Source organism: Pseudophryne corroboree, chromosome 10 (genome assembly GCF_028390025.1).
Source record: "Pseudophryne corroboree isolate aPseCor3 chromosome 10, aPseCor3.hap2, whole genome shotgun sequence".
Taxonomy (NCBI): domain Eukaryota; kingdom Metazoa; phylum Chordata; class Amphibia; order Anura; family Myobatrachidae; genus Pseudophryne; species Pseudophryne corroboree.
Window position 1 is genome coordinate 354,192,793 of NC_086453.1, and position 59,357 is coordinate 354,252,149.

Below are 59,357 nucleotides of genomic sequence, written 5' to 3' on the forward strand. Positions count from 1 at the left end.
AGTGTAACCCAGGCACGTTTACTACTTTTCTCTAACGGTGTAACCCAGGCACATATACTACTGTTACATAGAAACATAGAATTTGTCAGCAGATAAGAACCACTTGGCCCATCTAGTCTGCCCCTTTTTTTTTATATATTATTTTTATCTCTAACCTTATTTGATCCTTATTTCTTTGTAAGGATATCCTTATGTCTATCCCATGCATGTTTAAATTGCTCTACTGTCTTAGCCTCTACCACCTCTGATGGGAGGTTATTCCACTTGTCCACTACCCTTTCTGTGAAATAATTTTTCCGCAAATTTCCCCTGAACCTCACCCCCTCCAGTCTGAGTGCATGTCCTCGTGTCCGATTGCTTCTCTTCATTTGGAGAATGTTTCCCTCCTGGACTTTGTTAAAACCCTTGATATATTTGAAAGTTTCTATCATGTCCCCCCTTTCCCTTCTCTGCTCCAAACTATACATATTGAGATTTCTTAGTCTTTCTGGGTATGTTTTGTGATGTAGGCCATGCACCATTTTAGTTGCCCTCCTTTGTACAGTTTCTAATGTATTAATATCCTTTTGAAGATATGGCCTCCAGAACTGAATACAGTATTCTAGATGAGGCCGTACCAATGACCTATACAGTGGCATTATTGCTTCTTTCTTTCTGCTGCTGATTCCTCTCCCAATGCAGCCAAGCATCTGACTAACCTTCCTCATTGCCTTGTTACATTGCTTACCTGCCTTTAAGTCATCTGAAATAGTGACTCCTAGATCCCTTTCCTCCTCAGTAGTTTACAGTATAGTGCCATTAATACTGTATTTAGCTTTAGGATTTTTGAGACCCAAGTGCATGATTTTGCATTTTTTGGCATTAAACTGTAATTGCCAGACTCTTGACCATTCCTCTAGTCTACCTAGATCCTCAATCATTTGTTTTACCCCACCTGGTGTGTCTACCCTGTTGCATACCTTTGTGTCATCTGCAAAAAGGCATACTTTCCCTTTAATGCCATTTGCAATGTCACCAATAAATATATTAAAAAGCACTGGTCCAAGTACAGATCCCTGGGGTACTCCACTGGTAACATTTCCCTCCTGTGAATGCACTCCATTTACCACAACTCTCTGTTTTCTATCCTTCAACCAAGATCTTATCCATTCAATAATCCTAATATCCAATCCCAAACTTTCAAGTTTATTTAGCAGTCTGCAATGTGGAACTGTGTCAAAAGCCTTACTAAAGTCTAGATAAGCTATATCCATGGCTCCACCTTTATCCATCACTTTAGTCACACAATCAAAAAAGTCAATAAGATTTGTTTGACATGATCTCCCCCCAGTAAATCCATGCTGTTTGGGATCCAGTAAATTGCCGGATTTGAGATAATCTACAACTCTTTCTTTTAAGAGTGTTTCCATCAATTTCCCTACTACTGATGTAAGACTCACTGGTCTGTAGTTTGCCTCTTCCTTGCTTCCACTTTTGTGCAGTGGGACTACGTTTGCTCTTTTCCAGTCCCCTGGAATTACTCCTGTAGCTAATGACTGGTTGAATAATTCTGTCAATGGTGCTACCAGCACCTCTTTAAGTTCTTTTAGTATCCTTGGATGTATCCCATCTGGCCCCATAGATTTGTCCACTTTCAGCTTTGAGAGTTCTGTTAGGACCTTCTCCTCTGTAAATGTACTTGTTTCATTTTCCTGAATATCCCTGCAACTTAACTGTGGCCCCTTCCCCTCTCTTTCAGTAGTAAATACTGAGCAAAAATAATCATTAAGATGATCTGCTATTAAATTGTCTCCTTCAATAAGACTCCTAGTGTCCGTCTTTAGTTTTATAATTCCGCCTTTTGTTTTTCTCCTTTCGCTTATATACCTAAAAAAAGTTTTGCCTCCTTTACCCACTGACTGGGCCATTTTCTCCTCAGCTTGTGCCTTTGCACATCTGATTACCTTCTTTGTCTCCTTCTGTCTAACAAGATATATCTTTTTGTCTTCATTATTTTGTGTCTGCTTATATTTCCTAAAAGCCATCTTTTTTGCTCTCACAATATTTGCTACTTCTTTTGCAAACCACACTGGCTTCCTTTTCCTTGTGTTTTTCCTACCAGTTTTGATACAAAGGTCTGTTGCCTTCAATATTGCACATTTTAATGTTTCCCACCTCTCCTGCACTGTTTCCAAGTTCCTCCACTCTGCCAAAGAATCGCTTACACATTTTCCCATCCCTACAAAATCAGCCTTCCTAAAATCCAACACCTTTGTTTTTGTATGGGACAAGTCAGTCTCAGTCTCTTATGGTGTAACACAGGCACGTATATACTACTGTTCTCTCCCAGTGTAACCCAGGCACATATACTACTGTTCTTTCACAGTGTAACCCAGGCACATATACTACTGTTCTCTCGCGGTGTAACACAGGCTCATATATACTACTGGTCTCTCCCTGTGTGACCCAGGCACGTTTACTGCTGTTCTCTAACGGTGTAACACAGACGCGTATATACTACTGTTCTCTCCCAGTGTAACCCAGGCACATATACAACAGCTCGAAGTAGGCAGCGAGGAAGAGCTCTTTTTCTTTATATACTATGCTAGGTGGCGCCTATAATGACTGGTCTCTCCTCTCTGGTCAAGTGGCCACACACCTTCCAGCATATGTCAACACCCCTTAGTGGACCCCTGTGATTGCATTTCCCTGGTGGGCCCCTTATGCCCAGTCCGACACTGCCTGTGGCTGATGCTGAAGCAGGCATATCTTGCCCATTTTGGCTACTCACAAGCATGGGAATAGTCTCTATTCAGCAACAATGTCCACGCTGCTCTGAATATTTTCTTCCTTTTTCTGTCCCCACCTTCTTTCACTCTCTCACAATTATATGCTGGTTGGCATAAATCTATTATTACTATTCTACTTTTACTGTTCAATCTTCATTTAAAAAAAACAAAAACAAATGAATATGGCTTTGAACTTTGTAGCCACACTGACTCACAGTGGCCGCGATATGCCAGCGTTTTTCCACCACCCCCTCGTTATCTCCCACCAGGGTTGTTTCTAGACAACTTGGCTACCAGTGCGAGATTTAAAAATGTGCCCCCATTGACACTCAAAATGCGCCACACCCACATAAATATATGCGGGAGTGGGGTGACCTAGCTGAAATTGGCGTGGTCTTGCTGAATGGGCGTGGCCTCACAGAAAAAGACTACCTTACACCCTAGTTTTGACCCTGCACCAACAGACCTTGGACACCACATGAAAAAAACATATTAAGCACAACACAGTAATACCCCTTGCACCATATTATGCCCCCTGCATCATATTATGCCACACACTGCAATGCCTGTGATACTTAATGCCCCACAGTAAAGCTAATTACTTTTAAATTACCTGATCGTTGCCAAGGGTTTCACATGCTGGATGTCATACTCGTTGCCAAGGGTTTCACACACTGTGTGTCATGTTCATTGCCAGGAGTTTCATGCACTGGGTGTCATGCTCATTGCCACGTGTTTCGTGGACTGGGTGTCTTGCTCATTGCCAGGGGTTTCAAGCTCTGGTATGGGTGTCATGCTCATTACCAGGGGTGTGTAATGCTCATTTCTTGGGGTAATGTTCATAGCTAGGGGTGTGTAATGCTAGTGCCAGGGGTAATGCTCATTGCCAGGGGTTTGTATTTCTCATTGTCAGAGGTAATGTTCGTTGTCAGGTTTAATGTTGTTGCCAGGGGTGTGTAATGCACATTGCCAGGGGTAATGCTCATTTTCAGGGGTAATGTCATTGCCATGGGTGTGTAATGCTCATTGTCATGGGTGTGTACAGTCGGTGCCAGTAAGAGCATGCCAGCTCTTCCTCCTCCCAGCCATAGTACTTTACTTGGGTGTTGGAGTTTCGTGAAATGATGCGTTGAGTCATGACATCATGACGCAAATGCATCATTCTGTGAAACTCCACCCCCGATCAGAGTACTATGACAGGGAGGAGGGGGAGCAATCTAGGGACAGGGAAAAGTGCTGCGGTGGGAGCCCTGTGCAGTCGCATGGCTCATCTGCTGCTGGAATAGCACTGCCTCCCGCAAAACACCCTCCTGCTGTCAGTCATTTAAGGTTGAGTCCTCACTGTGAGCGTCCATGCAAAAGAACTTTGGTGCACTAATAATCACTCCACTGTGTTAATATTGACATTTCGTCTGCATCTGAATCAGGCCCAATATTTGTATATGTGTTTGCGCCAGAAATATTTACACATTTTTTACATTTTTAATTATCATAATTAATTCATTTTAATTAAATCACTCAAATATTGTGCAACATTTAAATATGTAATTGAAAAATGAATATTATGATAATGTATTCTGCTTCAGGAGATGATCACACTGTCACCTGCATTCCCATGACAGTTCCTGAGGCTGATACCCCATCATGTGATAACACTGATATCCTGGTTACTGATGTATATAAATAGTTGGGTCCTGGTGAGTATACTGTATACAGATATCCTGGGCCAGTCACATATACAGTAGGAGGGAAGACGTGAGAGTCAGCCAGTCTGTGATACAGGAATACAAGATGGATTCCAGCTCATATAAATTCTATCCTGAACACGGCTTTGATTCTAGAGAACATCTGGAAACATATTTTGCTAACAAACAAGAAATGGGCTTTGGAGACGATTCGTTGAAATTTCCAATGGAATGTTTACACCGTGTTTTCAGTGAGGGTATGTACAGCAACAAAGCTATCCTAAGGGTAGGTGCATGCATGTGTGCAGTTGTGTTAGACTATATTCTCCAATGGGATAGGGACTGATATACTGTACATGACAAATATATTCTCGGCACAGTGATGCATAAAATACTCAGACTATATACATAAATAATAATAATAATAATAATAATGATACTTTATGAAGGAACTAAGATTATATATTTGCATTTTTAGATGCATTAGTAAACCTCTTCAAGTATACTGGCAAAAGCATCACTTACCTCTAAAAATACCGGTGCGGCCGGTTGCAAAATGGGTGTGGCTTCATGGGATGATCGTGGCTTTGTGAGATGGGGCGTGGCTTCCCTGAACAGGTGTGTGGCTAACCATCCCTACCCCTGTTTTTGTCACCTCAGATGTCCGGGAGATGCAGCCTGGCCCTGGAGACTGGCATTTCTTCAGTGACTGCTTCTGCATGATGACTGGTGCCAGGTTGCTGCACGTAATAATAAAGTGTAGCACCCGGCTCCTGTCACTGAGCAGGAGTCGGCACCTTGGTGTCACCCCTCGGTAGGGGACACCCGGGTGCAGGCTACAGACGCGCTCAGAGAAGGGGGGGGGTTCTGAGTACCTAGAAACCCCCCTGGATGCCATTATATATTGATGCTGCTTGTTGAATTATTCAATTTTTCTTAGCAGATCACGGGAGCTCAGGCAATTGGACAGTGTGGGAGGTTGGCCGCTGGCTGCCTAAGGCAGTTCTCGGTTGGGGCTTTGAGGAAGCTGAACACATTTCAGGGTGGCGGCAAAGTGGTTAAGCCTGAAGTCAGTGACAGCCTGTCTCCGGTCCGGTACTCTCATTGACTCTGCGGTAGACAGGTCTGTGCCACATAAATTGTGGAGACCCTGTCATTGTGGGCGATGGTAGTCTATAATATGCTGGCTGGGTGAGGCACATACTGCGCCTGGTACAGCAGCAGTTGTTTGTATGAGATTATGTAGATGTGGATATGTGTGTGTGAAGTGGTGGGGGTGGCTATGCTTTCTGTTAATGTAGCTGGAGGTGGTGTATGGATGTGTTTGTCTGTCGTGTGTGTATATATACGTAGACAGACACAGACATACATGGGGACATACATGTTTGGAAACCCACCCATGGAAATCCTGTGTTTGCCACTGGGCTGCACTCCCCTTGTGATGCAATTGGATATTGTCACATATGTGTATATAAAACTTCAGGGTAATTATTAATTGCAAAACAATTTGAAGTTTGAAATTGTATTAATAACTGAATTGTTCAATACAGTCAGGGCTGGAAGCATCATTGCTTGGAGAGTGATAACATGGAGAGGGAAAAAGTACCAGACAATAAGACCACAGACTAATTGTGTCTGTGCAGTATAGTGACTGTATATAGGGGCACACTGCACTATATACTGCTGTGTCCATCCAGATACTCCAGACTAATTGTGGCTGCTCAGTATAGTGACTGTATATAGGGGCACACTGCACTATACTCTGCTGTGTCCATCCAGAGACTCCAGACTAATTGCGGCTGTGCAGTATAGTGACTGTATACAGGGGCACAGTGCACTATACTCTGCTGTGTCCATCCAGAGACTCCAGACTAATTGTGGCTGAGCAGTATACTGACTGTATATAGGGGCACACTGCACTATACTCTGCTGTGTCCATCCAGAGACTCCAGACTAATTGTGTCTGTGCAGTATAGTGACTGTATATAGGGGCACCCTGCACTATACTCTGCTGTATCCATCCAGAGACTCCAGACTAATTGTGTCTGTGCAGTATAGTGACTGTATATAGGAGCATGCTGCACTATACTCTGCTGTGTCCATCCAGAGACTCCAGACTAATTGTGGCTGTGCAGTATAGTGACTGTATATAGGGACATGCTGCACTATACTCTGCTGTGTCCATCCAGAGACTCCAGACTAATTGTGTCTCTGCAGTATAGTGACTGTATATAGGGACATGCTGCACTATACTCTGCTGTGTCCATCCAGAGACTCCAGACTAATTGTGTCTCTGCAGTATAGTGACTGTATATAGGGGCACCCTGCACTATACTCTGCTGTGTCCATCCAGAGACTCCAGACTAATTGTGGCTGTACAGTATAGTGACTGTATATAGAGGCACACTGCATTATACTCTGCTGTGTACATCCAGAAACTCCAGACTAATTGTGGCTGTGCAGTATAGTGACTGTCAGGGCCGGTTCTAGACCTTGTGGACTCCAGGGTGAAAATTTCTTGCGGTGCCCCCCTTGGGTAAAATAGGGGCGTGGCTTCTTCATGGGGAAGGGGCATGGCCACAGTTATCTCCTTGTACTTGTTACCCCCCTGTAGCTGTATCCGCAGTAGATTTGCCCCCCTGTAGTTGTGCCCCCAGCAGCTGTACCCCCTGTAGCAGTGTCCCCAATAGTTGTGAGCACAGTAGCTGTGCCCCCAGTAGTTGTGCCCCCAGTAGCTGTGCCTCCTAGCTGTGCCCATTGTAGCTGTGTTCCCAGTAGTTGTGCCCCCTGTAGTTGTGCCCCCAGTAGTTGTGTCCCCAGTAGCTGTGCAAGTGCCCCCAGTAGTTGTGCCCCCTGTAGCTATGCCAGTGCCCACAGTAGCTGTGCCCCTTGTAGCTGTGCCAGTGCCCCCAGTAGTTTTGTCCCCAGTAGCTGTGCATGTGCCCCCAGTAGTTGTGCCCCCTGTAGCTTTGCCAGTGCCCACAGTAGCTGTGCCCCTTGTAGCTGTGCAAGTGCCCCCAGTAGTTGTGCCCCCTGTAGAGGTGCCAGTGCCCCCAGTAGTTGTGCTCCCTATAGCTGTGCCAGTGCCCCCAATACTTGTGCCCCCTGTAGCTGTGCCAGTACCCCAAGAAGTTGTGCCCCCTGTAGCCGTGCCGATGCCCACAGTAGCGCTGCACAGTGCACACACACACATAAAAAAACCAATACTTACCGCTCCTGCTGCGCTGCCCACCGTCTCCGGCTGCCGGCTTCTCTCTACTATGGGAGATACGTCATGACGTCTCTCCCATAGTAGCACCACACAGACACAAGGGGTCAATTGTGACTGCTAATGTCAGTCAACGACGCCGGCCGGGGATGTGGGGGATTAGTTTGCGGCTCTTGCTACGATGACGACGGCGCCCTTGGGGCAGCAGCGCCCCGGTCAAAAAGCCTGCACACTGTACTATACTCTGCTGTGTCCATCCAGAGACTCCAGACTAATTGTGGATGCGCAGTATAGTGACTGTATATAGGGGCACACTGCACTATATTCTGCTGTGTCCATCCAGAGACTCCAGACTAATTGTGAATGTGCAGTATAGTGACTGTATATAGGGGCACACTGTACTATACTCTGCTGTGTCCATCCAGAGACTCCAGACTAATTGTGGATGCGCAGTATAGTGACTGTATATAGGGGCACACTGCACTATATACTGCTGTGTCCATCCAGAGACTCCAGACTAATTGTGAATGTGCAGTATAGTGACTGTATATAGGGGCACACTGCACTATACTCTGCCGTGTCCATCCAGAGACTCCAGACTAATTGTGGATGCGCAGTATAGTGACTGTATATAGGGGCACCCTGCACTATACTCTGCTGTGTCCATCCAGAGACTCCAGACTAATTGTGTCTGTGCAGTATAGTGACTGTATATAGGGGCACACTGCACTATAGTCTGCTGTGTACATCCAGAAACTCCAGACTAATTGTGCTGTGCAGTATAGTGACTGTATATAGAGACACACTGCACTATACTCTGCTGTGTCCATCCAGAGACTCCAGACTAATTGTGCTGTGCAGTATAGTGACTATATATAGGGACACACTGCACTATAGTCTGCTGTGTACATCCAGAAACTCCAGACTAATTGTTTCTGTGCAGTATAATGACTGTATTAAGGGGCATGCTGCGCTATACTCTTCTGTGTCCATCCAGAAACTCCAGACTAATTGTGGCTGTGCAGTATAGTGACTGAAGAGAGGTGCACACTACACTATACTCTGCTGTGTCCATCCAGAAACTCCAGACTAATTGTAGCTGTGCAGTATAGTGACTGTATATGGGAATGCCGTGCTATACTCTGCTGTGTCCATCTAGAGTCTCCAGACTAATTGTGGCTGTGCAGTATAGTGACTGTATATGGGAATGCTGTGCTATACTCTGCTGTGTCCATCTAGAGTCTCCAGACTAATTGTGGCTGTGCAGTATAGTGACTGTATATGGGAATGCCGTGCTATACTCTGCTGTGTCCATCTAGAGTCTCCAGACTAATTGTGGCTGTGCAGTATAGTGACTGTATATGGGAATGCTGTGCTATACTCTGCTGTGTCCATCCAGAGACTCCAGACTAATTGTGGCTTTGCAGTATAGTGACAATTTATTTGGGCACACTACGCTATACTCTGCTGTGTCCATCCAGAGACTCCAGACTAATTGTGGCTGTGCAGTATAGTGACTGTATATAGAGGCATGCTGCACTATGCTCTGCTGTGTTCATCCAGAGACTCCAGACTAATTGTGGCTGTGCAGTATAAAGACACACTACGTTATACTCTGCTGTGTCCATCTAGAGACTCCAGACTAATTGTGGCTGTGCAGTATAGTGACTGTATATGGGAATGCTGTGCTATTATCTGCTGTGTCCATCTAGAGTCTCCAGACTAATTGTGGCTGTGCAGTATAATGACTGTATATAGGTGCACGCTGCACTATACTCTGCTGTGTCCATTCAGAGACTCCAGACTAATTGTGGCTGTGCAGTATAGTGACTGTATATGGGAATGCTGTGCTATACTCTGCTGTGTCTATCTAGAGTCTCCAGACTAATTGTGGCTGTGCAGTATAATGACTGTATATAGGGGCACACTGCACTATACTCTGCTGTGTCCATCCAGAGACTCCAGACTAATTGTGGCTTTGCAGTATAGTGACAATTTATTTGGGCACACTACGCTATGCTCTGCTGTGTCCATCCAGAGACTCCAGACTAATTGTGGCTGTGCAGTATAGTGACTGTGTATAAAGGCACGCTGCAATATACTCTGCTGTGTCCATCCAGAGACTCCAGACTAATTGTGGCTGTGCAGTATATTGACTGTATATAAAGACACACTACACTATACTCTGCTGTGTCCATCTAGAGTCTCCAGACTAATTGTGGCTTTGCAGTATAGTGACTGTATATGGGAATGCTGTACTATACTCTGCTGTGTCCATCTAGAGTCTCCAGACTAATTGTGACTGTGCAGTATAATGACTGCATATAGGGGCACCCTGCACTATACTCTGCTGTGTCCATCCAGAGACTGCAGACTAATTGTGGCTGTGCTGTATAGTGACTGTATATGGGCATGCTGCGCTATTCTCTGCTGTGTCCATCCAGAAACTCCAGACTAATTGTGGCTTTGCAGTATAGTGACAATTTATTTGGGCACACTACGCTATGCTCTGCTGTGTCCATCCAGAGACTCCAGACTAATTGTGGCTGTGCAGTATAGTGACTGTATATAGGGGCACACTGCACTATACTCTGCTGTGTCCATCCAGAGACTCCAGACTAATTGTGGCTTTGCAGTATAGTGACAATTTATTTGGGCACACTACGCTATGCTCTGCTGTGTCCATCCAGAGACTCCAGACTAATTGTGGCTGTGCAGTATAGTGACTGTATATAAGGGCACGCTGCACTATACTCTGCTGTGTCCAGGGCTTAAAGTGGTCCTGGAGAGGTGGGGGAACTCATCTCCCGCATGACCCCTCCCGCTTAGCGCGCGCCAAAGGCGCGCGCCCCAAAAGGGGGTGTGGTCTCATAAGGAAGGGGCATGGCCACACAAAAGTACCCCCAATTCAAAATACTGTCTTACAGTAGCACAATCTTCTGGGGGCTGGGCACTATGGTCAGCTAGCAGCCTGGGGATGGAGAAGGCAGTAGCGGTTACCTTCACAGTGTGGTGCTCTACATGGCTGTGTACCTGGTGTAATGGTCGGAACGGCCCTGAGTACATTGCTTGTAATTAATATTACACCACACAGTAGGATTATACGAGCAAGCAAGCCTAACTCTACTACTATGACCCTGCACAGTGGCTGCAACAGATGTCCCACAGGCAGCTAACTAGCTCCAGTATACTGCCCACCCTATGAATATTGCTTTTGGAGCTACTAGCATTTACTTGAATTAATTCAAAATCTGCAAACCTGCTTCACTATCCAGTTCATGTGACGCAGTAAAGAAGAGAAAAGTGGAGGTGTGCTGTGAAAAAGGAGGGAGAGAAGAACACATACAATATACACACAGACACACATTGGAATTGTGGAGGAAAAAGAAGAGGCTAGAATATAGGAAACAGAATGGCAGGCAGAGAGAGAAGGGAGTGTGCCAGTCAGAGTGAAGAGGTGTGCTGTGTGGGCACTGCCACTCTTACCTTAGCAGTTGCCAGGATGATCCTTTTCTTGAGACCAGGCTCATGCAGCTGGCGCTCTGCTCCTCGGTCCTCAGGTTCAACATGCTGGCACATGGGGGTGGTGACTTTGCTGGGCTGTGTGCGGGGAGCTGTCGCTGGGTGGGCTGCGTGTGGCGTTTTCCTGGCTGTGGGCTGGTAAAGGGGTGTCCCAGCCGCTTGTAACTGCTGCCGTGTAAAGAGGCTGCTGCTGCCCCCAGCCAGGAGAGCAGGGACGCGACGGACTTAACGCCACTGCTCCTCCTGTAAAGGATCCGGACATCCATGCCTAACAAATGGCAGCGGAGGCGCTCTGCACAGTGCAGTCCTCTACGCCGCTGCGTACGCCGCATAATGGTCGGGCCGGCCCTGGGTGAGCTGCTCTGATCTCCCTAGCATGCCTCACCCAGGGAAGAGCTGATACAGTGACCAGAAGCCGCCGCACTTTGAATCTGGCGCCGATTGTGCGCCATTCACGGCACCCGGACCGCCAGCTAATGAGAAGCTGCCACTTGGCAGCTTCTCATTGGCTGGCGGTCCGCGAGCCGTGATTGGCTCACACCAGACTTTGAAAAAGCTGCCTCTTCTTTAGATTGGTGCTGCAGCCCGTCCGCGAGCCGGGATTGGCTGGCGGCTGCACCCAACTTCACAAAGCAGCAGGGACCTGATGCTGTGGCCGGGCGGAGGCGGAACTGGTTCCGCCTGCAATTAGAGGTGACGGAACGCAGTTCCGCCCCGTTCCGGCCCACTTTAACCACTGGCTGTGTCCATTCAGAGACTCCAGACTAATTGTGGCTTTGCAGTATAGTGACAATTTATTTGGGCACACTACGCTATGCTCTGCTGTGTCCATCCAGAGACTCCAGACTAATTGTGGCTGTGCAGTATAGTGACTGTATATAGGGGCACGCTGCACTATACTCTGCTGTGTCCATCCAGAGACTCCAGACTAATTGTGGCTGTGCAGTATATTGACTGTAAATAAAGACACACTACGCTATACTCTGCTGTTTCCATTCATAGGCTCCAGACTAATTGTGGCTGTGCAGTATAGTGACTGTATAGGGGCACACTGCACTTTACGCTGCTGTTTTAGCTGTCTGTGTCCAACCAGAGCCTCCAGACTAATTGTGGCTATGCAGTATTATGACTGTGTATATATAGAGGCATGCTTCCTGGTGGTGTGTGTTGCGCTTTACTCTGCTGTATTTGCTGTTCTTTACTTTAGCCTTGTGATCTGCACAGTTTTAACTGAAATTAAGTTTAAAAATATAAAATTGTAAAATATGTTTACTGTTTGGTGCGCATTACCCTGGTGCGCTTAGTTCACATGCATATATTAGCCCTGTGATCCATACAGTTTGAACAGATCTGTAAGTTAAAAAATAGAAAAAGCAAACAATATATTTATTGTTTGTACTGTTTGCTGCGCTTTCCCTAGTGCACTTTATTCATGTGCATCTATAAGCCCTTTGATTCACACTTTTCGAACCGGACTGCAAGTTAAAAAATAAAAAATGAGACCAGATTCGTATATTCCTGGCACTGATCAAATGTTCAATAAAACTCAGTACCTGCAGCTCACAGTTGAGGGAGTTACTCGTCTCCCTTAAATTAGACAAAAAGAAAAAGAAATTTGAAAGCGCTAGTATTCAGTTAAAAAAAAATATTTTTATATTTAAAATATGTCTATCCTTCCAATGTGTAAATAGATACTGTATATATATATCTCTCAATATACCAATAAAGACCAACCATACAAGCTAAACTATACATACAGTTTATCACAAATTCTTCTCTTGTGGCACATATACAGGGCTATTTGCATAGGTATCTTCGCAGATCATATTTCTTCTATATGTCGAGATTATTGGAAATGATCAATCTTAGATTTTAATTTCTAGTCCATAGTTATACACATGCAAATATGCTCCAATAACACTTTCATTTTTAAAGTCACATGTACAGTATACTGTATATATTTTTCTATGCAATTTATTTTTTTAAATCTGTGGATGTTTTTCCCACAACTAATCAGTTATGGGAAAAAGGTGCGACACCCAAAAGCAGTTTTTCTATATAGATCCAAAACAACATTTAACTTTTCAAATGTATAAACTTTCGGTTTCGGCATGGTGTAGTAAGCAGCAGCTCCTGTGTGCTCCTCCATTGCGTTCAGCATTACCGCTCACAGAAGCGACACCCAGACTTTGTGGCTCAGTCCTCTGCTCAGACCGCCGCCCGCTGCCTGCTCCACTCTTATCACGCTCCACACAGCATCCCCGCCGCTGCACGCCAGCAGCATGCGCCTAAGCTCCGGCAAGCATAACCGCCTACGGTTGGAACCTCCTGACTCTACGGCTCTGTCTACCGCTTAGAGCACCACCCGCTACCCGCTCCAAGCTCCAGTCCTCCTCCGGTCAGTACAACGTACCAACGGCAGCACGCCAACAGTGCGCCATGGACAAATTCCTAGGCCCGCTGGCCCCGTCCAAGATCCCGTCACCAGCGCTGCCTCTCTTTTTCAGTCTATCTTTGTGTGTATTCCCTGTCCTGGTCTTCTTTCCTCATGTTTTTCCACTCCCCCCACTACTTGCTCTCATAGGGATGCGATATAACAAAATACTTTTATTTTGCTAGATGTTGTATTTTTCCTTTCCTAGGTATGGCTACTATTAGAATATGTACTTTAAATGTAGATGGTATTAATACACCAGATAAGAGACGCAAAATTCTATCTTATGTGAACAAAAATCGCATTGATATTGCATGTTTACTAGTGATGAGCGGGTTCGGTTTCCGAGAAACCGAACCCCCCCGAACTTCACCCTTTTTAGACGGGTCCGAGCCATACTCGGAATCTCCCGTATGGCTCGGTTAACCCGAGCGCGCCCGAACGTCATCATCCCGCTGTCGGATTCTCGCGAGATTCGGATTCTATATAAGCAGCCGCGCGTCGCCGCCATTTTCACACGTGCATTGAGATTGATAGGGAGAGGACGTGGCTGGCGTCCTCTCCGTTTATATAGTTATATACTACACAGTTGATCTGATTGCTTAGCTTATTGTGGGGAGGATTGGGGAGCAGCTGTTAGGAGGAGTACAGTGCAGAGTTTTGCTAATAGTGACCACCAGTTTTTTATCCGTTCTCTGCCTGCAAAAAAACGCTCCATACCATATCTGTGCTCAGTGTGCTGCATGATATATCTTTGCTGAGTGCTCACACTGCTTAATTGTGGGGACTGGGGAGCAGCTATAGCAGGAGTACAGTGCACAGTTTTGCTGACAGTGACCACCAGTATACGTTTGTCTGCCTGAAAAACACTCCTGTGGTGTCTTTTTTTTTTATACTATAAACGCAGTCTGCTGACAGTGTCCACCAGGTCCATTATACTGTATATAGCAGTACGGTACGCCACTGCTGTACCTACCTCTGTGTCGTCACTCGTCGTCCATAAGTATACTATCCATCGATCTACATTGTATACCTGTGGTGTCTTTTTTTCTTTATACTATAAACGCAGTCTGCTGACAGTGTCCACCAGGTCCATTATACTGTATATAGCAGTACGGTAGGCCACTGCTGTACCTACCTCTGTGTCGTCACTCGTCGTCCATAAGTATACTATCCATCCATCTACATTGTATACCTGTGGTGTCTTTTTTTTTTATACTATAAACGCAGTCTGCTGACAGTGTCCACCAGGTCCATTATACTGTATATAGCAGTACGGTAGGCCACTGCTGTACCTACCTCTGTGTCGTCACTCGTCGTCCATAAGTATACTATCCATCCATCTACATTGTATACCTGTGGTGTCTTTTTTTCTTTATACTATAAACGCAGTCTGCTGACAGTGTCCACCAGGTCCATTATACTGTATATAGCAGTACGGTAGGCCACTGCTGTACCTACCTCTGTGTCGTCACTCGTCGTCCATAAGTATACTATCCATCCATCTACATTGTATGCCTGTGGTGTCTTTTTTTCTTTATACTATAAACGCAGTCTGCTGACAGTGTCCACCAGGTCCATTATACTGTATATAGCAGTACGGTACGCCACTGCTGTACCTACCTCTGTGTCGTCACTCGTCATCCATAAGTATACTATCCATCCATCTACATTGTATACCTGTGGTGTCTTTTTTTCTTTATACTATAAACGCAGTCTGCTGACAGTGTCCACCAGGTCCATTATACTGTATATAGCAGTACGGTAGGCCACTGCTGTACCTACCTCTGTGTCGTCACTCGTCGTCCATAAGTATACTATCCATCCATCTACATTGTATACATGTGGTGCCTTTTAGTTGTGCACATTAAAATATGGAGAACAAAAATGTGGAGGTTAAAAAAATAGGGAAAGATCAAGATCCACTTCCACCTCGTGCTGAAGCTGCTGCCACTAGTCATGGCCGAGACGATGAAATGCCATCAACGTCGTCTGCCAAGGCCGATGCCCAATGTCATAGTACAGAGCATGTAAAATCCAAAACACAAAAGATCAGTAAAATGACCCAAAAAAATCAAAATTAAAAGCGTCTGAGGAGAAGCGTAAACTTGCCAATATGCCATTTACGACACGGAGTGGCAAGGAACGGCTGAGGCCCTGGACTATGTTCATGGCTAGTGGTTCAGCTTCACATGAGGATGGAAGCACTCATCCTCTCGCTAGAAAAAAGAAAAGACTTAAGCTGGCAAAAGCACAGCAAAGAACTGTGCGTTCTTCGAAATCACAAATCCCCAAAGAGAGTCCAATTGTGTCGGTTGCGATGCCTGACCTTCCCAACACTGGACGGGAAGAGCTTGCGCCTTCCACCATTTGCACGCCCCCTGCAAGTGCTGGAAGGAGCACCCGCAGTCCAGTTCCTGATAGTCAAATTGAAGATGTCAGTCTTGAAGTACACCAGGATGAGGAAATGGATGTTGCTGGCGCTGGGGAGGAAATTGACAAGGAGGATTCTGATGGTGAGGTGGTTTGTTTAAGTCAGGCACCCGGGGAGACACCTGTTGTCCGTGGGACGAATATGGCCATTGACATGCCTGGTCAAAATACAAAAAAAAACAGCTCTTCGGTGTGGAATTATTTCAACACAAATGCGGACAACAGGTGTCAAGCCGTGTGTTGCCTTTGTCAAGCTGTAATAAGTAGGGGTAAGGACGTTAACCACCTCGGAACATCCTCACTTATACGTCACCTGCAGCGCATTCATCATAAGTCAGTGACAAGTTCAAAAACTTTGGGCGGAAGCAGTCCACTGACCACTAAATCCCTTCCTCTTGTAACCAAGCTCCCGCAAACCACACCACCAACTCCCTCAGTGTCAATTTCCTCCTTACCCAGGAAAGCCAATAGTCCTGCAGGCCATGTCACTGGCAAGTCTGACGAGTCCTCTCCTGCCTGGGATTCCTCCGATGCATCCTTGAGTGTAATGCCTACTGCTGCTGGCGCTGCTGTTGTTGCTGCTGGGAGTCGATCGGCATCCCAGAGGGGAAGTTGGAAGACCACTTGTACTACTTCCAGTAAGCAATTGACTGTCCAACAGTCCTTTGTGAGGAAGATTAAATATCACAGCAGTCATCCTGCTGCAAAGCAGATAACTCAGGCCTTGGCAGCCTTGGCGGTGAGAAACGTGGTTCCGGTATCCATCGTTACTTCAGAGCCAACTATAGACTTGATTGAGGTACTGTGTCCCTGGTACCAAATACCATCTAGGTTCCATTTCTCTAGGCAGGCGATACCGAAAATGTACACAGACCTCAGAAAAAGAGTCACCAGTGTCCTAAAAAATGCAGTTGTACCCAATGTCCACTTAACCACGGACATGTGGACAAGTGGAGCAGGGCAGACTCAGGACTATATGACTGTGACAGCCCACTGGGTAGATGTATTGCCTCCCGCTGCAAGAACAGCAGCGGCGGTACCAGTAGCAGCATCTCGCAAATGCCAACTCGTTCCTAGGCAGGCTACACTTTGTATCACCGCTTTCCAGAATACGCACACAGCTGAAAACCTCTTACGGCAACTGAGGAAGATCATCGCAGAATGGCTTACCCCAATTGGACTCTCCTGGAGATTTGTGACATTGGACAACGCCAGCAATATTGTGCGTGCATTACATCTGGGCAAATTCCAGCATGTCCCATGTTTTGCACATACCTTGAATTTGGTGGTGCGGGATTATTTAAAAAACGACAGGGGCGTGCAAGAGATGCTGTTGGTGGCCCGAAGATTTGCGGGCCACTTTCGGCGTTCAGGCACCACGTACAGAAGACTGGAGCACCACCAAACACACCTAAACCTGCCCTGCCATCATCTGAAGCAGGAGGTGGTAACGAGGTGGAATTCAACCCTCTATATGCTTCAGAGGATGGAGGAGCAGCAAAAGGCCATTCAAGCCTATACATCTGGCCACAATATAGGCAAAGGAGGTGGAATGCACCTGTCTCAAGCGCAGTGGAGAATGATTTCAACGTTGTGCAAGGTTCTGCAACCCTTTGAACTTGCCACACGTGAAGTCAGTTCAGACACTGCCAGCCTGAGTCAGGTCATTCCCCTCATCAGACTTTTGCAGAAGAAGCTGGAGACATTGAAGGAGGAGCTAAAACAGAGCATGTGGGACTTGTGGATGGAGCCCTTCATTCGCTTAACCAGGATTCACGGGTGGTCAATCTGTTGAAATCAGAGCACTACATTTTGGCCACCGTGCTCGATCCTAGATTTAAAACCTACGTTGTATCTCTCTTTCTGGCAGACACAAGTCTGCAGGGGTTCAAAGACCTGCTGGTGAGAAAATTGTCAAGTCAACAGCTCCTCCTTCACATTCTCCCGCAACTGGGGGTGCGAGGAAAAGGCTAAGAATTCCGAGCCCACCCGCTGGCGGTGATGCAGGGCAGTCTGGAGCGAGTGCTGACATCTGGTCCGGACTGAAGGACCTGCCAACGATTACTGACATGTCGTCTACTGTCACTGCATATGATTCTCTCACCATTGAAAGAATGGTGGAGGATTATATGAGTGACCACATCCAAGTAGGCACGTCAGACAGTCCGTACATATACTGGCAGGAAAAAGAGACAATTTGGAGGCCCTTGCAGAAACTGGCTTTATTCTACCTTAGTTGCCCTCCCTCCAGTGTGTACTCCGAAAGAGTGTTTAGTGCCGCTGCTCACCTTGTCAGCAATCGGCATACGAGGTTACTTCCAGAAAATGTGGAGAAGATGATGTTCATTAAAATTAATTATAATCAATTCCTCCGTGGAGACATTCACCAGCAGCAATTGCCTCCAGAAAGTGCACGGGGACCTGAGATGGTGGATTTCAGTGGGGATGAATTAATAATCTGTGAGGAGGGGGATGTACACAGTGAAAGGGGTGATGAATCTGATGATGATGATGGCTCTGTAGAGCCAGTTTGTGCAAGGAGAGATTGATTGCTTCTTTTTTGGTGGGGGCCCAAACCAACCAGTCATTTCAGTCACAGTCATGTGGCAGACCCTGTCGCTGAAATGATGGGTTCGTTAAAGTGTGCATGTCCTGTTTATACACCATAAGGGTGGGTGGGAGGGCCCAAGGACAATTTCATCTTGCACCTCTTTTTTCTTTAATTTTTCTTTGCATCATGTGCTGTTTGGGGACAATTTTTTTGAATTGCCATCCTGTCTGACACTGCAGTGCCACTCCTAGATGGGCCAGGTGTTTGTGTCGGCCACTTGGGTCGCTTATCTTAGTCACACAGCTACCTCATTGCGCCTCTTTTTTTCTTTGCATCATGTGCTGTTTGGGGAGTATTTTTTTGAAGGGCCATCCTGCGTGACACTGCAGTGACACTCCTAGATGGGCCAGGTGTTTGTGTCGGCCACTAGGGTCGCTTAGCTTAGTCACACAGCTACCTCATTGCGCCTCTTTTTTTCTTTGCATCATGTGCTGTTTGGGGAGTATTTTTTTGAAGGGCCATCCTGCGTGACACTGCAGTGCCACTCCTAGATGGGCCAGGTGTTTGTGTCGGCCACTTGTGTCACTTAGCTTAGTCACACAGCGACCTTGGTGCGCCTCTTTTTTTCTTTGCATCATGTGCTGTTTGGGGAGTATTTTTTTCAAGTGCCATCCTGTCTGACACTGCAGTGCCACTCCTAGATGGGCCAGGTGTTTGTGTCGGCCACTTGTGTCGCTTAGCTTAGCCATCCAGCGACCTCGGTGCAAATTTTAGGACTAAAAATAATATTGTGAGGTGTGAGGTGTTCAGAATAGACTGGAAATGAGTGGAAATTATGATTATTGAGGTTAATAATACTATGGGATCAAAATGACCCCCAAATTCTATGATTTAAGCTGTTTTTTAGGGTTTTTTGAAAAAAACACCCAAATCCAAAACACACCGGAATCCGACAAATAAATTTCGGTGGGGTTTTGCCAAAACGCGTCCGAATCCAAAACACGGCCGCGGAACCGAACCCAAAACCAAAACACAAAACCCGAAAAATTTCCGGTGCACATCACTAATGTTTACAGGAGACGCACTTGGTTCTACAGGAAACTAAAAAACTGCAAATTCTGAATTGGTCTTTATTGGGAGCAGTGTCATTCAATTCGAAATCCTGCGGTTGTTTTAGCGAGACGATCTCTTTCCATTCAAGTTCTGTCAGTGGATGCTGACCCAGAAGGCAGATATGTATTTATACGTTTCAAGATGGTTAGTAAACATTATCACATATGTAACGTATACGCACCTAACTCTTATAAAAAAAAAACTTTTTCACCTCACTTCTGACTAAATTATATAATTGTGACTTTTCCTCATTAATTCTCTGCGGTGATCTTAATCTGATCTCCTCTTTATATTTAGATAAATCACACTATAACAGTCGGTCTAGGCCCCTCCCCAAAATGGGTATTCCTTGGTTAGCAAAGAGACTTAATCTCATAGATGCATGGGGAGCACTGAATCCAACCGAAAAAGAATTGACCTGCCTTTCCATGGTTCATAACACCTGGTCCCGTATCAACTATATCCTGGTTGCTTCCCTGCTCTTTCCCAATATCCATCAAGCCACCATTGAACCGATATCTATCTCGGATCATGGGATGGTATGGGTTGAATTGACTTATTCATTTGAAAAAACGTCCTCCTTTATGGAAATTCCCTTCACATTTAGCGAAATCATATGGTTTTAAACATAAATGTGATGATGTATGGGAGAATTTTCGATTGAATAACTCTGCACATGAGACGGATAATCCTTCCCTTTTTTGGCAAACTGCTAAGACGGTTCTGAGGGGTGAAACGATCTCTTATAACTCCCATTTTAAGAAGTATATTAATCAGGCATACTTGGAAAAGCAAAGCAAACTGTCGCAGCCTATCAGGCTTTTAAATTGAATCCTAATACTGAAAACTAAACTGCTTATCTCATGGACAAAACTACCTTTAATGATCTTTTGCAACTGGCAGGGGATAGGTATCATTTTAATGTGAGTTACAAGTTTCACCATTTTGGGAACAAAATGAGTAAGCTTCTTACCTCATTATTGCTGAGATCTAGGAAACCGATGGTTGTCCATCCCCTACAAAAGCCAGATAGCTCCCTTTCCTCTTCTAATGTGCAAATTGCAGAGGTTATGTGTGATTATTATATATCTTTATATTCGCCACCTGACTCGAGGGATACTTTATCTTCTCATGATATCTACTCCCCAAAATTCTGGCATAATATACCTGTACCCCAAGTGCCTGTTGAATTGATATTTTCTGACATCCCCTATTACGATAGCTGAAATCTCAGGGACTATGAAACGACTTAAGCCCTGTAAAGCCCCAGGACTAGATGAATATACGAACAAATTTTACAAACTAATGTCTCCAAAGGTGTGTTCGACTTTGCAGGCTGTTTTTAACCAAATTATGACCAAGGGGATTCTTCCTGATAGATTTACAGATGCTGTGATTAAAGTCCTGCCTAAAGCAGGCAGAGATCTTTCCTTACCAGGCTCTTACAGGCCGATCTTGCTACTAAATGTAGTCTTTAAAATTTTTACCTCTATTCTAGCACAGAGACTAAAACCAATTCTACCGCTTCTTATTCATAAAGACCAAACAGGATTCATATCAGGCAGGCATTCGGTTGTGAATCTCAGAAGGGTCCTCCCGGTTATTCAGCATGCAAACTCGACCATCTCTTCAGATTTTCCCCCTGCTCTCATTTTGTCTATAGATGTGTAAAAGGCCTTTGACCTTTTACTATGGCCTTATTTATTTAAAACTTTGCAGAAATTTGGTTTTCCAAACTCCTTTGTGTCAATTATTCGTACTTTATACTCCTCTCCTTCCTCTTCTGTTTCTTATAATGGCTTTCTTTCTTCCCCCTTTGTATTACAGAGAGGGACGAGACAAGGCTGCCCCCTTTCCCCTCTCCTTTTTGATCTATCGATTGAGCCTTTAGCAGTAGCTATTCGTAACTCACCTCTCATCCATGGGATTAATATTGGATCACAGGTTTTGAAAATGTAACTGTTTGCTGATGACACTCTTGTTTCTAGCTGACCCAGAGAAATCGTTGCCGACATTGCTCCAACTGATTTACTCATTTGGAGAAATGGCGGGCTACAAAATCATTGTTACTAAGTTGGAACTTTTATTGTCGGGTAATTTATTTCCTTCTATACTTTTGCATTCTAATATTCCAGCTTTTAAAGTGACGCAATCCCATTTCAAATATCTAGGCATCAATATTTGCTCTGATCTTACAAATCTCTATAAAATTAATTACTCCCCTACTATATCTAATTTAGTCCTAAAACTAGAATCTTGGAAAGATTTGCCTTTGTCGCTTTTAGGCAGACTTGAGGTGATTAAGAGTATAATTTCCCCCAAAATATTTTATTTTATACAAATGCTCCCTATATCATTGACACATTCTGATATACACAAAATTGAGGCACTCTTTTAGAGATTTATTTGGCAAGGAAAAAGACCACGTATTGCCAAGCAAAAACTAAAATCCCCTAAAGCGGAAGGTGGTTTTGCATCTCCTGACATACAGGCAAACTCCTTGGTGGTCCATTTTTGATATATTATTGACTGGCTTTTATGCACATCACGATATATTGATTCTGACTTAGAAATGGCAATATTTTCCCTATACTCCCCTAGAGCCTTAGTACACTTGCACCCAGCTCAGGTTCCCTCTCAAATAAAGGGACATATTTTATACAAGGACACCTTTGCCGCATGGATTGCAATTAATAAACAATGTCATAGTGATCCCCGTTTCTCCCAATATATTCCGTTATGGGGCAACCCTGCATTCCCCCATCACTGCATAACACCGCGTACTCCCTCTGGAAAGAGAAAGGTCTCAATTCTTTTCATAAAGTTTTCGATCCTGGAGGGGTATTCTACTCCTTTTCGGATTTATGTCAAAAATTTGACCTATCTACACGCCACATGTATATGTACTTCCAGGTGCGTCACTTTGTACTTTCTTCTGTATCCAAAGTCCATCAAGGAGATCCACATAGCACAACCCCTGCTTCTAATGCTATTGACACTCTCCTTCAATCTTCCCAAAAGCGTCCATATAAAGTGAAAGATATTTATTCTATTCTGCTCTCTTGCTTACCTATTGTACAATGGGAAAATGTATTCTAAAAATGGAAAAATTATATACCTACTTTGTTAAGCATTACTGATATTACGAAACCGTGTGAGAGGTCTCTAAAATTTTTGTCGTCAGCATATTTTCAAGAAGTTGATTTAAAATTTATCCATAGAGCATACATTTCCTCATCTCAACATTGTCATACTGTATGTTGCTCTCTGAATCAGGTGAATGCCTAAAATGTGGAAAGTCCTAAACAACAGTTATACATTGCGTATGGGAATGTAGGAAAATTAGACGTTTTTGGTGTAAACTTCTTGCTTATGTTAACCATTTCCTCGAATATATTTCCGGATCAATTAGCATGTCTTACTCTTAATTTTAAAAACTTGAAGCTTAATCTGGAAAGCTTTCCCCTTCTTAGTATTATTCTTACACTTGGCAAAAAATGCATTCTGATTAGATGGGTTAAACTCTCAGCTCCATCCATTGTGGAAGTACAGCACAAATTGTTGCAACTGCTGTACTATGATAGAAAAACGGTATTAACGTCAACTTCTTTTAGCACACAAAATGTCTCCCTAAAATGGAGTCCTTTTCTTGAAACTTTAGACCCCTCTATCAAACGACATATCTTGAAAATGCTAGACTGTAATTTGTCTTCCTATGAATCACATGCAGGTGTATAAATAGCCTTACTATATTTTGTATACATTTTTATTCTCACCTCTATCTGGCATTCTAGATGGTTTTAATTAGTGTTATAGGCTGGCCTTAACACTTCTTTTTATCCCTTTTCTTCCTTCCCTCCTCCTCCCTCTTGTGTTACCCATTCACAATACCTTTTATTACATGTTTTTTTGTCTTCTTATTCTTTACCTATAGGTAACGTGTGGAAATGCTTTATTTTATGCTTTTTAGGAGCGGTCTCTTTAATAATTGGTTGACAGTCCTTTTTACGAGAGATACTCTCTTGATTTTAGAGGTTAAATCACCCTTTTTGTCATATTGTGATCCAGATAACATTTTCTGAGGAAATAATCTGTATTTGATGCTGTGTCATATTACCAGCTTTACCAGTTGCATTACGGTTTGATATAAGCAAAGGACTCTCTCTATACTATAGTGTCTCTGTATAAGGTTGATTTGCTTGGAGATGACTTTCTATGTATCTTATATTTTGTGTTTTCATGCAAATTTCTACTTTTTACTCTGTATAATTATTCTTGTCTACCTATGTACACAAAAAATCTCAATAAACATATTAAAAAAAAAAAAATCAAATGTATAATGTTCAAAATTGAAAAAGGCGGAAAGCATATGTTGTTAAAGCTTAAAAGCAGTGGATATGCAGCACAAAAGTCTCACAGCTGTGTTATAGTCTTTCAGCACAAACACTTTCAAGCCTCTGGTTTTACACAAAGACACACATTGCATCAAAAACCTCCACTTAGCATGTGATCCTTCTAGATAGGCATAGAAAGCTCCTGTTTGTTAGTTGCAAAAACTAAAGTTTGTCAAGACCAAAGCATCAGCAGACTTATATCATGGCCATGAGAAAAAGATATTGGGGGTCATTCCGAGTTGTTCACTCATTATATTTTTCTCGCAACGGAGCGATTAGTCGCTAATGCGCATGCGCAATGTCCGCAGTGCGACTGCGCCAAGTAAATTTGCTATGCAGTTAGGTATTTTACTCATGGCATTACGAGGTTTTTTCTTCGTTCTGGTGATCGTAATGTGATTGACAGGAAGTGGGTGTTTCTGGGCGGAAACTGGCCGTTTTATGGGTGTGTGCGAAAAAACGCTACAATTTCTGGGACAAACGCGGGAGTGGCTGGAGAAACGGGGGAGTGTCTGGCCGAACGCTGGGAGTATTTGTGACGTCAAACCAGGAACGAAACTGACTGATCTGATCGCAGTTGCCGAGTAAGTGTGGAGCTACTCAGAAACTGCTAAGAAGTGTCTATTCGCAATTTTGCTACTCTTTCGTTCGCAATTTTGATAAGCTAAGATTCACTCCCAGTAGGCGGAGGCTTAGCGTGTGCAAAGCTGCTAAAAGCAGCTTGCGAGCGAACAACTCGGAATGAGGGCCATTGGCCCTCATTCCGAGTTGTTCGCTCGCTGCTAATTTTAGCAGAATTGCTAATAGGCTAAAATCCGGCAGTTCTGCGCATGCGTATGCATCTCAGGGCGCACGCGCTAAGCAAATTTACACAAAACTATGCTATTTTACTCACAGGCGAACGAAGCTTTTTAATCGCTCTGCTGATTGACAGAAAGTGGGAGTTTCTGGGCGGAAACTGGCCGTTTTCAGGTAGTGTGCTAAAAAACTCAGGCGTGCCAGGTAAAAACGCAGGAGTGTCTGGAGAAATGGAGGAGTGGCTGTTCGGACGCTGGGCGTGTTTGTGACGTCAAACCAGGAGCTAAATGGACTGAGGTGATCGCAATCTAGGAGTAGGTCTGGAGCTACTCAGAAAGTGCAAGGAAATTGCTTTCGTTAGCAATTCTGCTAATATTAGCAGAATTGCTAATATTTCGTTAGCAATTGCTAATCTTTCGATAGCAATTCTGCTATGCTAAAATACACTAACAGAGGGCGACGGCTTTGTGTTTGCATTTCTGCTAATAGAAGCTAGCGAGCGAGCAACTTGGAATGAGGGCCATTATTTCCTTTAAAAAAATTGTGGTAATATTGCCACAAGTTTAAAATTAGAAAAAAATAAAAAATAAAATAAAATAAACTATATATATATATATATATATATATACTGTATATACTTGAGTATAAGCCGACTTTTTCAGCACTTTTTTCTGTGCTGAAAAAGCCACCTCGGCTTATACTCGAGTCAGCTTTAGGAGGGACACGGAGAGCGCAGCGCGCGTCTCTCCTGTGTCCCTCCTGCATCTCCGGCGGCGGCGGGGTCTCTGTGGTAAAGGAAGTGCACGAACCGGCACTTCCTTTAACACACGTCGCTGCCGCCGGAGACGCAGGAGGGGCACAGGAGAGCCGCGCGCTGCGCTCTCCGTGTCCCTCCTTCAGGAGACAGCGCGGGAGTGATGGAGGGTAAGTATCTAGCACTGTGGGGCATATATGGCACACCTGGCACTGTGGGGCATATCTGGCACTGTGGGGCATATCTGGCACACCTGGCACTGTGGGGCATATCTGGCACTGTGGGGCATATCTGGCACATGTGGCACTGTGGGGCATATCTGGCACTGTGGGGCATATCTGGCACATCTGGCACTGTGGGGTATATCTGGTACTGTAGGGCATATCTGGCACTGTGGGGCATATCTGGCACTCTGGGGTATATCTGGCACATCTGGCACTGTGGGGCATATCTGGCACTGTGGGGCATATCTGGCACATACGGCACTGTGGGGCATATCTGGCACATCTGGCACTGTGGGGCATATCTGGCACTGTGGGGCATATCTGGCACATCTGGCACTGGGGGGCATATCTGGCACTGTGTGGCATATCTGGCACTATGAGGTCTGTGTACGGGTAGAGCTGCATTTCCCACCCTAGGCTTATACTCGAGTCAATAAGTTTTCCCAGGTTTTTGTGGTAAAATTAGGTGCCTCGGCTTATATTCGGGTCGACTTATACTCGAGTATATACGGTATATACACTGCTCAAAAAAATAAAGGGAACACTAAAATAACACATCCTAGATCTGAATGAATGAAATATTCTTATTAAATACTTTGTTCTTTACATAGTTGAATGTGCTGACAACAAAATCACACAAAAATTATCAATGGAAATCAAATGTATTAACCCATGGAGGTCTGGATTTGGAGTCACACTCAAAATTAAAGTGGAAAAACACACTACAGGCTGATCCAACTTTGATGTAATGTCCTTAAAACAAGTCAAAATGAGACTCAGTAGTGTGTGTGGCCTCCACGTGCCTGTATGACCTCCCTACAACCCACACAAGTGGCTCAGGTAGTGCAGCTCATCCAGGATGGCACATCAATGCGAGCTGTGGCAAGAAGGTTTGCTGTGTCTGTCAGCGTAGTGTCCAGAGCATGGAGGCGCTACCAGGAGACATGCCAGTACATCAGGAGACGTGGAGGAGGCCGTAGGAGGGCAACAACCCAGCAGCAGGACCGCTACCTCTGCCTTTGTGCAAGGAGGAACAGGAGGAGCACTGCCAGAGCCCTGCAAAATGACCTCCAGCAAGCCACAAATGTGCATGTGTCTACTCAAACGATCAAAAACAGACTCCATGAGGGTGGTATGAGGGCCCGACGTCCACAGGTGGAGGTTGTGCTTACAGCCCAACACCGTCCAGGACATTTGGCATTTGCCAGAGAACACCAAGATTGGCAAATTCGTCACTGGCACCCTGTGCTCTTCACAGATGAAAGCAGGTTCTCACTGAGCACATGTGACAGATGTGACAGAGTCTGGAGACGCCAAGGAGAACGTTCTGCTGCCTGCAACATCCTCCAGCATGACCGGTTTGGCAGTGGGTCAGTAATGGTGTGGGGTGGCATTTCTTTGGGGGGCCGCACAGCCCTCCATGTGCTCGCCAGAGGTAGCCTGACTGCCATTAGGTACCGAGATGAGATCCTCAGACCCCTTGTGAGACCATATGCTGGTGCGGTTGGCCCTGGGTTCCTCCTAATGCAAGACAATGCTAGACCTCATGTGGCTGGAGTGTGTCAGCAGTTCCTGGAAGACGGAGGCATTGATGCTATGGACTGGCCCGCCCGTTCCCCAGACCTGAATCCAATTGAGCACATCTGGGACATCATGTCTCGCTCCATCCACTAATGCCACGTTGCACCACAGACTGTCCAGGAGTTGGCGGATGCTTTAGTCCAGGTCTGGGAGGAGATCCCTCAGGATACCATCCGCCACCTCATCAGGAGCATGCCCAGGCATAGTAGGGAGGTCATACAGGCACGTGGAGGCCACACACACTACTGAGCCTCATTTTGACTTGTTTTAAGGACATTACATCAAAGTTGGATCAGCCTGTAGTGTGTTTTTCCACTTTAATTTTGAGTGTGACTCCAAATCCAGACCTCCATTGGTTAATAAATTTGATTTCCATTGATAATTTTTGTGTGATTTTGTTGTCAGCACATTCAACTATGTAAAGAACAAAGTATTTAATAAGAATATTTCATTAATTCAGATCTAGGATGTGTTATTTTAGTGTCCCCTTTATGTTTTTGAGCAGTGTATATATATATATATATATATATATATATATATATAACACAAAAAAAATTATCCTTATCTTGCGCCTAAAGGAAAAGAGCAGCACTACAGGTGAGATCTCCGTTGCCAAATCTCAAACTTACATAAACAGAAAAAACAATTCCTGAGTGCGCTAAAGTTCTTGTATAGATTGAACGGAAGTCCTTCCAAATGGATATGTCTTATACTGTAGAAGATGGGGTTTTCTGGATTCCTACAGTGGATAACCCCTCACCCAAACAAACAATTAGAATAAAATTATTTAATAACAAAATGAATTTATAAAAAGCCTTATACAGAAGGTCTTATGAACTATTGTACATGAAAACAAATTATTTTATGATTCCATAAATATCCAGTAGGTGATATGGATGTACGAACTCCCTCACCTTAACAAGGTGTAAACTTGGTACAAGGGAGCGTTATCCTCAACTGGATTACTGATTTGTAGCTGATAAAACCAATGCGTTTCGTCTATTTGACTTCATCAGGGGTAGCTTGTTTGGGGACATAGAGAAACTAATTATGATTCTTGAAAAAACTGATATTCTTAGGGTATAATATTAAGTGAAAAAAGGGAATTAATGAGCACCTACCAAAAATGTTAGGGTCAAAATATTACATCAATGGTTCTGCAGTAAACATGTTTTTTTTAAAAACAACCTAAGTAAAAAGAAGACTCATTGTGAGGGGTTGTGCCTTCCTTCAACTAAGAAAATGCTGTAAATAAATGGAATGAAATAAAGTACCTTTATATAAAGGCAAGCTCTTCATATATAAAAGGAACATGGACATTAAAAAGTGGCTTCCCACTTTGACTCTAAAAAGAGCCTTTCCATCTTTAGTACTGGATCACCCTGCCAAAATAGAGTGAAAATGGGCCATGTACTATATGATTAGCTGAGAAATAGATTTATGAGTATACTGAAAACAATAAAAATAAAAATGAAAAAGGTACTCCAAAGGCACATACCTAAAACCATGTACTGATTCAGTGCACTGAAAAAAAGATTTTTATATATATATATATATATATATATATATATATATATATAGATAGATACGGAAACATCTGCAAAAAAGGGAACATAATTTGGTTTGCATAAGGTGTATCAGCTATTACAATTTTCCTCAGCAGAGAATACAGAAAATATATACATACCAAAAGATATATCCAGAGTAAAGATAATTATTAATAAACTGGAACTTCCCAAAAGGACCCACAGTTGTATCTTAAAATAAAAGATAATTCAACTATTGTAACATATAAGTACAGTCATTTTAAGATAATGATTTAACTGCAGCCTTTAAACACAAATGTATCAGAAAGAAGCACTCACCATAAAGGATCTCCTAACTTGCAACCATGGGTGTGGAAATTTCAGAATGAAATGCCTCTCACCCTGGCTGCTATTTAAACTCCTAGTGTGATTACATCATTTCCCTTAATTAGCTGCATTTTGCATTACTGCTGACTAATAAAACTTATGTTTAAATTTACTACAACGAGGCTTAATGGTCTGTTTGATAAACATAGATGTCCTGTGTAAAATAGGGATAATTCTTATGCTACATTCTATTGGCAAAAATCTCTATTTGAAGTTAAACCAGACTGAAAATAACTTCATCTGGTAAGGGACTAATGATTCTGGTATGCGTTTCAGCTGGAACGGATCACATGCCCGGAAATAAATTTCTGTCTCCTTCAGAACAGGGAAGAATGGTCTGCCTGCTTAGTATGGCCAAACCGCGCCCCCATCGGTCACCTGACGAGAACCGCGTTGATGCCACGGACTCCGTCAGCGTGCCGGGCTTAGCTTCTCCGGCGTCGCTCGCGTCAGAGACCCCAGCTCACGGCGCCGCCCCCAGAACCCGGACCACCCCGCAGCCCCGTCAGATGATGATGTCACAATATCTAGGAATGCCTCGTGGCGAATGAAAATCTTTATACTAAAGAAAAGAGGTATTGTATTGAGATCATATACTAGGTGGAACGCAAACCGGAAATAGCTGCGTTCACCCCATTTATTCCAAAAATTCGTATTAAAAGGCTGCAATTTTACATAGCCCAATGTACAAAACATGTAGGACACTTCTTCTATTGTAAAGTCAAGTTCTAATTCTCACATGGTAAAGTTTAGGTCGACAAGACATCAAGCTAATTGCACTTAAATTCATACAAGGCAGAGACTTCATATAGAACAGAAAATAATTCTTATAATTATAATCATACTCAGTTATTTCAACAATTCAGTGTGTTCAACATAACTACTATATAATTACTAAAAAATAATAAATAATAAAAATAATAATAATAATAATAATAATAATAATAATAATAATAATAATAATAATATGCTATAAATGGATAGCCACTCATTGGCTGGTAATTACTTAATATTGGTGAACTAACTTAATCCAATTGTACTAAAGTGTTTTTATAGTGTGTTTATTAAAAAATTTAAATAGTGTGAATAAATTAAATATTTATATATATTGGACTATTCTACATAAAGAAATCATTGTTATCTGTGAGGAGGTCATTTTTACAGAAATGACACAATGTCTATGCTTTTATTGAGCCCTTTGGGAGAGAGGGTATTCAGGGTGAAAATCCAAAGAGATTCTCTTCTGGATAACATAAACTCCCTATCCCCTCCCCTTGGTCCCAATTTAACTAATTCAAGAATTGTGAACTTCAAATCTTTAGGATTAGATTTGTGTATCTCTGAAAAATGACGTGGCAAGCTGTGATTGGTGACCTTGTTCTTTATTCCTCGCAAGTGCTCTTGTATTCTGAGTTTAACATTTCTTTTAGTTTTGCCGACGTACATTAAATTACAACTACATGTAATTCTATAGATTACGAATTCACTGTTGCAATTCACTCTTTCTCTTAAAGTATAATTAAACCCATTTTCATGAATCCATGAAAAGGAAGTTTTTTCCATATGTTTGCAGCATATGCAGTGGTTGCAAGGGAAGCATCCAACATTTGTTTTCAAAAAGGAGGAACCATTCTCTAACTGTTTTGTTACACTCCTAGAATGTAACCTACTAGGGGCTAAGATATTCTTTAAATTATTAGCCCTTTTAAATACTATTTGCGGTTTCGGAGGTAATGATGGCCCAAGTATAGTGTCTTAATAAAATAGGCCAATGTTTTTCCAAAATCTTTGCAATTAATCTGTTTTCCCTATTAAATTGTGTTATAAAGGGTCTACACTTGTTCAACTACTTATCTTTTTGTATCCTGTTTTGGTCCAGGAGACTGGTTCTAGTAACATTAATCGCTCTCTGCAAGGCCTCCTCCACTTTGGTTGGATTATAACCTCGTGCTAGAAATCTGTCCTTGAGAACTTCTGCTTGTGTTATGAATTTGCTGAATTCACTGCAGTTTTTTCTTATCCTAAGGAACTGCGAGTATGGAACTCCATCTATCCAAATTGGATGGTGGCAGCTTGACACTGGAATAAAATTGCTCGCGTCTACTTCTTTAAAGATATTGTATATATATATATATATATATATGTATATATATTTTTTGTACTGTTTGGTTTGCATTACTGTAGTGCACTTTGTGCACATTCATCTATAAGCTCTGTGATCCTCTCAGTGTTTGGTAATGTTTAATATATGTGCTATAAACTGCTGTGTGTTTGAGCCACTGCTCTTTTGATTAGTAACAATTCAGCTCACTGCAACCTTTGGCCAATATTGGTGTAAACAATATTGTGAGCTGTGAGGGGGCAATCTGTGCATGTCCTACCCATTTACACTCCATTCAAGATGAAATATGGTAAAGTACAGTGAAAATATTTTGCACATACTAGTACTTTTTGGGCTGACATTTCCAACACAAGCATCCAATTGCCTCCCAAAAACAAGTGCTGCCCCTAGACATGCGCCTCATATGCCTAATAGAAAATTTGTCACTGACTGTGGCACTGCCCTTCATCATCATAATAAAAAACCCTAATCCTAACAACACCTTTACTCCCCACATTACTTTTTTTCTCAGAAACAGTAAAGTATGTACTGAATAAAAGCTCACAAAAGGCCTTATTATGGTGGGTCCTGCACATTTGGAACATGTGCAGAACAGGTCCTCTGGTAACAAAGCAGGGATGCGAATGCCTCAGCCTTATTGACAGGCAGAGGAGTTCACAGGGAGGGAGGGGTGGGGGCTGTCGATGTTGCCAGTAATGGGGGTGTATTGCCCTCATTTTCTGGGAGTGGCAAGGTCAATTCCTGCATTGCGAGATGCTATTTCCTTGGTCTCACAAGCTACCCTATGTCGGAAAGTCTAAGTAAGCACAGGATTACCCTGCCTGTCATCGCAGATAAACAACGCAATTGATGGTTGTGATGTACGTTCCATATGCGATTGCATTGCAAATGTAGAGAGGAGATTGTACGCACCTTCTCCTTCTTTTGCATAGTTAAGGATGGTAACCTTTTGGCAGGTCGACCCTACTTACATGGTCGACATGGAAAATGATTGACACATGCAAATGGTCAACACAGGACAGGTCGACACATGAAAAGGTCAACATGGCTTTTTTTTTTTTACTTTTTCATACTTTACGATCCACATGGACTACGATTGGGAATAGTGACCTGTGCCAAGCACAGCTGTAGCGGAGCGAGGGACCTTTCCCACAGCGAGGTGAGCAAAGTGAGCCATGCAAGTGGACGCGGTACACTAATTGGGGTTCCTGGTCATGTTACGGGAAAAAATAAGACAAAAACAGTTCAAAAATCCATGGCCCTCATTCCGAGTTGTTCGCTCGCAAGCTGCTTTTAGCAGCTTTGCACACGCTAAGCCGCCGCCTACTGGGAGTGAATCTTAGCATATCAAAATTGTGAACGAAAGATTAGCAGAATTGCGAATAGACACTTCTTAGCAGTTTCTGAGTAGCTCCAGACTTACTCGGCATCTGCGATCAGTTCAGTCAGTTTCGTTCCTGGTTTGACGTCACAAACACACCCAGCGTTCGCCCAAACACTCCCCCGTTTCTTCAGACACTCCCCCGTTTTTCCCAGAAACGGTAGCGTTTTTTCACACACTCCCATAAAACGGCCTGTTTCCGCCCAGAAACACCCACTTCCTGTCAATCACATTACAATCACCAGAAGGAATAAAAAACCTCATAATGCCGTGAGTAAAATACCTAACTGCATAGCAAATTTACTTGGCGCAGTCGCACTGCGGACATTGCGCATGCGCATTAGCGACTAATCGCTCCGTTGCGAAAAAAAATTAACGAGCGAACAACTCGGAATGACCACCCATGTCAATATTTTCATGTTTCGACCCATCCGGTGTCGACCATTTCTATGTGTTGACTATTTGTCCATGTCGACCATGTTAATGTAAAAAAATAGTGTTCGATCTAATGACTGTCGACATTAACATGGTCGACCATTCATACCAGAACCATTAAGGATTGCAATCGCAATTTTGCTGCAAACAGCTTTGCAGTTGCATTCCTTAGTGCAGAGGTTCCCAAACGCGGTCCTTAAGGAACCCCAGCAGTCCAGGATTTAGGTATATCAATGGCTTAGCAGAGATGGTTAAATCAAATTGACTGAGGTGCTAACTAAGTCACCTGTGGCCAAGCATGGATACATTTAAAACCTGAACCATTGGGGAGCCTTGAGGACTGCGTTTGGGAACCTCTGCCTTAGGGGGTCATTCCAAGTTGATAGCTTGCTGACGATTTTTGCAGCGCAGCGATCAGGTGAAAAAATGTAATTTATGCGCATGCGTATGCCCTGCAATGCGCACGTGCGACGTACGGGTACAAAGCTTTTTGTGGTTGTGCAAAGGTTCTAGCAAAGTTTTCATTCGCACTGACGGCCACAAGAAGATTGACAGGAAGGGGGCGTTTCTGGGTGTCAACTGACCGCTTTCAAGAAGTGTTTGCAAAAACGCAGGAGAGTCTGAAAAAATGCAGTAGTGTCTGAAAAAAACGCAGGCGTGGCTGGGCATTCGCTGTGCGGGTTTATGACGTCAAATCCGGACACAAATAGGCTGAAGTGATCGCAAGCACTGAGTAGGTTCAGTGCTACTCTGAAACTGCACAAACTGGTTTTGCAGAGCTCGGCTGCACTTGCGTTGGTATTTCTGCTAAGCTAAAATACACTCCCCAGTGGGCGGCAGCATAGCTGTTGCTCGGCTGCTAAAATCTGCTAGCGAGCAATCAACTCGGAATGACACCCCTAGTGAATTAGGCTCTAGGTGTGCATGTTTTCTAAGGGTTTACATTATGGAACATTATGGACAATCTGATGTCTAAAAATGCCTGTGTATTTACTGTAGGCAGGAAAGGTGGCCCCAGATACTGGAAATTCTGCTCAAATAAGTACTTACAGTACATTCCTCCTACAATAAATTGAAGGAGCAACAGGTGTGTTGTGAGGCAGTTGCTTACCTTTAACAGGACATTACAGCATGATAAATAGAATAGATGTTACATAACATATTATACTCTGTAATCACTGGGATCTTTCCCTGCAGGTCACATTAAGGGAGATATTTTGATTGAAATCAGTCCTGGAGCCCTCATTCATCATCTGTATACAGCCAGTGGATTTTTCAGACAGATCCTTGTGCTGAAGTGCTCTGAGCAATGTATTATGGAGCTGAACAAATGGATTAACACACGTACCGGAGCGTTTGATTGGTCTCACATAATGGCATATATTAAATGCCTAGAAGGAAACAGGTAACGTATCTTCCAAAACATCTATCATCAGTAATCCCAGTGTCATTACACAGTAAACTATTCCAAATGTTCTACACACCAAAAATAAAACATAGAGTTCTTACTGGGTGTCATTTAGTTGGGGCTTTATTTATTTTTCTGTTGTACAGTAAACACCATGGTTTGGTAAATGTAGTTCAGCAGTTTTTGCTAAATATTACTAATCCCCTTGCTGCTTGATTCTTTCATTGAAATAAACACCTTTCCCAAATCCCTGGGATTCAATTTCATTCATCACCTACATCCATATGGATTCTTCTTCTCTTCTCTCATGAAATAGAGCCATAGATAGAAATAATAAAAACCCTTTAATGAGGGACATGAACTTGCTCCTCGTGGAGTACAGCCATTCATTTTTCAAGAGGAGCAGTGTAGCACATAACCAACCAGGAGTTTCCCGCCGCATGGATAATAAAGTGCAAATGGCTGCAACATGGGAAACCATTCTGTTGACTGATAATTATTGACCTTTTATGGTCAATGAATGAGCATATTATTAAGTCAGATCAATTAACGGCTGACATCTACTGTTACAGGTGGGATGCAGCATTCTGTAGTAGTGCGACCATTATATGAGGAAAGGATATAATCTGCACAGAACATTAATTAAATATCTGTTTCCTTATTTTCTTTTTGTATTTAATAAATAATATTAAATAAATAATATGTCTAAAGCATATAGCAACCAAAACAGTATTCTCAAAGGTCCTCTGGCTCCCTGGCACAAGAAGATCCCAGAAGTGCCTCTTCATGTGCAGTAAATCTATGTTCAGCCTCTAAGCCTTTAGATCCACCAGAGATTACACTGTGTATGCATAATGAGTCCTCCCATGTCCTGAGTCAGTAGTGCACCATGTAGATGGGTCTCTGGCAACACTTGTGGCTTCAAAGTACTGGAAAAACATTCCAATTCCATCCTGGACTCACATCTTCTGACCTCACCATTAGACATTCTTCATCCTTAAAGCATGCAAGCTCTCAGTCTTGTCAAAACTGTAGACTACAGTATGTAGAAATTTCTCGATTAGTTGTTGTGATCTACTGCATATTGTTACACCTGATACCCTCTCCTGTTTTCTGCTTTTGAGCAGTTAAATCATTTAATGGAAGAAACTTTGGGGGTCATTTCCGACCCGTTCGAACACTGCTTTTTTTGCAGCCGTGCGAATGGGTCCGAACTGCACATGCATGCGGGTGGCAATGCACAGGTGCATCATTGCCCGTGATGGCTGTCACCGGGCAGCGATGAGAGTACCGAAGAACACGTTTGCAGTGGTGAACGCAAGAAGATTGACAGGAAGAGGCCATCCCGGGGCGGAAACTGACCATTTTCTGGACGTGCCAAAGAAAACGCAGGCGTGACCGGACATCAGCAGGGAGATATCCTGACATCAGCTCCAGGAAAGATCCTTGCAGCAGGTGAGTACGTTTTGAGCTGTGCAGAGACTGCACAAACTTTTTGCTTGTGCAGTCTCTGCACAGCGAATCGCAGCCCTGCACAGCGATTTCACCTTTCCCTGTAGGTGGCGACTACCTGATCGCAGCAGTGCTAAAAGTTGCCTGCTAGTGATCTGGTTAGAATGACCCCCTTCACAAAGAAATAAATTTACCTGACTTTAGTTCTAATGTTTCAGATATTATAAACAATTGTAATACTTGCCCAATGCTAATGCTTCATATCTAAATAATAGTTCTACTGTCTTGCAATCTGTACTGCCATTTTTCTGACCCGGTTTACCTTCTTTCTCTAACTCCTTCCTCCACATTTCCTTATTTGATTCTTCCCAAATGCTTAAGAAAAAAAACTGATTATAAGCAATTGAGACTCTTAGCTCTCCTCCAAGCCCAGACACAGAGTAAATCCATCATGTCCCATGTCGAAGAAAAAACAATGTTCTACAGAGTAAATACAAATGACATTCCAGTGTATAATCAGCAGAGCAATCACAGAACTCAAATCAGAAACCATGGTATAGGCCTGTTCTGTGTCCTCTGCACATTGATTTGGCGTGAGTAGAAGACAAACTGGAGGACATTGACTATTGAGCTATTCCTGAGTCAATGTTATTTGAAACTTATGGTGCATTGTCAAGGTTCAGCCAACCTTTCTTCTCAATTTGGTGCATCACCCTACTTTTTATAACATTCTACTGGATGATTCTTGCCAAATAACACCTTTCCCTACAGGTATTCATGACCGATGACCAGTTTGGCCTCTTCTTTTTTTTCCATAAGACTAAAGGAGTAGGGGAGGGGTTGTGGTTATGCTCAGCCGCTAATTTTGCCACACCTCCGGTGATCTCAGACTGCTTTACACCCTGCCAAATATCTTAATCTTAGGTTTTGAATTTCTTGAAAATGGACAAAAATTGCTAAAATCATGTCGTTTTTGCAATCCAACATCTGAAATTTGGATATAAAATCCAAGTTCCGTACCTCTGGAGCAGCGAACTAGGAATTGGTATGGATCAGCAAAATGTATGTGGCCTCGGATTTCTTAATAACCAAATAGCACATCTCTAATGTACAGTGGTGTTTCACTAGCTGATGGCCCCAAAGTTTTTCTTATAACTTTTAATGTAATTGAAGTAAACATTTTTAACACTTGATATGACTTCCTCATGTTTCTTATAGACCAAGGTCTGTATGTCAATTATTTTAAAAGTTATTCAAAACTCTTTGGGGCCAATAGCAAGTGAAACACTCTGTATTTGTTTTCATCTATAGCCAAATCTTTAAAAAAAAATCAGAAATCTTTCCTTTTTGTCAAAAGGTTTTGTTATCATTGGTTGAATCTCACCATACACAGTAATGCAGAAACATCTAGGGCAGTGATTCACAAACTTTTTTTAATCACTGCACTCTTTAGTATCCGAATTTTTGTCAAGACACCGCTAGGCCAAAAGTGAGAAATTCTGAAAATATTAAATGCGGTAAATTGTGTTTGTGTCATCCTTAGCATCATTTGTGTGGTGAGAGACAGGATTTGCTTCTGTTTGTCCACATATTTTATGATGGGGAGCCAAAGCTGGATTATAGGAGGGGCGACAGGTGTGAGGGTCCTAGGGCCCCCACACACAGTCCCACAGAATTGTCCTACAGTATGGCACTATGAAAAGCAGAACAAAGCATTTAGCTTAGTCTCCATTTGCACTCCACATCAGTGACTCAGCTCAGAGGCCGCCGAGGAGGTCCTTACTGGAGTCAATCTCAGGGGATAGTGACAGAAAATCCTGTGAGACAGTGTACTGGAGCCGGCCACTGCAATGCTGTGCTCTCCCGGATCCCCGCACTAAGACTTACAGCAGAAGGAGCTCTCCTTTATTACTAAGGAATACGGACACCATGTGCATTTAAGTTGGCAATGTGTTAGTGTGTTCTCCAGGCTCCCTGCTGTCCCACTGCAGCACCGTGACTGGCAGGGTCCAGACAGGTAACACAAGTATGTGTGTTTGTACAGGTTGGAGGGGTTGGGGTTGCCATCAATTTTTTTAGTGGTGGCCCCCAACATTTCAGTTGCCCATGGACCCACAAAAGCCTTAATCCGGCCCTGTTAGAATCCACAAGCACTGGTTTTGCCTATTATATTGACCATAAATAATTTGAACTGATCCTGGACAACCAAGCCAGGGCATCCCTGCAAGTGCCCCAAGCACCCCAGGATGCCATGGCTGCCAGTTTGGTAACCATTGATCTAGTTAGTGGACTGCAGAACTGGACAATTTTCACAGATCTGCTAATCCGGCGCTAGTTCTAAAAGGTCGAATAATTTTTTTTTTGAGTGAATAAATATAAAAAGTGTGAATAGGCAGCTGAGTAAAAGCAAGTTGCTAGGTCGCTTGGGATTTTATGGAACAAACAAAGAAAAAGTTTACTCTGCGCCAAAAAACACTTTGTGATACCAGTGTGCAGTCTGTCATGTATAATGATTGACTCAGTACAACTTCAATTATAAACAACCACTTTTATATTTGGTCTGTTTAGGATTAGCAGCATAAAATACATACATACATAGACTTTGTAGCAATAAATTGCTCTCTAGACAAACAATATAGACAATATACTAAGTATTCTAAAAATAACTTATTGGCTCTGTTTCGTAAGAATTGATTCTTAAACACTGGCGTCCCAGTGTCAAAAACTAGAAAATATTAAATAATAAATAATAAAAAAGTCCCGCAAATATGATAATGCAGTCTCTTATAGGATAATATGTATTAATTGTAGTAGATAATTACCAATGTGCTGGTTCCTGAATTGTTTAGATACAGGGTCCGTTTTATAGTAAATTGCACATATGTAGATGATTAGGGCCGAGAACACAACTAAAATCAGATGTTGACACCTTTTAACCAAAACGAAATTTCACACAGAAAAAATACAACACCTTTAGAACAACAAATAGATACCATTGTGAGTATCAGGATAGGAACAGGGCTGGGGACAATCAAAATGCTCCCTCAGGGGATTTTCACAGGCCGAACACATTCCATCACCCAAATCCTTACAAGACTTTGTCAAACCATACTCCAAAAAGGTACAGAGAAAACGAGGATGTAGAGGAGGAGGAAAGAGATCTAAGAAAACCGAGATATAGATAAATACTAAAGGAATCTATAATTTAGCCTCTAGGGATCTAACTACTGACCAGATAAAACTTCTTAAAAAAGGTTTGAGTTTTGTCCCAAGTAAAGAACCCAACATTTCCGAGTTATTCGTTGATTTGAATAAGTTTATGAGAGATCTTTGTAGGAAGCGTTATTTTGCCACCAAAAGGTTAACTGAAAGTCATCCAGGTGAGGAAATATCCCCTGTCATTTTAGATGAATCGGATAATATAGGCCTCCACACATTAGAAGAATTAATTAAAGAGCAATACCGCTGATGATACAGAAGTACTGCTATATGACATCTCAACTAATAATCTGGACTCATCATGCCCAAAGTTTAAAAAGAAATCAAATTTCTTTCCTCTAGAGCACAAAAGTGCTGCTATTACTGTTTTTTATAACAAAACTTTACAAGATTTCAAGGTATTATGCAAGAAAACAGAACGTAATAAAAGAAGGTCGTCTGTTTATCATATGCAAAACCTGACCAAATCAGAAAGGAGAGCAATTAAAACCCTCAAAGATGATCCCCTTTTAGTTATAAAACAGGCAGATGAAGGGGGGGATAGTTCTACAGTCTAGGGATGATTATGTAGCAGAAGCACACAGGCAGCTCAATAATACAGACTATTATACAGTTTTGACTTCTAATCCAAGTACCCCTTTTCTATCAGAATTAAAAATGATATTACAAACAGCCAAAGACGATAACGTGATCTCAGAAGATGAATATTATTTTTTGTTACCCTCACATCCTGTCACCCCAATTTTTTATCACTTACCCAAAGATCATAAAGATTTATCACATCCACCTGGGAGACCTATTATTTCGGGAATAAATTCACTTTCTTCTAATTTATCTCACTTTGTAGACTTCCATTTACAGAGTCATGTCGTCACTCTAGATTCACATATTAAAGATACTCATCATATATTACAGCAAACTGTTGGTAAAGATTGGACTGAAGGTTGGGGTTTCTTAACCCTAGACGTCCGATCACTTTATACCAACATACCACACCAAAAAGGTATTGATTTTGTTAAATACTATCTGGACGGAGATCCAAATATGACATTAGGACGACGTGACTTTGTATTGGAAGCCATTCTTTTTATTTTAACCCACAATTATTTTTTGTTTGATGCACGTTATTATTTACAGCGCCTTGGGACGGCCATGGGGACCAAGTTTGCACCCAGTTTTGCAAACCTCTATATGGGCCACTTCGAAGAAGAATACATCTGGAACGGCCCATATAGAGAGAACCTGGTCCTCTATGGCCGTTACATAGACGACTTGTTTATTATTTGGAAAGGGGGTGCTCTATTAGCCCTTGCTTTTGTTAATTATCTGAATAGCAACACTTATAATTGAAATTCACTTATAATTTTAATCCACTAACTACTCACTTTCTCGATATCACGTTCTCGATTTTTGGAAATAAAAAAATATCTACTAACTATATTAAACCAGTAGGGGCTGGGAATTACCTTCATTATACAAGTGGGCACTATAAACCATGGATAAAAAATATTCCAAAAAAACAGATTATCAGAATTAGACGGAATTGCTCGGAAGATCAAGCATTCAAGTTACAAATTGAGATACTCTTGCAGCAGTTCCATGAGAGGGGATATCCTCTATATATATTAGAAGAATCTGAGCAGTTTGCAAATTCACTATTACAGAAAAATAGGGAAAGCCAGAATAAATGTAAAGCTACCCCATTGGAAAAACAAAAAAGTCAAATTAAAACTAAAATCACTCCTACAATAGAGTCCATGAAATTTATCTCTAAATTCAATAACAGGTCAGGAGATATAAAAAAGATTGTCTTGACCAACTACGAGATAATCAAACAAGATCCTGTTTTAAATAAATGTTTATCGGAGAAACCAATTATTATCTTTAAGAGAAACACTAATCTAAAAGAGATGCTGTCTCCTAGCTATCTAAAACCAATAACTGTAGATGCAAATCCCACATGGTTACCTAAAAGACCAGTGGGTAGTTTTAGATGTAATAAACAAGTGTGTTTAACAGCGTGCAGAGAATCAATTCTTACCAAACAGAGCCAATAAGTTATTTTTAGAATACTTAGTATATTGTCTATATTGTTTGTCTAGAGAGCAATTTATTGCTACAAAGTCTATGTATGTATGTATTTTATGCTGCTAATCCTAAACAGCCCAAATATAAAAGTGGTTATTTATAATTGAAGTTGTACTGAGTCAATCATTATACATGACAGACTGCACACTGGTATCACAAAGTGTTTTTTGGCGCAGAGTAAACTTTTTCTTTGTTTGTTCCATAAAAAACCATTGATCTAGGCTGAATAATTTGTGAGACACTTATGGCGGTATTCAATACTTTTTACCCCCTTCAACACCCATTCTGTTTCTGCTGACGAGCGTTAAATAATAATTTCAGATCGCTACCCCCCGGGGTAGCGAGGGCTCCTGAGCCTTTACACAGCTGTACTTGATAACTATGGGTGTGATATGCACGATAACCTGGATCACTTTTAGAAAGAAGATTGGGCGTTATATATCATTTAAATACCGCCCTTAGATGGTAATAAATCAAATATTCCATCCTAATTAGGCATAGTCTCAAAAAATGTTCAAGTTAATTAATGTAATAACTGACTGCCTGGTAAGGGCTAAAATAGCACCAGTTGTCTTGTCAGATTCTCCTGCTTTCTCCATGATAAGAGTCAGCCTACTTGGTGACTTGTAACATACATAGTAACATAGTATCTGAGGTTGAAAAAAGACAATTGTCCATCGAGTTCAACCTATTTGTGGTGTCCTATGCATGATGATTTGACTAAAATTTCTGACTGATGCTGCTGTCAGCCATTGCATTTTATCCCTATTTATAGTAACTATAATGCATGACTATGCACCATACCCCTGGATATCCTTTTCCAATAGGAATTTATCCAACCCATTCTTAAAGGTGTTGACAGATTCCGCCATTACAACTCCCTCGGGCAGGGAATTCCAAACACGTATTGTCCTTACCGTGAAAAAGTCTTTACGCCGTATTGTGCGGAATCTCCTCTCCTCTAACCTGAGCGAGTGTCCACGAGTCCTCTGTGTTGATCTAACCAAAAACAGGTCCCGCGCAAGCTCTGTGTATTGTCCCCTTATATATTTGTAGATGTTGATCATATCCCCTCTTAGTCTCCGCTTTTCCAATGTAAACATGCCTAGTCTTTCAAGCCTTTCCTTGTATTCCATCGTCTCCATGCCCTTAATTAGTTTGGTCGCCCTCCTCTGTACCTTTTCAAGCTCCAGGATATCCATTTTGTAGTACGGTGCCCAGAACTGTACACAGTATTCAAGGTGTGGCCTCACTAGTGATTTATATAACGGGAGTATAATACTCTCGTCCCTAGCATCAATACCCCGTTTTATGCATGCTAATATCTTATTAGCCTTCTTTGCTGCAGTCCTACTTTGGATACTACTTCTTAGCTTGCTATCTATGAGGACACATAAGTCCTTTTCCAGTACAGAATCCCCTAATTTTACCCCATTTAGTAGGTAGGTGTAATTTTTGTTCTTGTTACCACAGTGCATTACCTTACACTTGTCTGTGTTGAAGCGCATTCTCCATTTGGCTGCCCATGCTTCTAATTTAACTAAGTCGTTCTGAAGAGACTCTGCATCCTCCTCTGTATTTATAGCCTTACACAATTTGGTATCATCTGCAAAAATTGACACCATGCTCTCTAGACCTTCTGTGAGGTCGTTAATGAAAATATTGAACAATAGCGGTCCTAATACTGAGCCTTGTGGCACACCACTTAGCACTTCAGTCCAAGTTGAAAAAGATCCATTAACCACAACGCGCTGCTTCCTATTATCTAACCAGTTTTTGACCCAAGTGCATATTGTGCTTCCTAGCCCTGATTCTTGTAGCTTGTATATAAGTCTCATGTGTGGTACAGTATCGAACGCTTTGGCAAAGTCTAAAAAGATTACATCCACGTCTTTACCCTGGTCTAGGTTTGCGCTTACTGTTTCATAAAAGCCAAGTAAGTTGGTTTGACAGAATCTGTCCTTCATAAACCCATGTTGATTCCTTTTAATGACCTTATTGGTTTCAAGGAACTTCTGAATACTATCTCTTAGAATACCTTCCAATACTTTCCCCACTATAGATGTAAGACTAACTGGTCTATAATTACCTGGTTCAGCTTTACTTCCCTTTTTGAATATAGGCACTACTTCCGCTATACGCCAGTCTTTGGGAACCATACCTGATATAACTGAATCCTCAAAGATCAAAGATAGTGGTTTTGCCAGTTCAGAGTGAAGCTCCATTAGAACCCTTGGATGAATACCATCGGGCCCTGGTGATTTATTAATCTTTAAATGTTTTAATCGGTCACAGACTACTTCCTCGCTTAAATAAGTACCTATCAGTGTGATATTGTCATTATTGAGATTGTGTGTCAGTCCCTGAATTGGGTCCTCTCTAGTGAATACTGTTGAAAAAAACTCATTTAGTGTGTCCGCTATGTCATTATCATTTTTGCTTAAGACTCCCAACTTGTCTTTCAAAGGGCCTATACTCTCCTTTTTTAATCTCTTGCTATTAATGTATTTAAAGAATTTTTTGGGATTCGCTTTGCTTTCCTTTGCTACTAGTTTTTCAGTTTCTACTTTAGCCGCTCTTATTTCCTTTTTGCAATTTTTGTTACATTCCTTATATTGCTGAAATGACTCTGCATCCCCGTCAGATTTGTATTTTTTAAATGCTCGCCTTTTCTTGCCCATAAGTTCCTTAATCTTTTTGTTAAGCCACATTGGTTTATGATTTTTATTCCCTTTTTTGCTACTCATAGGAATATATTTGAGTGTATTTTTAGCTAGCAGGAATTTTAGTACCTCCCATTTCTCCGTAGTATTTTTTCCTAAAAACAAACCTTCCCATTCAATATCCCTGAAAAATACCCTCATCATTTCAAAGTTGGCTTTTCTAAAGTTTAAAGTCCTAGTTGAGCCAGTATAGGGCTGTTTGTAGAAACTGATATTGAATGTGACCCTATTGTGGTCGCTGTTTCCTATGGGTTCCCCTACTATAATACCCGATACCAAATCCTGATTGTTTGTTAATACCAGGTCTAAGATTGCATTGTACCTAGTTGGTTCCTCAATTAGTTGGACTAGGTAGTTATCATTTAGTGTGTTTAAAAACATACTGCCCCTAGCAGTATCACATGAATCGTTTTTCCAGTTTATCTCTGGATAGTTAAAATCTCCCATCACTACTATGTCTCCTACTCCTGCTGCTTTTTCAATTTGCTTTAGTAACAATTCATCATCAGATGCGTTGATACCAGGCAGCCTATAGCATACACCCAATACTAACTTTTTTGTTCCTTTTTCCCCGCATGCAATTTCTACCCATAATGTCTCAACAGTGTCTACAGTCCCCTCCCGACGATCTTCCCATATATTAGGTTTTAAAAACGGCTTTACGTACAGACACACCCCTCCACCCTTTTTATTTAGTCTGTCTCTCCTAAACAGTGTGTAGCCCTCTAGATTGACTGTCCAATCATGAGATTCATCCCACCAAGTTTCAGTTATGCCTATAATATCATACTGTTTGCTTGCTGCAAGTATTTCTAGTTCACCCTTTTTAGCAGTAATGCTTCTGGCGTTTACATACATACAACTAAGATAAGTATTTTCCCTTGCGTTAGGGACATCTTTCACCTTATGTGGCAAGGATGACCTGTAATCGTCATTGGTTAGTGCTTTGGTAAAATCCCTTTTAGTACCCATGTTAGTAACCTTACCGCCTGCTCTTACCCTCCCCCCAACTTCTCCCCCATTTCGTTTACTACTGCCGTCCCCACTATTCTCACTGCATGACCCGTAGTTTCTAGCTAAACCCTCCCCCCAGGCTCCTAGTTTAAAATCTCCTCCAACCTTCTAACCATCCTTCCCCCCAGCACCGCTGCCCCCTCCTCAGTCAGGTGCAATCCGTCATGACAAAAGAGATGGCGCCTGACTGAGAAGTCCGCCCAGTGTTCCAGGAACACAAACCCCTCTTTCCTGCACCAATCCCTAAGCCACACATTTACCTCCCTAATCTCCCTCTGCCTCCCTGGACTAGCGCGTGGCACTGGTAATAATTCCGAGAATATTACCTTAGATGTCCTTGCCTTCAGTTTCTTTCCTAAGTCCCTATAGTCTTTCTTAAGGACATCCCACCTTCCGCTAACTTTGTCATTGGTGCCAACGTGCACCAAGACCGCCGGGTCTTTGCCAGCCCCCTCCCAACAATCTATCTACCCGGTCCGCAATGTGCCGTACCCGAGCACCCGGGAGACAACAGACTGTACGGCGATCACGGTCCCGGTAGCAGATTGCCCTATCTGCCTTCCTGATGATAGAATCCCCTACCACCACCATTTGACTAGGTACCTCTCTATCTTTTATCCCAACCGCGCCTGAGGGACCGCACCTCTGGATGCTAGAGGGAGCAGTCTCCTCCGGCACCGTCATTTCTTCACTATCATCCTCCGATTCCTCGTCCAATCGGGCAAATTTGTTCGGGTTTGATAGTTCGGAGATGTCGTGCCTCCCCCTCTTTTTCTTCCTTCTAACTGTGACCCAACTGGCTACCTGATCATCATCCTCTTCTACCAGTGACCCCTCCCGCAACTCCTCCACCGTTCTGTCTAAACTACGCTCGAGATTGTGAATCTCCCTCAGTCGCGTAACGGTTTGCTCTAGATCAGTTACCTGGGCTTCCAGGGCAACCGTTCGCACACACCTCGTGCAGATGTATTCACACTGGGCCGGTAGCTCCAGGTGTGCATACATCTTGCACGACATGCACTGAGTGAGGTCCTCAATCACAGCCCCTCCCATATTGTTTGCAAGGTCTAACTCCCTGTTACACTCAAAGAAAAAGCAGCAAAAATAAAAAATAGAAGACAAGCAATATCACTTATACAATAATTAAGCTGGCTTATACTTATCTATCTTTGTGCGGTTCTTGGTCCTTCACTTTTATGCAGCCGTAGTACTCTCTCCTGTGGCACCTATACTCCACTTAGCAGTTGCAGTTGTTCCAGCTCACTGCTCCTCCTTTTCACTCAGCTTCCAGCTCCTGCTAAAAAAAAAAAAAAAAAGCCCCTCACACCCGCACAATCACAGCCCCTCTGCTACTCCAAGTAAGAGACCCTCTCACTCACTCACAATGTCAGCCCCTTGCAGCCTCACCAGAAGTTTACTGGCACTGCAAATGTGTGTTCCTGATTGTGTATTATAAAACTCATCTTTTTCTGTATTCTAACTCACCTTTTTACGGTTTCCAACTCTCACTTAGAAATCCCAGCAGCACTTGGAAGAGACCAGCCCCACAGAGCAGGCTCAAAGAGTCTAGTCACTGCTTATATAGGCTCACCCAGCTGCTTCAATCAGCCCCTCCCCCTCCTGATTACTCACACCTGAGTTAACCCCTCTGGCTATCACCTCACACTTTATTTGCTTTTTTTATTTTTTCCCTCCAAAAGAAAAAAAAAAAAACAACAACAAAAAAACCCAGCACAGATATAATAAAACAAAAAGAAACAGTATAGATACAAACAATCAATCAGAATCAGATTACTTTCTATCACAAAATTACTATCTTTATATGGCTAGACAGAGATTAATAAGAGTTCACCTTTTTACTGTTTCCAACTCTCACTTAGAAATCCCAGCAGCACTTGGAAGAGACCAGCCCCACAGAGCAGGCTCAAAGAGTCTAGTCACTGCTTATATAGGCTCACCCAGCTGCTTCAATCAGCCCCTCCCCCTCCTGATTACGCACACCTGAGTTAACCCCTCTGGCTATCACCTCACACTTTATTTGCTTTTTTTATTTTTTCCCTCCAAAAGGAAAAAAAAAACAACAACAAAAAAACCCAGTACAGATATAATAAAACAAAATGAAACAGTATAGATACAAACAATCAATCAGAATCAGATTACTTTCTCTCACAAAATTACTATCTTTATATGGATAGACAGAGATTAATAAGAGTTCACCTTTTTACTGTTTCCAACTCTCGCTTAGAAATCCCAGCAGCACTTGGAAGAGACCAGCCCCACAGAGCAGGCTCAAAGAGTCTAGTCACTGCTTATATAGGCTCACCCAGCTGCTTCAATCAGCCCCTCCCCCTCCTGATTACTCACACCTGAGTTAACCCCTCTGGCTATCACCTCACACTTTATTTGCTTTTTTTATTTTTTCCCTCCAAAAGGAAAAAAAAAAACAACAACAAAAAAACCCAGTACAGATATAATAAAACAAAAAGAAACAGTATAGATACAAACAATCAATCAGAATCAGATTACTTTCTCTCACAAAATTACTATCTTTATATGGATAGACAGAGATTAATAAGAGTTCACCTTTTTACTGTTTCTCACTCTCACTTAGAAATCCCAGCAGCACTTGGAAGAGACCAGCCCCACAGCACTTGATAGTGCAATTATTTTAAAAAGCTGTTTGGCAACTAATAGTCATTGCACAACCTTATACATGCTGTAGATTGTAGAGAGTAGAATATACAGTACAGCACAATATACCATCCTCTATAAGTGAGTAGAAACGGTACAAAAAAAACAATCTGCAATCTATCTCTGTAGCTGACACGCTATAAAATGAGATATTGTCAAACAATTAATTTCTTTAAAATATTGTAGAGACTGTAGTCCTTTCATTTCAGCAGATAAGGATTATCAAACATGTTAGTTTATAATGTATTTTATTATACTCCAGTCCAGAGGTTCCAAAACGCGGTCCTTAAGGCACCCTAGCGGTCCAGGTGTTAAGGATAACCTTGTTTGGGGCACAGGTGACTTAATTAGTACCACAGTTAATTTGATAAATCCATCTGTGCTCAATCATGGATATCCCTAAAACCTGCACTGTTAGGTTGCCTTGACAACCCTCTGCTGTAGTCATTTCTCCATTTACTAGGACAGTATCCAAACATGATATTCTTCCTGAATGAGATCTATAACACAGAATGAAATAAATAGGTTCTATGCATTTCCCGAGTAGAAATTAGGCAGAATTAGTAATCCTCCATTATGTGGAAAATGACGCGTGATGATGTTAGGGATATGCCACAACATGTTCACATTTTCTTTGTGTAAATAGTGTCATTTAATATTTAATAAATGGGACAAATATAAGAAAATATACTGAATGAGTATTGCAGATCAGATGGTAATAAAAAAACACAACAAATGTAATAACACATGAGGAATAGCAAATTCAGCAAAAGGCCACATTGTGTAATACATTCTCAGATAAAGATATTATTGCATTATTTCAAATTAGTAACATACATAATTAAAGATAATACCACCAGGATAACAATAATTAGCATTATAAGACCAGTAGATGTCACAGAAATCGAGACAACTGAGCAAAGGAATTACATTTAGGAATTTACCCTCCGTCAGGCGCACCAGTGGGACTCCCAGGTTTAGGCTCAGTGCGCCTGACAGGCGCATGTTAGAAAATCATCATTAGCTCCTAATTAACTAAATTCTAACGCTCTTAATGTGATCAGTGACCTTCATTAGGATGTACAAAGAGAGAAATTGTAGGTTTTATGGGCCATTTCTGCAGAAAATCTGAAGCAACAAAGAGAAAACATGAACATGAGTATAAGTTTGGCCACCCTGGTAAAACCTACATATTTCCGCAAAATATCCACAACCTTTGTCATTTTCATGCATGAAATGAGCAAAATAAACAATAAATACAAAATAATTGAAAATAAAAGGAATAACGAACCTTCAAAAGTCAGAGGAGTTTGGGTGCAGTATGCCTGAGAGGCCAGGAGCGTCACTACTGCACTCCACGCAGATGGCGGGAAAACTGACCAGGGGGGTTTCGAACAGCACCTAGAGATAGGAAGGAACTAGGAGGGACAGACCCCTGTGCCCCCTTGGGGCAGAGAGGGGAGCGAGAACAGCTTTGCGGTGCCTGTCAGGCCAGCTGCACCTGACTGAGGGTTAAAAAAACAGATAGGGTGTAAGGCAGAGACTCATAGTGCCACATGTAATAATGTCAGGTGCAGAATTTGGTGATATGTTATTGATTAAAATCCTTGCGGTTAAATCCAGGGGCTGGCTGGCAACTTTCAGCATTGGGGGCAAGCAAAAGCAAGTGGCCCTGGCTTTTCTACTAGCGCACATACCCTGCCGACATGTGAAAAAGGACAAGTTACAAAGTGCGCTTATTATTTTTTTATACATCCGAATGATTTTCTGTTGCCAGTGAAATGTTAGATGTTTGTAGATACCGTACAAATCTGTGATTTTCTCGACGTTATCTGTTTTCATACATGCCGAATATTGCTGTAAGTGCCAAATAGTGCTTGTTATAGTACATTTGATCACCGCTTGTGCATGGGGAAAAGGGTACAGTGAGAGACACTGCAGGGGGCAGTGGGAGAGACTGCACGAGCAAGGGAGATAGTAATTAAGTACAAGAGATCTTTAATATAGGGATGGAGCATAATAGATTGGCATACTACAATTCAGGAATAAACAGATACACAGGTCACCAAAGGAAAATTACAAAGGGCAAAGAGAAATGATGTTGGTGGTAACACCGTGATAAAATAGATGGCATAAAAGACAACAGACTGAACCCATCCAAGGACAGTATGGAGACTCCTCCAAGTGCTGCTATTATGCCATCAGACTCCTCCACATGCCACAATTATGCCATCACACTCCACCTCATGCCACTATTATGCCATTAGATTCCTCCACATGCCACTATTATGCCATCAGACTCCACCTCATGCCACTATTATACCATCAGACTCCTCCACATGCCACTATTATGCCATCAGACTTCTCCACATGCCACTATGGTGCAATCAGAATCCTCTGCATGCAACAATTATGCCATCAGACTCCTCCACATGGCACTATTATGCCATCAGACTACTCCACATGCCACTATGGTGCCATCAGAATTCTCCGCATGCCAAATTATGCCATCAGACTCCTCCACATGCCACTATTGTGCAATCAGACCCCTCTGCATTCCACTATTATGCCATCAGACTCCACCTCATGCCACTATTATGCCATCAGACTCCACCTCATGCCACTATTATGCCATCAGACTCCTCTGCAAGCTACAATTATGCCATCAGACTCCTCCTCTTGCCACTATTGTGCAATCAGACTCCTCCACGTACCATTATTGTGTCATCAGACTCCTCCGCATGCCACTATTATGCCATCAGACTCCTCCTCATGTCACTATTGTGCCATCAGCCTCCTCTGCTTGTCACTATTATGCCAACAAATTACTTCACATGACAATATTATACTATCAGACTCCTCCAAGTGCTACTATTAGGCTATGAGAGTTCTTCACATGCCACTATTATGCCATCAGATGTAGTGTCAGCAGCTGCCAGGTCCAGCATTGAAGTAAAGCTGGGTACACACCACACGATGTGTGTAACTATTGACATCAGAAGGTTTGGGAGCTGGCAGGAGTGGCAATACCAGCAAGTGCATAAACACTTGCTGATGCTGGCAGCAATGATGGTGGCGGCCATGCTGCATTTGGCGGCATGGCTCTCGCTAGCAGTGACTTCCATTGGCTCTGCATGTAGGGGTGATGGAGGATGTTGCTGATGCCACATGGTAGTGCCCATTGTCAGCGACATAGCAGGTTCACATAATCCCAGATCAGATGACACTTTCTCTAGTGTGTACCCATCTTAAGGCTGATAGAATGGGCCACAGGACTTCGGCAGATATTGTAAGGACCATTTCCAACGAAACAGGTAGGGCTCCCTGCTGTTTGCTAGGCACCCCTCCTGCTCAGACCTCGTTACACTCCCATACAAAAAAAGCTATCTAATAAAATACAAAAAGGGTACAGATGCATGCACTCCTTGTCATTGAAAGCCCCCCTCTGTCCAGGGCAGTGGTAGCATTGCTGTCATCATCTCCTCATTGTCTGGTGGGTGTGTAGCTTATCTTTGCATCAGTCATGACTGTGGGAGGAAGTGAGCTGCACGAAAGTTGCTGACTGCACTCAACACAGCCAGACAGTGCTAAAACACATACTGTACTAGGCAGCCCCCCCCCCCCCCCCCATTTGAGCCCTGCTATTCCCCACCACCTCTTAAAGCCCCTTCATTCTAGGGATAGCTATCGGTGAGAAGTCCGGACACAGCAATCAGCAGTAAGCAGCAGCAGCCTGACATTGACAGTTGGAAGGCAGGGAGAGATCCTTCCTGGTTGTCAGGAATATGAGCAGGCACAACAGAGCAACGGCCCCTGTGTTGCATAATTGTACAAGCCCGGCGGGCAAATGGCACTCTGCCCCCCCCCCCCCCCACACCCTCGCCCAGCCCGACACTGGTTAAACTGCTGAGATATCACAAACTCCCCAACTCTTAGACTATTACATGTGGCCCATAAGGTTTGTAAGTTCACCAATAACTGGATTTTTATTTGGAACAGTTAACTGTCCCTTCCTGTCTAATAGTAACATTTTTAGCAATAGATCGGTGTGAGTTATTACTGCCCCCAGGTATACATATAGGACTCCCCACTTACTGTGTGCTACAACCCTTCTTCTTTGAAGACGTTGTGCACAACAATCTTAAAATGCTGTAATTATAATTTGACAATATAACTCACTTAATCCATTTCTCTGTATAAAACTTTTACATCATCAGTTTTATTTACTCTAAAATGATGCATTTTTGTAATAATGGAACGGTCGCCCTCTACACTGTGCATGTGCAGCTCTTGTTGCAGCTATTGCACTTATGGGTCTATTTACTAAGCCTTGGATAGAGATAAAGTCGCTAGTGGAGATAAAGTACCAGCCAATCAGCTCCTAACTGTCATGCCATGGGCTGTGTTTGAAAAATGACAGTTAGGAGCTAATTGGCTGGTACTTTATCTCCAGCGACTTTATCTCCATGCAAGGCTTAGTAAATAGAACCTTTAATCACAGAAACAGAATTTTAAAAAACAAACTTCCCAGATGATTTCCGCATCCCCACATCAGACATTTGCATTTCAAAATGCAACCATAGCAACCATATGCAGCTACTCGTATCTTCCATATGCAACTCTGCACTCGGCTCTTCACTGATCCAAAAAATACCCGACGTGCCCTCAAATCCCCACTGGTCACAAAAGTCCCAACGTGCAGGGCTGGCATATCCAGGGTGCCTGGCCCAGAGGGCACAGCCTGCTGAGGCTGCCTGTTAGAAAAATGAAGGATGTCTCTGACATCATTATTATACTTAATGCTGGTGACCAGCTATTATATCTACCTGCTGCACTCTGCTCCTCTGGTCATCAGTGTTATCAGCCAGGTGCAGCAGGCAGGAAGCAGCAGCATGGGTGCCTCACCCTGTTCCCTCTCCTTCCCTTCCCACTAATAAATATTATTAATACATGTATTAATAGGTGCTGGGTGGAAGGAGGTTAATGAGTTGTAAGATGGGGTTTAAAGAGTGCTGGTGGAGAATAGATTAAGAGGTGCTATGAGGGGGTTAATTGGTGCAGTTGGAGGGGAGTTTATTGGTGCTGAGAGTGAATAGATCAATGGCTACTGGGCTGGGGTAGGGAGTAATTTGTGCTGTGAGGGGGGTTATTGAGTGTTCGTGGCGAATGGATTAGCAAGTGATGGGTGGAGGGAGGTTGATGGGTGCAGGCAATGTGAACAAATGTGTTAATAGGTGCTGTGAGGGTATATTGATAAATGGATGTGCATGTGAAAATTACTCACCCATTGTCATAGACTTTGTTTATCATGTAAGTTTGTTTTTATGTAAATTGGACTGAAGGAGCACATTAGGGTTTTAGGAGCAATAATGTAAGTCTATGCCTAGGGCACCTAGAAACCATGGACTGTCCCTGCCCACATGCCAGCAATAACTGTACATGCCAATAAATGCTCCCACTAACCAAACAGTGGCACAAATGCTCTGAGATCCACATGTAATGTATGAAAGAGGTTACACGATGATGAAATCTGATGCTCTGATCATGTTCAGTCTTATTTGCTTTTGAATTGATTCTAGCTGGGTTTTAAGCAGAGAATAAGGGGATAATTCAGACCCAACCGCAACAGCAGCGGCGCGGCCATACACATTGTGGTTGCATCCCCCATGGATGTGACTGCAATATGATTGACAGCGGTGAGCGTTGCGGGGGCAGAGTTACATCATTGTGGGGGTGATGGTGTTGAAAACGGGGTTGGATCGGCAGCATTTTCAGGACAGCTGCGTGATGTCACATGCAGCCACTCCGATAAAAAAATGGCCACTGTCCGCTTGACAGCTCAGCCATGCTGCGCTGCCAGAAGTCAACCTAAGGCCCGATGTCTCTGCAACCAAAATTAGGATGCATTGGAGGGTGGCCTCACACATGCTGGGTGGCCTTTCCATGTGCTGGGCGACCCCCAGTATGTCCAGAGATGGCTGCATATGCAGTGATCTGCGTCATCTCTAAATAGCCCCCTAAGTCTGAATAATGGGAAAAAAACTGTATTGCACTGAGTGTTTCAGATAGGGGTACCTAATGGACACTTTTTCCCCACCACTGCCATATTAAATGCACTTGAAAGATGAAAGCGGTTCCTCATTGAAAGTATAGCATAGTGCCCAATCTCTTCCAACTTTGAGAAACCAATCCAGAAAACAAACAATTCCTACCTAAATTATACCTTCCTACCCATTGAATCTTCATATACAGAACATATGGAGCCACGCTAGTCATGGCTCTATCTGTTCCTGGGTGGACCTGACCTGGTGCACCTAATGCCGTGAGCATCTTCTTCCAGACGAGCGTGCACCCATGATGGAGACATGCCCCATTCACCAGAATGGGAGAGCGTCTCTAGGGCACTCCCGGCAGGGCTAAGGGGACGGAATACCTAGTTGCGCCAGGACTGCACGCCTGTGATGGATCCACACTGGATGAGTGCGGCTCCATCTGTACAACTATATCTTATTTTCTAATGAGGTGGCATGACTAGTCCTAGATCCTAATGAATCTTTTGTGTTTATATATTTCAGTGACCCATGTCAGGACAAAGACATGACATTGAAGACGGCAATAACAAAGATTGTGAAATGTAACATTGACAATGAGAATCTCACAGACCCGGAGGTGCTCCAACCAGCAGACTGTGTCATCAGTGTATGTATGCTGGATACCATCAGCAAAGACCAAGCTGATTATATAAAGAATCTCAGAAAATTCATGAAGTTACTGAAACCTGAAGGATACCTGATATTGGTGGGGGGTTTAAATGCAACTTATATGAAGATTGGGCAGGACAAGATACATTGGTTCAAATATGATGAAATCTTTGCAAGAAAAGTTCTCACTGATGAAGGGTTTATTATTGACCACTGTGTTGTCCACAAAAGAACATCAGTGAGTGACCTTACAGACTATGAGGCACTTTTGTTTATTACAGCTCACAGAGAGTGTTAAGGTCTGACTCAGAGACGCATGCTTTGTTGATGTTGGGTGCAGTTAAGCATTTTAATTTTACTGCACATGCATATAAATCACACTACTCATAAATCCGGATAATGGGGGTCATTCCGAGTTGTTCGCTCGCAAGCTGCTTTTAGCAGCTTTGCACACGCTAAGCCGCCGCCTACTGGGAGTGAATCTTAGCTTATCAAAATTGCGAACGAAAGATTAGCAGAATTGTGAATAGACACTTCTTAGCAGTTTCTGAGTAGCTCCAGACTTACTCGGCATCTGCGATCAGTTCAGTGCTTGTCGTTCCTGGTTTGATGTCACAAACACACCCAGCGTTCGTCCAGACACTCCTCCATTTCTCCAGCCACTCCCGCGTTTTTCCCAGAAATGGTAGCGTTTTTTCACACACACCCATAAAACGGCCAGTTTCCGCCCAGAAACACCCACTTCCTGTCAATCACATTACGATCACCAGAACGAAAAAAAAACCTCGTAATGCCGTGAGTAAAAAACCTAACTGCATAGCAAATTTACTTGGCACAGTCGCACTGCGGACATTGCGCATGCGCATTAGCGACTAATCGCTCCGTTGCGAAAAAAAATAACGAGCGATCAACTCGGAATGACCACCACTGTTGATAACTCCAGTGGTGCGCACACTAGGGCACTTTTTTGTGGAACAATATGCACAAAGAATGAGAGCATCGACAGCAAAAAATGACATGACATCTCCAGACTTCAAACTCCTAGCCAAATATTTGCCCACTTAATACATCCCATAGTATTGTATGTCATGTGCATGTGGCACATTACATTGGTACTTTCGTCAATTACTGTGATTTGAATGGAGATTGTCAGGTCACACATTCTCTTCTCTTAAACCTATTTCAGGTCTATATATGCCAATTATATAATACTAGTATCCACAGTTTAAACCTTGTGTCAGCATGCTATAATAATTCATTTAATAATAATTCCCAAGGTGAAAAATATTTGTGAAAGATGATAGCTTAAACCATGAATGTGCTGCTACCTTCTCTCATGCGGGGACTCCAGTGTGCGCACTGCTGGCGTTACCAACAGTCTGTTGCCAACATGCACATTTCTCATGGGTGGCTTGTTCACGGTTAGTGTGTCTGATACACTGACCATGAACAAGCCTCTCAGGTTACATGTGCACTTTGGGCAAATACTGGTGGTCATTCCAAGTTGTTCGCTCGCAAGCTGCTTTTAGCAGCTATGTACACGCTAAGCCGCCGCCTACTGGGAGTGTATCTTAGCATAGTAAAATTGCGAACAAAAGATTAGCAGTTCAGTCAGTTTCGTTCCTGGTTTGACGTCACAAACACACCCAGCGTTCACCCAGACACTCCCCCGTTTCTCCAGCCACTCCCGCGTTTTTCCCAGAAACGGCAGCGTTTTTTCGCACACACCCATAAAACGGCCAGTTTCCGCCCAGAAACACCCACTTCCTGTCTATCACATTACGATCACCAGAACAAAGAAAAAAACCTTGTAATGCCGTGAGTAAAATACCTAACTGCATAGCACATTTACTGCGGACATTGCGCATGCGCATTAGCGACTAATTGCTCCGTTGCGAAAAAAAAATAACGAGCGATCAACTCGGAATGACCACCACTGTTGATAACTCCAGTGGTGCGCACACTAGGGCACTTTTTTGTGGCACAATATGAAGTGGAGGGACTATAATATGACATAAGATGAACTGGTGTAGTGAAATGTGGTGTAATGTGTACTGAGGACACTGTCAGGGGCAGATGTACTACATATTGGAGAATGATACATTGGAGAGAGATAAACTAACTACCAATTAGCTCCTAACTGACTTTCTTCAAACACAAATATAGAGGAAAAAGGAAGGGGGGGGCTGCTTGACTGCAGATCCTATATCTAAATATATTAAAAGGGGTTATAATGCTGAGGCTTCTACTACTATGCTGGAGGAAGAGAAATGCAGATGCACACTCCCAGCACTTAGAAAACTGATAGTAAAAAAAATTAAATAAGCCCTCACAATTAACATGGAGTATAAGTGAACTTCTTAGCACACATTTGCGCAAATATGCAGTCCCATGTACTGCAACCAGATGACTTCATCACATCGGTACATAATATCCCTAATACTATCACATTATTTACATTAATCATGGCCAAACCTATCACATAGTGATATGTGAAATGCAGAAATCTGAGTAGATTAAACAGTTTATGAGAGCTTTATGGGAGTGTTGCAGACATAAAGTGGTTGCATACACAGAAGTTTATTCGCTCACATTGGAGGCCACACTCAGATGGAGAAAATGTATCTGCTAGCTGGGGCACATTTCTATGGTGCAACCGATGATAGTGTGTAAAGATGAACCAAATGGTATTACAGCTTCTAAAGATGTTGGAAGTCAGCGTCTCAGTCCTAAAACACTTTTACACCATGGGAAGAATTTTTATTAGCATCTTGAATTTTTCCGAGATGCAAGTACGGCAAACATAGCAGTCGCAGCATGTGACTCAGATCAGCCCCTAATTCTCAGAAGCAATTAAAACATAAATATACATTGCTACATTTTACATTCTGGTCTCTAAGCCCTATGACAAAGTTTACAATTGAGAAATCTGACATAGCTAGTTTACTGTCCAAGTTGGACTCAACATGGCTAATTCAATACCCTAGTTAGACTTGTATAGCTAGCTCACTACCCTACTTAGATTCAGAATAGCTACAGTAGCTCACCACCCTAGTGAGACTCAACATAGCTAGCTCACTACCCTAGTCAAACTCAGTAGAGCTACAGTAGCTCGCCGCCCTACTCAGACTCGTCATAGCTAGCTTACCACCCTAGTCAGACTCGGCAGAGCTAGATCACTACCCTAGTCAGAATTAGCAGAGCTAGCTCACTACCCTAGTCAGACTCAGCATTGCTATAGTAGCTCACTACCCTAATCAGACTTGTCATACCTAGCTCACTACCCTAGTTAGACTTGGCATGGCTAGCTCACTATCCTAGTCAGACTTGGCATAGCAACAGTAGCTCACTACCCTAGTCAAACTCGCTAGAGTGAGATCACTACCTTAGTCAGACTTGTTGTGTCTAACTCATTACATATCTACATATACCCAGAAGTAGGTAGTTCCAAGTGCTGAGAGTTGGAACCTGGGAGAAGTGGTTCCAGATGCCAGTTTAGGAGCATGGTGGTGGCAGCGAGTTACCCACCCACTGCACAGTTAACAGACTCAGGCCTGGCCCAACCCACCCACTTATCTGTCAGCCAGCAGCACCCTCTTTCCAAAGCCAAGCACACACTGCTGTGTGTTGGGCTGCATTTGGTGCAGGGAAGCTGCTGCCATTGAATGTAGCAGTCTCCTCTGCCTGAGGGGTGTGTGCAATTGCACTGAGCATCCCCTCTGATCTGATCCACTGGGCATGTCGGTGCCAATTCGTGGTGAAGAATAGTAGTTTGTAAAGTTATTCTACTAAAGGCTGTGTGACCACACCTCTGCTATTAGGACATGCCCCCTTCATTACCAGGGCTCTCTTTGGCCCTGCATCCAGTCACACTTTCCATGAAAAAAACAGAACCCATGTTTTTCACTGAAATAACGTGATAGTGATAAAATGAATGGCATAATTAATAGATATCTGCATTAGATTTTTCATTCAACAGAATATTTGAAATAAATAAACAAATTAAACCTATGAAAAATTATCAAATAAAAATGATATGATATGATGGGACTCTTAACCTTATATTTTGTTGCACAACTTGTATAGGCAATCACTGCAATCATGTGATATTGGTAGCTGTCAGTGAGACTTCAGCACCTGTCAGCCTGAAGTATCAGCCACTTTTCCGGAGCTATCTGCTCCAGCTGTCCCAGGTGTGATGGATGCCTTCTCCAGGCTGCATGTTTTATCTCTTTCTTGTTGGATAGGATTCAGATCAGGACTCATAGAGGCCACTTCGGAACATACCAATGAGCTGTTCTTACCCATTCTTGGATACATTTAGTTATATCATTTGGGTCATTTTCCTGATAGAGGACCCATGACCTGTGATTGAGACAGAGATTACTGACACTGGGCAGTATGTTTCACTCCAAATGCCTTAATAGTCTTGATATTTCTTTGCACCCTGCACAGATACAAGATACACAGATACAAGCCAGATGCGGAACAGCAGCCCCCAAACATAACCAAGCTTCCTCCATGTATCACAGTAGGTATAGTGTTCTTTTCTTTTATAGCTTGCTTTTTCCATCTGTGTACACAGAGCTAATGTGACATGCCAAACAGCTCCAGTTTTTGACTCATCAGTGGATAGTACATTCTCCCAGAAGCACTGTGTCAGTATGCAATTTTAAAAATTCCAGTCTGGACTTTTTCTGTGTTTTTTTTTTTAAAGTGGATTCCTCTTGTGTCTTTTTTTAATG

The 59,357-nt window shown here is 42.8% G+C and overlaps 1 protein-coding gene across 1 annotated transcript; it reads left to right on the forward strand.

Annotated features, from left to right (window-relative positions):
• The first annotated feature begins 4,559 nt into the window (after window positions 1-4,559).
• On the forward strand, window positions 4,560-54,910 carry LOC134965359 (nicotinamide N-methyltransferase-like). Its single transcript, XM_063941827.1, has 3 exons — window positions 4,560-4,710; window positions 34,514-34,721; window positions 54,487-54,910. Exons 1-3 carry the CDS (start codon window positions 4,560-4,562, stop codon window positions 54,908-54,910), a joined length of 783 nt encoding a protein of 260 aa, XP_063797897.1.
• The last annotated feature ends 4,447 nt before the right edge of the window (window positions 54,911-59,357 follow it).

Excerpts from the sequence above, each read along its gene's own strand:
- LOC134965359 (XM_063941827.1), top strand. The coding sequence starts at position 4,560 with ATGGATTCCAGCTCATATAAATTCTATCCTGAACACGGCTTTGATTCT. Across the intron at positions 4,711-34,513 it reads ACACCGTGTTTTCAGTGAGG|GTCACATTAAGGGAGATATT; the intron begins GTATGTACAGCA and ends CTTTCCCTGCAG. Across the intron at positions 34,722-54,486 it reads AAATGCCTAGAAGGAAACAG|TGACCCATGTCAGGACAAAG; the intron begins GTAACGTATCTT and ends TATATATTTCAG.